This window comes from Erythranthe guttata, chromosome 14 (assembly GCF_056151865.1).
Source record: "Erythranthe guttata isolate IM_541 chromosome 14, IM_541, whole genome shotgun sequence".
Lineage (NCBI taxonomy): Eukaryota > Viridiplantae > Streptophyta > Magnoliopsida > Lamiales > Phrymaceae > Erythranthe > Erythranthe guttata.
In genome coordinates this window covers 3,706,731-3,778,172 of record NC_142546.1, presented here as the reverse complement: position 1 = coordinate 3,778,172, position 71,442 = coordinate 3,706,731, and the positions used below count along the sequence as shown (strand labels likewise).

The window sequence follows — 71,442 nt, the reverse complement described above, 5'->3', positions numbered from 1 at the left end:
TTTACGCAAACGAGTCAGAGCCTAAAAGATTGGGACTAGTAAAAACTATAGTTCAACATATTGAATCCGGAAACAAGAAAGAACCCATGATATATAGGGTTCGTTTATTTGTAATGAACACACACACACACACTGAAAACATAAATACAAACAACACTGTAAATTACAATACATGATAGAGAGAATTAAAAGCATATAGTTCAATATATATAGTAGCTTAATTAATTAATCTTCATCTTCATCTTCATCTTCAGGTAGCTTTTTGGTGTTGATGTGTACGTAGTGTTAAACCAGAGCCCTCAAGTTTAGTGTTGATCAACTTGTCCATTCTTTCAGCCATGGCGGGAGTAAGATGATTCGCCCAATCACCAACTTCTCCTTTCCTAAAGAATGAACTGTTCTTCACTCTACCATTAAAAGACCCACTCTTGTTCACCTCCAAATTCTTGAGGTTATCGAAGCTGCAAACCCTACATATTTCCTCCACCAAACCCCGTTCTTCTTCCTCCTGAGAGAAAGGGCACCCCATAAACTCGGCAATCTTCCTTACATGAAGGCCGATGTCGTCTTTCAAATCCTCGTACTTGAGGAACAACACCTTGTCGGGATTCTTCAAGTGCGCATCCCAGTATCCAGTTATATGCTCGTAAAACGGGCCGTACAGATGGACCCCGTCGCAGAACATGTCGAAAGCCTCGTCCAACTCAACAGGGCCCCCATGGCGATCTTCTTCTCCGAACTTGTTGTCGAGCGAGAAATGGCGGAACGAGATGAACTGGTCCATAGGGTTTCTGCAGATGTAGATAATCTTGCACCCGGATTTAGGGATGGAATTGGGGAGGGCATGGAAAGGCATGTGTGTCGAAAAGATCCTCGGAGCGCTAGTTTGTTCGAGATCGGGATTTTCTTGGTTTAGATAAAGGTTTAGCTCGAGATGAGGGACGACTTTGTGAGGATTGCTAGTGAGCAAAGGGCTAATTTGAGTAGTATCGATGTTGCTCATGTAAGTACTGCGATTAGCGACGGAAAAAGCGAGGGCTTTCAACCAGGTGGTTCCAGATTTAGGAAGTGACGAAAGTATAATGTCGGAATCTTTTGCTTTGAAGTACTTTTGAGCGGATAGCGCTGCTCGGAAAAAAGGCAGCGGGCACCAAAACCCTTGGTATTTGACGATCCGCCAGCCGTCCCAGTTTGTTCGCTGCTCGAGTTTTTCGAGCTGATCGTCGTCGTCCATAGTCGTCGACTTACCAAGTAGGGGTTTAATTTAATTTATAAAAGATAAGAAGATGGTGGTTGTGAGAGTGAGAAGATTTTCTCCCTTCAGAACTATTATTAATACTAATCAGATTTCCCATAATTTCAAGACGGGTAGGTACATATAATAATCTGATTTCGACATAATATATATTATTGTACCCGACACAATAATTAATCAATACAACTGTCTTATTTATTATTTTTCTCTATACACACTAGGCCAAAATTGCACTCTGGCGACGATTTTATTTGCGACGATTCATGTTTCGTCGCAGTATTGCGACGTTATTGTACCCAAAACGTCGCAATCAGTTTAAGATCCAATTTAACTTCAAACATATGCGACGATTCTCCGTAATCGTCGCAATTGAACGACGAAAATTAAAAATCGTCGCAACAGTTAATAACAAAAAAATTACATACATCAGTTGCGACGATAATAATCAAAACGACGCAATAAATAAGATTTCAACATTTATAAAATTAAATAATTGCGACGAAACTAGAAATACGTCGCAAGTTGCTCCGTAAAATTAATTTTTGACACGATTGCGACGAAACTAGATAATCGTTGCAGAGAGAAGATTAAAATTTTATTTTATTAAGCATAAGTTTGCGACGATTTCGACAGTAACGTCGCATATCTTCCCAATTCAGAAATTCTTGTGTCGAAAATGAATACGTCGCATATTAAAATCAAAATTTTAGATAAATAAAAAATACGATTGCGACGAAACATAGAATCGTCGCACGAAATAGATTAAAATATTAATTTTGTAATTATATGTTTGCGACGATTCATAAAGTAACGTCGTATAAGTATTAAATTGAAGAACTCAGGCGTCGAAAATTAAAACGTCGCATCCGATAATCAATATTTTATATAAATTTAAAACACAATTGCGACGAATATAATCTAAAAGTTGCAACTCCCGACCAACTTCCTATTTCTGTAAGCACAATATTTTTAATACTTCAATTTTAGTATCTCAATTATCCATGTTTGCTCTTATTGTTGAATGCTAAGTTGGGATTTATTTCAAAATTTATGTATTAATGGCGTAGTTCCGATCTATTATTTGATTGTACATTGATATGTTGATATGCAAGCACAATATTGATATGTTGAATTAGTAGTTGATATATATGGATTTATGTATTTTTTGGATATATTGGTTATTGTATATTGATACGGGTATTTTTTTGTATGTTTGTATTTTAGTCGTTATGCCGCCGAAATTTGGGTTTAACTTGTGCACTTAAGTTGTTTAGGTTGAATTGGAGAAAGTTTATGAAGAGCGTAACTTGGTGGAAGTGACGAAAGTACGGCCAACTCATTAGATTATGAAAGAGTGTTGGTAAAGTCTAAAGGAGTTGGGATTAAACGTGTGGGCGCAAAACAAGGATTAATTCTTGTTTGTCTTACTTGGATTCATGTTTGTGTGCGACTTAATTTTTTTTTCTTATGTACGACTTTATTTTGAGTTTATGTATTTTTTGAATTCATATTTGTGTGTTACCTTAATATTTACTTTTAATGTAAGACATAATTTTTAATGTGTTTTGATATTTGATGTAATAGCTAATTTTATTTATTGCAATTGATGTACATATTTAATTTTTTATTAGAAAAAAAAATCTAATTTAAGAAAAAAAAAGCAGTTGCAGTTGCGACTAAAAATTGAAATCGTCGCAAAAGAAAAAATATTTATTTTGGGACCAAATATATTTCGACGCAATAGCTACAGATATGCGACGAATTATGGATCCACTATCGTCGCAAATTGACTTTAGTGTATCGACGAAATCAAATATTTTGACGCAAAAACATCTAAATTATTTGCGACGATTATGACTTTAAAGTCGCAATATATTGCGACGAAAAGAGTATGTATCGTCGCAATAGAAAATAAAATGAATATTCTAGGAAAATCTAAATATTGCGACGATTTAACCGTTTCGTCGCATACGGAGCGACGGAAAACAATTTCGTCGCAGTATTTGCGACGAGACACAGAGCAACGATTTTGGACCATCATTGCGACGAATATTTTGCGTCGCAAACATGCGATTTTCGTCGCAACTGAGTCATTTTCGTCGCAATTTTTCGTCGCCAGTGTCGTGTTTTGGTCTAGTGACATGGAGTTTGCATTGAAGGTAGCCATCACTTAATAATGGGTAAAAATAGAGAAAATAATTCATGAACTAAAGTCAAATTACGAAAATAACCCCTCAAGTATTCATAATTACCAAAAACCCTTAGAATTGAATTATTTTGTTGTCGTGTTACATGTGTTAGACTGTTAATCCATTACGATTTGAATCTGATGAAATATTTTTTTATTTCAGGTTTAATTTATAAAATATAAGTAAATGGACGATGGTAGACGATATTATCCTTAGGGTTAAATACACTTTGCACCCTTAGTATAGAGTATAGCATATGTAATACTTACCTTCTTAAAGTATTATGTAACACTTTGCTCATTAATATAACTAAACTCTATAAATAAGTTTTATAAACTGTCTGTGTAAGTTATGTATACGTTGTGAGAAGTATCCATTCTCGTTTTAATTTAATGTTCAGTTTATTTAACTAAGTTGTTGCTTATTCATATAACTAAGTTGTTGCTTATTAATAATATAACTAAGCTGTGCTGATCAGCGCATCGCCGTTACTGTTAGTTTTCCTAAACGATTCCATTAGAGGGGGAACGCACATGAACTTTTACCAAAATGGCAAAATATACGTATCCTTATAGCTATAAATAATATTTTTTAGAGACCCCAACTAATTTTTTCTTGTATTATTATATACAATAGATAAATGCTAATATTTTTTTGGAACTCTCAACTAAATTTTCGTTGTATTATTGTATACATCAAGTAAATAATCAATACACAATAAACTGCTATATTGATTGATATTTTTGATAATAATAATTAATTTGGCATATCTTTCAATTTCTATGTTGTGTGGGCTAAATCAATCGTATAAAGGGTTTGTGGTTCTCGTTTGAATACATGTGATTTTTAGGGGTGGGAATCGGACGGAATGGATCGGAAATGCCTTTTTCGGAAAATTTCCAATTTTTTTCGGAAGTTAAAAATGGGTTCCAATTTCCGTTCCAAATAAATCGAAATTTCAAAATCCGTTCCAATTTCGGAATACCTCGTAACCGGCGGAATTTCGGAATTTTCGGAAATTACATTAATTCTAAATTTTTTGTTCCAAAATCGGAAATAATAGTAATTTTTAGAAATTTTCTAATATTTTCGTAATTTTCCGGCAAAAGACAAGAATCCAAAATAAAGGTCAATAAGGTAAAATTTAACTCTTGTAAAAACAACATAATCAATTTAACAAAGCAAACATAATTCTTGCAAAACATGAATAGAAAAACAATTCAAAAATACAATATATATCATAAATTATATTATAAAAATACAAATATATATATATATATATATATATATATATATATATATATATATATATATATATATATATATATATATATATATTCGGAAATAAAATCGGATCGGAAATCGGAATTTCCAATAATTTTATATGTAATTCCAATTCCGTTCCAAAAATAATCGGAAATCGAAATATCAGAATTCGGAATGAAAAAAAGTGTTCCAAATTCGGATATTTTCGGATCGGAATTGGCGGAATTTGGAAATTCCGTTCCAATTTCCACCCCTAGTGATTTTAGATATATATATATATATAGGTTGTAAGTATTAGCAGATTGATTGAATGTGTCGGTGGGAAGTAAAAGCAATAATAATAGATATAAAGGTTTATGTGTATTATTATCTGACTGATGTTTATTTTAATTCAATTTATTTGTGATGCAAGTCAATACATGCATGATGATCGTATATTCCTTCGAACCCATTACCACGGAATTCACGTGCATTTGTACCACGGGATTCATGTGCATTCGTAATTTGTTGTCAATAATTTATATATGAATTAGATCCTTAAATTGGTTGGAGTTAGTTTATTTGGCCCAAATCTTATTTCAAGGTGATTGGGCTTCTGTCTTCTAAATTGGACTTGTGGTTCAGTAGATAAATAAATCGTAGGTCCATTGGGTCGGTCGAATTAGGCATATCAATAGTGGTTAGGTAGAATAGTTAGACCATGTTTGGATGGCAAGATTAGCCAAGATTAACTAAATAGGAATATTTAGTTTGATATTTGGTTAGCCCTATTATTTTCCGAGTCGATCCGCCAAAATAATTTTGTCATGACTTATTTTGGCAAATTGAGAGATAATTAATTGGACCTTGAGAGGTCCAATAAAATTATTGTACTATGTTTAGATATGTTAATGACAAAATTGTTCTTCTAGTTTTCATCTCTTTATCACAATGACATAATTCAATTAATTTTTTTTTAAAGAAAACAATTAATATAAAATAAAAATAAATAAAATTCAAAAAAAAGTTTCAAAAAATAAAAAAAGAAAAATCGAAAAAAATATGTTTTTCCGAAAAGTATTTCAAAAAAAAAACAAGTTTTGTAAAAAAAATGGAAAAATATATTTTTTTTTCTAAAAAAGTATTATTTTTTTCAAATTATTTTTTTGTGAAAAGAAATCGAAAAATATAATAAATATAATAAAAAATATTTTTTTTCAAAAAAAAGTTCGAATTTCATTTTTTAAAAAAATCAAAAATATTTTTTTTGGAAAAAATAAAATATATTTTTTTTTTTGAAAATTAAATCTGGAAAATTGAAGAAGACAGAGAATTTGACAAATTAATAACAATGCTATTTTTTTCGAAAAAAACTAAAAAGTAACAAAATATAAACATTAAAAAGAAAAAGAAAAAAAAACTATGTACAATAAGAAAGGGTAATTCGGTCATATTCATGTAATTTGGTTGATATTAAGGAAACCAAACATCAAACACTTTTAAATAATGAGTAGACAAAAAATTCAAAATTTCATAACAAACATCTTATAATGTACTATTGTTTTATGGGGAGAATTATCTTATCTTGATAACCAAACGAGGCCTTAGTGGATGTAGTGGTTCTCTTATTTATTTTCTGTTTAAAGATGTCCCTTTTTTATTTAAGTTGTTATATCATGGATTTATAATTAATAATAATACTACATGTATGCTAAAATATATATTCGTTTGAGCATGTATTGGTTGGTAGGTGAGACTCTACCATTCTCCCTATTTTAAACTACAGTTGCAGACTAAACAATCACATCATTTTATTTTGGGTAAATAGCACTTAACGTCTTATAGTTTGGACATTTTGCATATAAACCTCTTATAGTATGAAATTAGGCTCATAATCTCCTTGTGGTTTGGATATTTTGCACATGACCCCCTTATGGTATGAAATTAGGCACATAACTCCATTGTGGTTTTGAGATTTTGCACATGACCCCCTTATGATATGAAATTAGACACATAAAACTGGAAAAGACTAAATTACCCCTAAAGAATACAGACTTTGTTTCTTAAAAAATTAAAATTCGATAACAGCTATAAAGGAAAATAGAAAGAGGTGGGGAAGGAGAAAAGAGAAACGGATTTTGAGTGGAAAAGTTTAGAGAGAAAAATATTTTTAATTGTGTGCATGATTCAGTAATTTCAGTGCGGAATTTAGTATTTCAATAATTGTAATGTTTTTCTTCACACATTCAAATCTTATTTTAAATTGGTGAGATTTCCGTGAACTAGTGTGATAAAACAAAAATAACCTCGACAAGATAACCTTATGCCCAAGTCATTCTCCCAACTTTATTTCCATGTTTTCAACTTCACATTTCTTATTTCTTCTCCACCACCATTGTTTCTCTCCCACCTTTCAAATTCTCTCCACCGCCATCAAACAGCCACTCCCCGACGGCTCGCGCAGAGTAGATGAAGAAAAAGGAGAAAAAAATAGTTTTTTTTAGAAATTGCAGTTTTCGTGTAAAGTTTTCGAGTTGAATTTTGAATATAGTATTCACCACACATCAATCTACATTCTACAGATAGACTTTGCAAATAGCATTACAATATGGACGAATATAGAGAAAATCCTTAACTAAGATAAAATTGCAAAGACAACCCTCAACTATTTATAATTAATTACCAAAAGTCCTCTGAATTTTGTTATCGTCTTACGTTGTTCCATTGCGGAGTGTATTTTGATGGAATTTTTCATTTATTTCTTGGAATATTCTGTAAAAGATACTAATTTTACACTCATGGTTTTTTTTTTTTTTTTGAGAAAAAAACTTAGATTTTATTAGGCTATATAAGCCATACTCGAGGGTAATACTACACCATCATTACATCCAAATTCAGAGGTCGTGGCAATAGCGTGGGCAAGAAGATTTCCCAAAAACGCTTGACAAAAGAAAAATTACATGAACTAAAAGAGCTACAAATACATAAACACTCAGCTATAAGGACTCCAAATGATGCTTTATCTGTGATCCGCCCCGTTTCAGTCGCTTTTGGAAAATGGATGAAGATGGGTCCTTCTTGACGTCACCGAAAGGAAGTACCTGTGACACCGGGAGGGAGTTTCCCGGCGGAAAATGCTCCAGCGATCAAGTTAGTTAATCGGATGGAATAAACTGTAAAAATGTGTACAATGTATGTGTTTTTTTTCTCCACGACTTCTTGGGCCTAGAGCCCATCATTGTACCTTCTGGAAGCTTCCCTTATTTATTCCTCGTCTCCATAGGCTGAGGTAACCTTCTCGTTGCATGTGCACCGAGGTGCCAATTTATTTATCTCAATTTAACCACATTGAGGACACTCTAATTATTACGTATTCCCTCTCAAATTCCGAGGTGGCCTCCAAATGGCGAACCGACTTGAATATCATCGGAATAGATAGAGAAGGCCAGGCTCCCACTGCAATAGTTTCTTCTCACTGCTTCTATCGCTCTCACTTCTTCTCTCGTCATCGCTTTCCTTCTACGATCGGATGCAAAAAATTCTTGATTTTTTTATGCGACCCAAATCCCAATCATCCGGATTGTTCAACTTCGCACCCAATTTTTTTATCAAACTCTTACATTCTCCAGCAACCTGACTCGTTAAACTTTTTCCTCTATCTCCCGCCATCTATTAAACCACATTAGTATTGCCAAAAAAAAATTAAAAAAATAAAATATATAAAAAAAAAAAAAGTTCATGTGAAACGGGCGAACACAAGTGTATGAGTTCGCGTGTAGGCACGCCACGCGAACTCAGTACACTTGTTCGCCCGTTTTCATGCAAACACCCAAAAAAAAACGCATGCGTTCCTATGTTTCTAGGCGAACTCGGTAAATTGAGTTTGTGGTGTTTTATGCGAACACAGCCCACCGGTTCACCTTGAATCCCACGAACTCATGCCTTTTTTTTTCCAAAAAATATGCAATAATTCAGTTTAAAAAAAATTGAAAAACATACTCAAACTCATGAGCTTGCGTGGTTCTACGCGAACTCACTCAGTCCACTGAGTTCGTATAGAACCAAGCGAGCTCCGCCAAACATGTTTTTTTTCCATATTCGTACTTTACGTAACAAAACAATCATAAAAACGTAAAAAATTTCCTCCATTATGTTGTCGTCTCGGTTAGGATCTAAGAATGTGTCTCCAAAAGCTTGAGAGAGTTTGAGAGAAATTAAGTTTGTAGTTTGAAAAAAATGATATAAAACAGAAGTGCTTGTAAGTTCTAAATAGTGCATGGACAATCAGTTTAGTTTATTTAATTGGGAAAAAAGAAACAACTCCCTATATATATATATATGATATGCACGAACATGATTCGATCACTTGTACAATTTATCTATGAAAATATGCAAAAAGAGTTAACCACGTTTTATTTCTATTATATATAAACATAACCAAAAAACAAAATATAGTACATAACGATGACGTTACATCAGCACACACTTGACCGGGAAATTAGATGCTACACTTGATTGGTGCAACCGCGGACCAAATCAATGTCACGCCGGCATGCTTGCACCAACCTTATTATATTCATGCATTACATAGAAGTTTAAAAAGAAACTAAAACTTCAAGCAATATTTCTTGGCTTCAAGACAATGATGGATTGTTTCGACATCCGGGTAGCGAACTGCCCGTTATTCTCAGCCGTGTCAATCCTCGACTGCCCGGGTGGAGGAAAAAGCTCGAAATTCTGCACTAGCCTGCCCAAAGTGATGCCCATAATAGGTATCGCCATTATAATCCCCGGGCAGCTCCTCCGCCCAACTCCGAATGGAATGTACTTGATGTCATTCCCGTTAGCTTCGACATTGGATTCCTCTTCCAAGAATCTTTCGGGCCTAAACTCTTCGGGCTTTTTCCAACGGGCTGGGTCATTGGCTAGCCACCATGCGTTGACGAAAATCCTACTCTCTGCAGGGATCTCGTAGCCACCGAGATTGGCTTTGTCGAGGTTCATGTGTGGGACCAAGCAAGGAACCACCATTCTTAGGCGAAGGGTTTCTTTTATCACAGCTTGGAGGTACGGGAGTTTGTGAGTGTCGGGCTCTGTCACTTGCTTATTCGGGCCTAGCACTGCGTCCAGCTCGGCCCGAAGCTTTTTTTGTGTCTCGGGGTTGTTGATGAGTTCCGCGATGGCCCATTCAAGTGCCCAAACGGTAGTCTCTATTGCTGATAAAGACGAAAAGTAGCATTAGTGCCATAACAATTACGACGATACGAGTTTAAAGAAACAAAGTCGCAACGCATATACCCGCGACATTCATGTTCTCAACGATATAAAGAACATTGTCTTCATTGATCTCTCCATTCTGTTGAGATACGAGAAAATGGTCTATCCCACATTTGACGCGATTTTTGTCTTTCTCCTCTACTAATGCAATCTTCCTGCAGTCAGAAATCACACAACTCACATATCATACACATTCTACCCAAGTCATACATAGCACGGACACGGAAGCGGCGCGGGGAAACAGAGGAAACGGCATGTCAAGTTTTTAGGGTAAATTACGAACCCCTGAACTTAGGCTAAATAACGAAAAATACCCTCACATATCCGTAATAACCACAATCCCCCTCCGATTAACTGTTGATCGAGTTTTTTAACAGAAAATGTATACAGTTTATTATACCTTCTTTTAAATAGGTGAGAAATAAAAGAAAATATCTGAAATTGTGTATTCCCTGGAATCAAACAAAATTCGTGAAAAGTCACACTGTAAGGGGTTGGTGTAAGACAAACCTCGGGTTTTTTTTGATAATTACGAATAAGTGAGGGTGTTTTTCATTATTTAACCTAAGTTAGGGGATTTTTGTAATTTACCCAATTTTTTATTCATATATAACTTATATATTTTCATGCAAATATATTCAAAATATATTTTGCAATCAACTATCAATTTGCAATTGATCAATAAATTATGTAAATAATTACGGAGGCAACAAAAAAAATTTGAAAATTTGCTATTCAAATATGTTTCTAACTTTTTAGAAATTGCAAAATGGTCCATAAGGTGTGCGACAAGTGTCTTCGAGTTTCTGACACGAAAACGTAAAGAAGCACATGATGTATCAAGAATCACGCAATACACATACAATGAAATAAAGGAGAGGGGAAAATAGATCATCACTTACCTCCTTTCTTCAACAAAAGAGTCCTTGTACAAGTTCAACCTCCTCCTAGTTACCTCCTTGCATTTTTCCAAGTAGCCTTTCAAGAAAGGCCTCAAAATCGGCACAAAATCGCCGAAATTGTACTCGAGGCTCTGCCCCAATCTACTCCTCTCACCATTCACACTCTTGAGCTTAACGTACAACGGATCCTCTTCGCTCTCGAACTTCTTATCGAACATGATCTTGTACACGTTGTTGTATATCATGAGCTCGAGCCGCCGCCTCAGCACAACCCCTTCCGCCGCGGCCGCGACAATGTTGCTCCTCACGTGGTCCACCACCTCCGCGGCCTCCGCCTCCCAGTCGCCGTGGTACTGGTGGACCACCTTGTTGGTGAAGAAGGGCACGGTCACGATCCGCCGCATCTTCCGCCAGTGGTCGCCGTAGTCGGTGAAGATCATGTCCTGCCCTTTGCCGGTGAAGATGTCGAAGACGATGTTCCTCGATCGGGAACCGAACGCCTTCCCCTGAGTGAGGAGGACCTCCTTCGCCAGCTCCGGCGAGGATATGACGGCGATGTGGCGTTGCCCCATCTTGAGGAGGAAGAGGTGGCCGAACTTCTTGGCGTATTTGATGAAGTCGTGGTGGTCCAAGCTGTTGCCGACTTGCAACCAGCTCCCGAATATCGGGTACTTGAAGGGGCCCGGCGGCAGATTCAGGCGTTTGCCGCGGAGCTTCGAGACCACTATGGCGGCGGCCACGGCGGCGAAGAGGGCGACGAGGGATTTTTGGAGGAGGAGAAGAAAATCCATGGGAGGAGTAATTAATTAGCTAGTAGTGGGAGTTGTGGTTTGATGAAGTTGTTCTCCATGGCTAACCTATTTATAGATTCTTTTTTTTTTTATATATATATAAAGTGTTTTAAAATATTTGAAAAGAAACTGGCATGCATGTACCCATGTCAAACTATTTAAGTAGGGGGGGCCGGTTTTAAATTAGCTAGATTATAAGATGCAGCAGCAGCAATATTAAATACAGCACACACAGTCTGCATTTATTCGTATGCATTATGCAGTACAATTGGTTTATATGTTGCCTTTTATTTAAATGAAATTGTGACATGAATCACGATATGTTCAATAATCATTAAAATATAATCTTTCTTCTGATCTAAGATGCATAATTATCAATCAAGTTTGTAAATTCAAGCTTATGTGTAATATGTTTTCAAATGGATCCAAACCAAGCTAAGCTTCTATTTTTTGTAATATATATCTTTCTCTGTAATATGTAATTTATCTGAAGTCAAGCTTCTATTTTTTTTTCTCTCTCTTCTGGTGTCCGGACTCGAATTTAGCACTACAAAATATAAAAAAAAATAAGGCATATTACGGCCACCCTTGAGATATGATCAAATTATGAAGAAAAAAAATCCCTCTTGTTTGTGTAATTACAGTCATTCCCTCATTTTAAATATTTTTACATAAAATTTATGTAATTTGGTTATTTACCGAACCAGATCGTATATTCAGTTCGGTAAACGGTATGAAATGTTGGCGTACCGAAATTTTGGTTCGGTTTTACGATTTAACATCCCTAAATTTACCTCTGAAGGGTATTTTCGTAAGATAATACATAGTTGAGAGGTGACTGTAATTACCCAAACATGAGGGGAATTTTCGTAATTTGATGCTAACTCTAATTATCCCAAAAAAATATGACATTAATGATTAAAATCAAAACAACTCAATTTTTGTTGTCAATGGAATAAGAAAAAGGAAACTAGGATTAAAAAAAATGAGTAAGTTACCGCCACCCTCTGAGGTGAGGTCAATTTACGGAAGAAAAAACCCCCGCATATTTAAGTAATTACAATCACATCTCAACTATAAATCTTCTTACACGTCCATCCTTGCGGTGTTAAATTTAGTGGAATCTTCTAAATTTAGTGGAATATTCTAAATTATGTGGAATATTCTCCAGTTTGTACCCGTTAACCGCATTCGAGCTTCACATTTTGAACAAAATGATCATAAGATATGTCTCTTGGCTTGTAATTATCAGATTATGGTGTATCAGAAACTGCATTTTTTCACAAAATGAGTGGTCAACTAAACATTCCAAAGAGTATAATTTAGAAGATTATATTGAATTTGACACCAGTTCAGAGGATGGTTGTAAATATCCAAATAAAAAAGTTTTTTCGCAATTCAACATTATCTCAAAAGATTGGCCGTAATTTATCCCTAAAAATTTGATAAAAGAAATATTGCAGGACAAAAAACTCTTTTTTTTTCCGCACTGAAACTACAAGCATCTATGTAGGATGGGTGAATCATGAGGTGCAATGCTAATAAAAAAACGCAGGCCGGCATGAGTACTAACTTGTTTTGAATTTTTTTATCATTTTCCTTTTGAAATTGGAAGGATAATGATTCGTTGAATTGAAAGTAAATTCTAAGAATTATAAAAGAAAAAGATATAAAATTTGAATTGAGAAAATATATAGAGGGATAGGGTTGACAACCAATTCCTAGAAGAAGAAAAAAAAAAAAAAAAAAAAGGAAAAAGGAAAAATATAATTCCAAAATATAAGCTCTACTTCCTCCTAATTTGAAGGGAGGGAAATTGAGTAAACTGCAAAAACTACCCCTGTATAATCTCGAAATAGCAAAAACCCCCCTGTGATAAATAAACTAGCAAAAACCTCCCCTGTGAAATTATTTAAATAGCAAAAACCCCCCTATGGAACTATTTTTGGGTTGACTTGATATAAAAAGACACAAATACCCCTGGTGTCTTGCAATTAATAAATTCTTATATTTTATAAATATTTTATTTAAAAAATAATCAATTTAGTTGTTTACTATTTTTTTTAATTTCTAAACAAACAAATTAAAAAGAATAAATATACATATAATATGTATATATATAAATACATTTTGAGGGACAATTTTGTCATTTCAAGTCTAAAAAATCAGCTAGGGGGGATTCTGCCTTTGACTAAATTTCACAGGGGGGTTTTTGCTAGTTTGTTTATCACAGGGGGGTTTCTGCTATTTCGAGATAACACAGGGGTAGTATTTGCAGTTTATTCTATGCTACATCTGGTGAATATAACCAGACACCCTAATTAATAAGATTCTTACTACGGGTTCAGTTATGACCCAATGGGTTTTAGAAATATAATTATAAAATAAATAAAAAAGGACACATGTCAAGAAAAGAGCCACCCGGTGAAAATCACCATCGTATTCCCCTAATTTGAATACGACATTTCGAAAATTGAATTGAGAGAAGACAGGGTTGACAACCAATATGCAGAAAAAATAGGAAAAATATAATTCAAAATTTGAATTAATAAATTATTAAATAGAATATGTACAATAATAACTTTCATAAGGGCGGGAAAATTGTCTTTCTCAAAATCAAATTAACAACAACGATCTATCTAGCTAAAAGCAACATCGTTTTGTTTTGTTTGTCGTGGTCCTATGCAGCAACGCTCATCATGGGACATTGTTTACCCCTTATTGAGTTTAAGTTAAGATATAGAAAATTAGCTTATAGTCCCCAATTATGAAATTTAAAATAAAAATGTGATGAATTCTTTTTATATTAAGTCCTTTAATTACTTCAAAATGTCATGTTCAATCTAAACTTCTTTCCACTGACTTTCGAGCATGATTCTCATTACTACCTTACTCTTTATTGAATCCCTATAATTGAAGTGGGATCAAGCTATCTGAAACGAAACGATGAATTGTTCGATTCGACGTCATTAAGGTTTTTTTCTTAATTACCTTTAAAATCATAATAACTTTTAGTGGAAATGTAGAATGTGTGTACCGTAAACTAGGTTGTTCCAATAATTTCCGGCTTGAGGTTTTTAATGAGGCGTATGTATTCACTCATCCGATTTTACAGTTGATACAACAATGATTCGTCTAATATAATGAGGAGTGTTGTAATACGTGTAATGTGGTTAAAGGATGATGGGACCAAACATGTATAACACCAAAGTAATTCTTTCATATACATTAGCTTCAGAAGAATGGAGAGATTGATGTCCAACAAATTCGCCCACGTGACAATCTTGCTGATTTGTTTACAAAATCCGTATTGACTTGTACATTTGAGAAATTAGTGTACGGTATTAGAATGAGAAAAACTAATACGAAGCAAGATTGACATCCATATCGGAGACTACATTTCTCATTTTAAGGAGAGTAATAGTGACCTGCATTCTTTTTCCCTTATGACTAGTTTTGTTCCTTGAATTTTCCAACAAAGATTTTTAACGGGACAGTTTATGCACGCGACTTGAATTTGAGCTATACATTTTCTTTTTTTCCTTTTGACCGGTTTTGTCCCATAAAATTTTCCTACTTGAGATTTCTAATGAGGCGTATATATTCATTCACTCATCGATTTTTACAGCCGATACAACAATAACCATCCAATGAGTGTTGTAATATTGCGTGATGTGTATGTACATTATGAGAATGGATTAACTTTCTTCAGCAAATGTTTTTCTTTCTGTTCTTCACAGTAGCTTCTATTGCAATAATATTCTTGCTTATTTAAATACTATATATACTAAATACTTCACAATCTCCTTTTTTTTTTTTCTTTTTTCTTCTTTTTTTCTTTTTTTCTTTTTTTTTTTTTTTTGGGCTTCTTTTTTTTTTTTTTTTGTTTTGTATGTTTGTGGGCCGTGGGGGTGTTGATGGCCCCAAGCCCAACTTGTGTTGACCCCCCTAACTCTACTTATGGTTCGCCATTGATTAGGCTAATTTGAAACCCAATTTAAGAAATGAAATGGAAAAAGCATCTACGTTAGTAGTTTATGAATATATAATTGACTGTGCTTGAAATCCGCACTCTAAATCCTACTCGTTAAGTCATCGGAAAGTTCAACACCCGTCAGATTAGAGACCGGCAACGGTGAAACAACGGACGGAATATAGAATAGAGAAGTAGAGAGAGTTTACAAAGAGATAACTATTATTGATGTAAAACACCCTAATTAGGATTATTACAAGTGTTTATATAGGCATATTATTCTAGGTATCTCCTATTATCAAAAGGCGTGTAATTAGCCAATCATCTATAAATTACACTTTCCTTCTTAACTTATCCGATTTTATCTTCTTTTCTTATAAAAAATATCTTATTTCATTCTTCTACAAGTCTTCCTATACAGTTCGGACCTTGTCGCACGGGTTCTTCAGCTGAGGTGGGCTCATCACTTTAATTGAGGCGAGCTTGTCATCTAGTTTTCCCAGAACTAGCCCTTATGCGAGCTCCCAAGCCCATCATAAGGCCCCCTTTGGGCCGCCAATTCATACAAAACTCATCAACTCCAACTCGCGCTTCTTCCTCCGGCCCACTTTCTTGGGCCCAGTCGAAGCTTGCCAAAATGACCCATCAATTATGATGGTCTTCTTTATCTTGTAATTCAATTATAATGTTTGATATTACTATTTTGTTCATAACATAGATATTGACATAAATCAAGGCATTCATTTAAATCATTTTGCTAGAAAAAACATTTGTTGTTGTTACGTCAAAGAATAAAATCTCCTTGGTGTAAAAATAGTAATAACTATTAGGGTAAATTACACCAACACCCCTGAGGCATGCTTAAATAACTGTAAGGTCCCTATGGTATCGATAATTACAATCACTCCCCTGAAACGTAGTTAGAAACTCTAACGGGATAATGCATTGGATAGATTATTCCGATAGGGTTCTAATGGACTATTACTTTTAGCTAGTGGTGGAGATAACATAGAGTTATGTGGAGTAATGAGGTGACATGCCTCCCGAAATATTACTTAAATCACCCATAACTCTTTGTCGTATCCACCACTTCCTAAAATCAATAGTCCGTTAGAACTCTATCGTAATAACGTATCCAATGCCTTATCCCATTAGAGTTTATAACTATGTTTCAGGGGGGTGAGTGTAATTATCGATACCATAGAGACCTTATAGTTATTTAAGCATACCTCAGGGGTGTGGGTGTAATTTACCCTAACTATTAACATACCTAAAATGTTAGGCAAAATATTCAAGAAAATCTCTACCTCACCTACCTAAAATTCGGTATATACCAATATTTTTTGGTATAGTAGTTATAATGAATTTTGCTATATCGGAACTTTGGTGATAACAGTAATTCGAGGGCTAGATATAATCGCCCTACCAAACTCAGCCATATGTATCATACGCTATATAGCACGGAAAGTTCAACTTCTTAACATTTTCGCGTTTCGGACCAGTTTCGTGTCCGACACTCAAGAACACCAACCGGACACCTTATGAATTATTGTGCAATTTCTGAAAATTTAGAAATATGTTTGAATAGTTCAGATGTTTTTGTTACTTCCCTAATTAATTACATGATTTCTTAATCAACTATAAATTGATAGTTGATAATAACATTAATTTTTGGATATGTTTGTATGAATTGAAAATATAAGAAAAAAAATTATATATAAATAAAAACTTATATAAATGTTTATATACCATGTGTATATATATCTATACTTTTAATATTTATACGTTTTCCCCAAGTTTCCCGCAACCCCTTTTTCTGATATGTTGTTTCCCCGTTTCACCGTTTCCTTGTCCATGCTGCATAGATCATTATTATTATGTCTGAACAGATGAGCCAACTTCAATGGTTATTTTCATAAAAAAAGATTGCAAAAGATAGAAAAAGAAATGTATTGTAACTGACAAATACAAAATATTCATCCACACTAACCCAAAAAAAACAAATAACAGAACAAATAACAAATACAGAACATTGAATCATGCATCCCTCCAACCCACTGTTAACACCAACAAGAAAATGTATAAAACAAAAAAAAAAAAAAAAAAAAATTAAAAGGATCTTGGCTTCAAAACAATAGTGGAGTGCTTGAGTATTTGAAGACTAAACTGCCCAGCCTTCCCAGTAGTATCGATCTTCGACTCGCCCGGTGGAGGCAACATCTCGAAATTTTGGACCAAACGCCCCAAAGTAATTCCAAGTATAGGCAAAGCCAATATAATCCCGGGGCAGCTTCTCCTTCCCACACCAAACGGTAGATACCTAAAGTCATTCCCATTCGCCTCGACGTTAGATTCCTCCTCCAAGAATCTTTCGGGCCTGAACTCTTCGGGCTTTTTCCAGTGGGCCTCGTCGTTGGCAAGGAACCATGCGTTGACCAGGATCTTGCTCTCCGCGGGGATGTCGTAGCCCGCCAGCTTGGCGTCGTGGAGGTTCATGTGGGGCACGAGGAGTGGGATTGCCATGCGGAGGCGCAGGGTTTCTTTTATCACGGCTTGGAGGTAGGGTAGCCTGTAGGTGTCGGGCTCGGTGATTTGTACTCCGGGCCCCACTAGAGTATCGATCTCGTCACGTAGCTTCTTTTGGATCTCGGGGTGGTTGATTAGTTCCGCGATTCCCCACTCGATCGACCAAAGGGTTGTTTCGATTGCTGTTTAATGGAAATTAAAGTATCAGGAATTTGATAATGAAAATAATATTTGTTTATATTTGGACACTCAAAATTATGCGGCATCAAAGTGGTGTTTATTTGTCTTTTTAGTGGAAATATTTCTTTTTTACTATTAAAAAAAAAAAAAGTCAAATGATGTGAAGAGGAAAAGTCAAAATTGAGGAGAGTTAGGTGTGGTGTGTGGTGTGTAAAATCTAACTTAAAACACAAGTCACGTGGGAGGCCAACAACCAATCAAAAGTACAAGTCATACCCCAAAGAAGATATCTTAACTGATGGCCATATGAAAATCTTTAATACCTACTACTACACCACACCTACTTTTGGACAAAAACTATTTTAAGGATACTCCACTTTATATATATATATATATATATATATATATATATATATATATAAAGCCAAGAGTAGGGCAAGATGTGCATATATTTCTGTGGGTGGTGACTCAAGAATGATAAAAAAGTTGTTAGCGTCATGTCACTTTTATGGATAAAAAGATGATTTATTCATAGTAGATAAGAACCATCTAATCATCTAATTTGTTACCTTAATCAATTATAATATACATTTCAACAATATATTACATACTACCTCGTTTTAACGACCTCTATATGTCGGAGTTAGATGTTACACCTAATTATTAACACATGGTATATTTCAACCGCACACATTAGTGTGTAGATCTACGGTTGATATCCATTACGATTGATATTGATGTAGCATCTAATTATCCATATGTACACTACGGCATATAACACCGAAGGTAGGCGAACATCAAGATACGGAGAGCGGCTAATTAATTCATTTTTTAAGACAAGAAAAGAAAGAGGATAGAAAAGTACCGGCAACGTTAATGTTCTCAACAATGTAAAGAACATTGTCTTCATTGATCTCTCCCTTCTGTTGTGCTTCTAGAATGTGATCGATTGCGCATTTTAGTCCTTCGTTATCGGTCCCCTTTGTGCTCGTAAGTTTCCTGCAACAAATAAATTAAACCACCAATTAGATTAACAATAATGTAACAAATTAAGCGAAACACGAGCTTCTAGCGTCCGAATCAAAAATTACGCGCAAGTATTCAAATTAGACATCAAAAACTATTTCCCCAAAACGTCAATTTTGCACCTCCAGTTAAACCTCTATGAATTAATAGTGTCTTAAGTAGCAAAATTCTGTTAATTCAGCAAAATATTTAATTACCGTATTCATCATTTAACATGTTGTCACCGAGCCAGGACCAGGAAAAAACACTATTTAAGCGAGGTTATTAATTTATCGACGATGCAGACTGCAGTGTAGTGTGTTATCAAAACATTTTACCGAACACTATTTAAGCGAGGTTATTAATTTATCAACAATGCAGAATGCAGTGTAGTGTGTTATCGAAACATTTTACCGGAAATGGCTCCGTTTTTCAAATCCACTGACTACGGTTAGCGGCATAATCGATTGCAAACACTAAAAAAAAGCAGAGGATCGGAATTAAACGAAAGCGTAAACTTACTTCCTCTCGTCGACGAAGTAATCCTTGAAGAGCTTAATCCTCTTCTCCTTAACCTCTTTACAGATCTTGAGATAGCCTCTCAAGAAAGGTCTCAAAACCGGGATGAAATCGCCATAGTTGTACTCGAAGCTCTGCGCCAATCGGCTCCTCTCTCCGTTCAGCGCCTTCAGTTTCAAGAACAGGGGATCCTCTTCGCTCTCGAACCGCCTGTCGAACATGATCCTGTACATGTTGTTGTACATCATCAGCTGCAGCCGCCGCCGGAGCACGATCCCCTCCGTCGCCGCGGCGGGGTTCTTCCTGACGTCGTCCACCACGGCGGCGGCCTCCGCCTCCCAGCCGTGGCGGTTCTGCTGGACCACCTTGTTGGTGAAGAAGGGCACCGTCATGATCCGCCGCATCTTCCGCCAGTGCTCGCCGTACACCGTGAACACCATGTCCTGGCCCTTGCCGGTGAAGATGTCGAACACCACGTTGCGGGTGCGGGAGCCGAACTCGACGCCCTGCGTGTGGAGGACCTCCTTCGCCAGCTCCGGCGAGGAGACCACCACCAGGTTGCGCTGCCCCATCCGGAGCATTAGGATGTCGCCGAACTTCTTGGCGTACTCCGTCAGGTTGCGGTGGTTCAGGTCGTCGCCGACCTGCAGCCAGTTGCCAAAGATCGGCACCGGGATCGGCCCCGGCGGGAGCTTGAATTTCTTGCCGCGGAGCTTCGACACCACGGCGGCGATGACGATGGCGGCGAACAGGCCGAGAAGGGTCTTCTCGAGTAGGAGAAGATCCATCATGAAGAAAATGGGCGGCGGCGGCGGCGGTGGTGGCGGTGGGGGTTTTATGGGGATGGGAGGCTTTTAAATTGACATGTAGATGAAAGGGCGCGTGGTATTTATATAGTGTGGACAGGTGTTTGGTGGAAGGGTGTGGGGGGGGGGGGGGGGGTGATTTGACGGCGTTAGATTTAACGGAAAATTGGGGGATGGCGGATGGGCGAGTCAAACAGAGGGGGTTAGGTGAGTAGGGGTTTGGTGAGCCACACAAGTCAACTACTTTTTATTGTATTCGTGAATGGGCAACTACGCTTGTGTTTATTAATTTGCTTAATTAGTTGGCTTCCATTACTCCTAATCTTTGTTAATTCCCTTGTTTCAATTCTTTAATTTTGGTGTTGCTATTTGATTCGAGATATTGTAATTTATTTATTCAAATTCGGATAAAGTGTTATTTTTGTGTTGTTTTTCTGTTAAGGTGTCACTAACGATTGTGATAATTGTCGTTTCAGTTAAAAATATCATTTTGACTTCAAACGTGATTTTGACTAATTTTTTATTTGAATTTGGCAAAAATTTAAACAACGAAAATTGTAGGTCTTTGAGTTAGCTTTCTAATTCAACTTAAATCACTGAGATTGGATGCCGGCTAAATAATATCTGTATGAATTGATGAACAGTGCCAACAACTTTAACGTTTTGAGTTATCTAAAATCCAAAATATAAGTTTTTCATGCATAATTTTATCCCAACATCCAAACTAGTTGATTTCAGTTGGATTAGAAAGTTAACGTGCATGACTAGAGTTTTCGTGTTTTAAATTTTACCAAAATCAGATTAAAAATGGTCAAAATCATATTTAAAGTCAAAACGACATTTGTAAATTTGAAACAATATTTAACATTTCACTATAAGCATAGTACAGTTAAAACTTCTATAAATTAATACAGTCAAGCCTAATGAAATTCAATTAATTTATCGAAATATTATATTATCAAACTAATAATTGAGTATATTTTTATAAGATTAGGACATGAAGAAATTATTATTTAAGTAAAAAAATAAGATTATTAATTTATCGAGGTTCTATTGTTCATTGATTTTGGCAACACATTGGTTGAAGATTAGGGTAGAAGTTCTAATGGATATTTTTCAAAATCCGTTTGATTTTTATTTGGTTTTTTGTAATGTACTATTTTTTATTTATTTTTCCAAATCTCAATTTCCAATTTTCTTCATAATTTTGAATTGAAATTAAAAGTATACATAAAGCTATTGAGATCAACTTTGATGTTGCACTTCCGGAAGATATGGACTTTTACAAAGTTGCGATGGTGGCTCGAGACTCGGAGGGGCAATGCAGTGGGTGGAGCGTTGCCAAACTCATAGGTCGACCTAAGGCGGTTGAGGGTGAAGCTCGTGGCGCTCTCTATGCAATGTTGACGGCAGTGGCTAAGGGCTGGTCTTCAGTTATCATGGAAGGGGATTCGTTGCAGATTATTAATGCCTTACAAGGAAGAGGATTCTCAGACGCATCATATGGTGCTCTTCTTGATGATTGTTTTTTCGTTTTGAATTCTTTTTTTCTGATTGTTCGTTCTCGTTTATTAAAAGATAGGGTAATTGTCTAGTTCATGCACTTGCTCAAATGGCCGTTTTGGACCAATTTGAGGGTGATGTTCTCCCGTTTGATGTGGCTATTTATGCCTAATATATGATCCTTTTCTCTCAAAAAAAAAAAAAGGAAAACATAGATCTTTGAACATATTATAATTTAACATAAAACCTAATAATTTTCTAGAAATATATTTTTATTTTTTTTTATCATACTTATGTAGTATATTTTAAATATAGTTTATGTAAAACGACGCATATGATTATTGATGAACTATTAATTTCCTATGATAATGAGAATTTTTTTTATTCAATGTTATTTTGTTCGGGTGGATAAATGATATTACAACTTTTGAAAATTTTCAAAATTGTCCCTGATATGTCTATTGGTCCAGCCCAATAGACCCATATTTACTGGGCCACATGCCCAATTTAATAGCTATTTCTACGGAAGTCCAATCACATCCGAATAAGGTTGAGCCCGATAAATTGATCTCGGCCCAATCAATAGAGTATAAATACAACTTAAGTTTGTTTAATGGAGGTACGCTATTATTATTCAATCAATTCTTCTATTCGAATTCTCTCTACAATTACCGACTATCCGCACGTCTGACTTGAGCGTCGGAGGGGTTTCCGCCGGATCAACCCCCGGCCTAGTTCAGGTGTTCTTTGTTCGCAGGTATCTCAAGGACATCTAGCACATGAGCAGTGATCCACTTTTGCTCTCCCAGCTCCCTCGATCTCAACTATTTAAGGTGATCTATTTTTAGCATCATCATAATGGCGCCGTCTGTGGGAAAGCATACAAGATCACGTAGCGAACATGATGTCCCTGAGTCATGTACTCGGAGAGAACGTACCAATGCTAACATCCTTCCACCTCGTGGAAGCTCTGACTTGCCACTTACTCCTCGTAATCAGGATCCACCTCGCGAGGTTCAGGTGAATCCCCCTCGGGATCCACCACTCGTCGAGCCTCCACTACCTGCTCCACCGCTCCTTGTTTCCCGAACGGTTCAAATAACCGAAGAGGCCCTCCAGCACATGATTGCGGAAGTTTCGGCTCGTGCTGCCACTGAAGCAGTGGCACAATATATCGCCACAACGGGAGTCAGCGCTCCCCTTGCATCTCCACCCGTGCCACAACATCCTCCACCGCCAGCAGATACCGCATCCACCTCAAACCCTAGGTCTCGAATGCAACAATCTACTCATCGCCAAAATGCACGAACTGGGCGACAAGACCCACGTTCACCTTCAAGAGGTAACGCCTCACGCCAACGAGCTCCTCCACGCAATGGTGGAGATGATGAAATTAACAGTCGGGTGTCTCGTTCAAATCACCTTCCCCACATAGGTAATCCCATTGGTGGAAGGGCGATACCTCCAATAAGGCGCAGTCCCTTCACTGTCGCAATAATCAATGAGATACTACCCCAACGGGTAAAGGTCTCGAGTCTACCGCAGTTCGATGGAACTAGTGACCCACAGGAGCACCTTGAAAAGTTCTACGCCATGGCAGATCTATATGGCCCAACTGATGCGGCGATGTGCAAGATGTTTTGCACAACGCTCTCTGAACGAGCATTGAGCTGGTTCAACTCCTTGCCCAGTGGATCAATTGAAGCTCTCTCCCAACTAACGGATCGCTTCACCCACCATTTCTCTATCAACAAAGAGTACGCTAAGACTCCTGCGTACCTCTTCACTATCACCCAAAGAGAGGGCGAGACCCTCCGCAACTACATTCAACGATTTGTAGAGGCATCTCACAAAGTTCCTAACGTGGGAGGAAGCATGCTCGCTGGAATCATTCAACAAAATTTGAAGGAATGTAGATTCAAGGAATCCATTGCAGGAAGACCTCCAACCAATCTGGAAGAGCTACTAAGTCGCGCTGAGAAACACGTGCGCATCGAAGAAGCTTCGACCCCCGCTCCTCCCAAAAGGAAAAGAGATGAAGATCACTTCAGCACCCGACGACGAGATGGCCGACGACAATCGTCGACATCTCATTGGCAATCTCCTTCTACATCTCTGGACTTGTAATGATGTCAATGACACTTGGAGTCTCTAGAGCTCATAACATTGTTAGTGATCGCATCATCCTAAACTGGGGGGCTATCCTACCTTAAGGATGATGCATTCTCACCTTTCTACATGAATTGGACGAAGCATCTACATCATCTATTTAGTACAAGTTTAGTTATTTTGAGCGATTCGCTCCCAACTTGTTTAGTTACATTTGCCTCAAGTAGGCTTGTAACCTTCACATTTTCAAGCAATGAATAAAACAAATTATTTCCCTTACACTCGGTGTTATTACTCAACAACTACATAATTATTATCTCAAGTCAACATTAACCCTGGGAACACTTAATTAGAGATTTTATAATGATCTATATAGCCTGGCCAGCTTGATTTTATAAACTTCTCTATCTGTCTTTATTGGGTTCTACATTTAAAACGTGGCCACGGTCCTAACATATTTACGACCCATGAGGTCTAACAAGGGGCACGATCCCCATCAAAAAATCTTGAGAGTCTGATCCCCTCATCAAGTACATCACGCACAATGCTAAATGTAAACACATATAAGCAACGCGTCAAACCAATGACAACGTCATACAAAATAAACGTCAAATGAAATAGTAATGGGCAAACCCATCTACTCCAAATATGAAGACAAAATGAAGAACCTACAATTCCACTCACCTTGGGCCACGTGCCATAAAAAAAAAACAAAAAGAAAAAAAAAAGATGAAGAACAATGAAACAGAAGAAGAAAAAAGAAGAAAAGAAAAAAGAAGAAGAATTAGAAAAAGAAGAAAAAAGAAGAAAAGAAAAAAGAAGAAGAATTAGAAGAAGAAGAAAGAAAGAAGGAAGAAGAAAGAAAAAAAAAAAAAAAAAAAAATACTACGCGCGGTACCCCGCGCGAACGCGCCCCACCCCACCCTAACCACTCTCACTCTCACTCTCTCTCTCTCCTCCCTACCCCTACCCCTACCCCTACCAGCCTCACCCACCCTCTCCTCCTCTCTCTCTCTCCTCCCTACCCCCCTACCAGCCCCACCACCCACCCCACCCACCTTTATCATTCTCTCTCTTCCACCCTACGTGGGTTATACCCCCAACCCCACCTACCCCATTTTCTCTCTCCTTCTTTCTCCCTTCTCTCTCCTGGCTCAACCTTCCACACCGGGCTCCGCCACAATATCTCCGGATAACACTAATCGCGTACTATCGGAGCACGCGATTTCTTTCTTCGATGCAAATTTTTACCGGAACTCGATCCAATCACCTTCCCTACGTCCATGACAGAAACAAGAACATCGAGATACTTGTCTACTCTCGACACGATCCGGTTACTCTCTCCAATTCGCTCCCACATCAATTCGAGAGTGGGGGGCTTAATGATATGTCTATTGGTCCAGCCCAATAGACCCATATTTACTGGGCCACATGCCCAATTTAATAGCTATTTCTACGGAAGTCCAATCACATCCGAATAAGGTTGAGCCCGATAAATTGATCTCGTCCCAATCAATAGAGTATAAATACAACTTAAGTTTGTTTAATGGAGGTACGCTATTATTATTCAATCAATTCTTCTATTCGAATTCTCTCTACAATTACCGACTATCCGCACGTCTGACTTGAGCGTCGGAGGGGTTTCCGCCGGATCAACCCCCGGCCTAGTTCACGTGTTCTTTGTTCGCAGGTATCTCAAGGACATCTAGCACGTGAGCAGTGATCCACTTTGCTCTCCCAGCTCCCTCGATCTCAACTATTTAAGGTGATCTATTTTTAGCATCATCAGTCCCCAAATGTTTCGAATGTTGTTTTGGAAAATATATATAGAAACAACATGATTTCCATCTAAAATCAAATTTTGGAATTTCGAAAATCTAACTGAATTGAAGTACTACAATTTCGAAATTGGAATTTGATTTTTCATTTAAACAAAAGAAGAGTTCAAAACTGATCCATCCATCCGATTTTCAACGTTGGATGAGAAAATGTGAATTTTAAAATATATTTGCATAAGAAAGTTCATAGTTTAAATCGTAATTTAACCTTACTTCAGGGGCTGACAGCAATTTATAATAAACCTTAATTTAATTTGCAACCATTCAACTTTACTTTGCATTACTTTGCATCTTATGTTAAAGACGAAAGTTGTGGGCAATACAATAAAATTTCATCCCACAGCATATTTTATAAAGTAATATATTGATTATTTTATTGTTAACGTTAATTTCAAAATTTCACATTTTATTGAGTTGCATTATTTCCCACGTAGTATAGAGACACTATTAAAATATTATGATTTATGAGGCGGCTTCATATATACTAGGATACCACCATATTATCCGGCGGCTAATTCAGCCGCCGTGTGATGACGTCATAATTTCAATATATTAAAATATGAATAATTAACTTTCCACCTTGTAGCATGTGCACAACATTTTATTTAATCACCATGTAGACACTCCAGTTTGACTATAATACATTTTGCATATTTTTCGTCGATCTCGATTATTTAATTTAATTATCTCATATATCTATGTTATTTTTTTTTTAATAATTACCAGATCTAATCTAACATTCTAACTATTGACCTTTTCAAAATAATTACCATTTTTTTCGGAATTAATAATAATAATAATAATAATAATAATAATAATAATAATAATAATAATAATAATAATAATAATAATAATAATAATAATAATAATAATAATAATAATAATAATAATAATAATAATAATAATAATAAACTTCTGTTCATATATCACTGTCAGTGTAAATTAAAAAAAAACCTGCATAATTATTTTTTTTTTCTTTTAGAATTTTGTTATTATTAAATCACTCTAAAAAATATTCACATTTAATTTTGTGTTTCCATTGACGTAGGCACGATCACGATTAGTGCTTAGTTCGTATATATTTTTTAAAATATATTTTTTTTAAATATAATTCCATGTACTATTATTCCTCAGAATTTTGAGGGGTTAATTGATGTTATAGATGTTTGACAATTTGAGTTGCGGATTTAATTTATTTTCTCAAAATTATTTGTTGGTGAGTGAGAAATTAATTAATCATGTAAAGCTTTTAACTAAGAAAATAATAAGTGAAAAGTCACCATTAAAACATGGAGATGTTTGGTTTATATGAAAAGTTACGAAACATTTTTATGAATTATTTTTCTAAAAGTTGTGATTATTGACTACAATTATTGAGATTCCGTAAATAGATTCTACAATCCACTATTTCAAAAAACTCAAATTTCACTCCATGTTATATTTGTTCGTTTGATTTCTTCTTTCTTTATCCGAAAATAATCTTTGTGAATATTTTCGTACTTATTCTTATTGAGAGTTTAAAAACACATTTAAGGGTTTGTATATTTCGAGATTTGTAGTGCTGCAACATCAAAATAAGGTCTTGTATCTTCGGAAACGATTCCTACAAAATCATGACTACCAGTGCGAGACAATAATATCTTACGGACAAACAATCGAGTTATTATATCCAACATTTTGCTAAATTCACCGCTCATTGTTATGCACCGTAAATAACAATATATATATATATACTTGTTAATTACAACTTGGCTGCACACATAATTAGGAATGTATTAAAAAAATATATACAATTGGAAAAATAATTTCAAGTGCCTAAGACTTATCACAATAAATGAATGACGTATAAAAATATATTAAAATATGCAAATTGTAGCATTTGGATGATGAATTGATGATGATGATTGATTAGTTTATCAAGTATATAAAGTTGGTTGATTAGGTGGGATTTGTTTTACTAATTCATATGTCAACTTTAGTGTTTGAAACTTTGAATAGCTAGGCAACATACAATGACTATTTAGCACTTGAGTCTTCTAGAGACTAATTTGAGACAAATCTTCATGCACCAAAATAATTATTTTCACGCACAAATTGTACACCATCGTAATTTCATGTGGATAAGTCACTAATCAACTATGTGTACTATTCTAAGTTCAATATTATATATCTTTCGTTAATAAGTTCATTCCTCTAATATGTATTATAAATAAAGAAAAAATTAATGTATATGACAAATTACCTTAGCCCTTTACACCCAATTCTTAATTGTAACTTCAATTTAATCAATTTTGACCACAAAATCCAATTTTAACTTTTTTTTGGTCTGAAATTATTTTTTTGATGCCGATCTTCGGCGTTGACTTTTTCAATTTTATTTTATTATCTTTTTTTTTTCTCTCTTTTCCACCGCCGGTTTTCGACGCTGATTTCTTTTAGTGACTTTTTCCCCTAAAATTTCTAATTGTTTTTTTACCCCACCGCTAAACGTTGACTGTGATTGTACTGTCATTAAAAATAATTGTACCGTTATTATATATTATTATTTTGGGCTCCGGGTTTAAAACGGGCTTAGATTGAACTTATAATGTCGTGTTGTCTGTAAAGTTTAATAAAAACGAGTTTTTTATGAAATTTTCGGTTTCTAATCATTGCACATCAAATAAATATTCTAAATCAATGAAAAAAGTAAATATTTGTTATTTAAAAACTTTTAAATTCATAAAATTGCTTTTAAAATATGTTTGAGAACAACTTTAAACTGATGAATCTAAATTTAGAGTGTACTTGGCTAAGCTTATTTTATACAGCTTATAAGCTCTTACATCTGATAAGATGTTTTAGAGTTGATAAGTTGTTACATCTTATTTTTAGGATTATCTATTAGAGTGTTTGGATAATGAGTTTATTTCCTATTTTACTCATTATAAGATCTTAAATAAAAAGGTGGGGTAGATGTATTTTTTTAAAAAAATTCTATTTTCTCTCCATTAGCTTATTTAAAAAAATTAAGATATTTTAAAAAAAAAATACCAAACATTTTGGAAGAGCTTATAAGCTTTAAAACATTTTATAAGCTTATTTTAACAACTTATAAGTTTAGCCAAACACCCTCTCAATTATTTATTTATCACCGAAGAATGTTTATGTCCGTTAGTTGTATAAAACAAATGTTAAGAATTGTGTTGAATGATGAATTCAATAAATAATTAAATTATTTATTTAATTCGATTTTATAAGGGTTGAGCTATAGTAAACTCAAACTCAAACTCAACTTATAAAATTTTCCGACTTGATAAAATGACTCAAAACTCAGTCTAATTTACAATAAATTTGGTTCGACTTAAATAAAACCGGGGACGAGTTATCGAGCTTTGGGTAGACCCGACTCAATTGTTGATACTAGTCTCTACAAATAAATGTCATACAAAAAGTTGCGACATTCCTCAAAACATGAAATAATTCACCGCCACTTAATTCATGTAATTTTAATATAGATAATATAGAATCAAAGATTTACATAAATGATTTGATAAATTCTAGTGTGAAGATATGTGTTGCAGCGAAAGTTCAACAATCCAAGTTTTAAATCATTGTCCACAAGTGTATAACTTGTGGATATACCTTCACCGATAAAAACTTTATTCAAACAATATTCGAAGAATACACAAAGGGAAATTATGATCTTCCCTTTTATGAAGAAATCACAAGTTGATTTCTACGTTCAAGAATTTCTAGAATCGACGATGATCATGTCTAACAGAACTCTAGAGATGCAGAATAGTATTCAATGATATTGAACAAACAGACTCAATTATGTGGTGAGAAACATACCAACGAAAACAAGGTGTTGTAGAAGATGTTCCAACACCCAAAGCGCTTTGCTCTCAACTCTTTTCAGAAATATCAAATAAGTAAGTAAATGAACCGTAAACATCTCCTATTTATAGAATTCGAGAGCTCCTTACCTGCATGAAAAACGAACACATGCTAAAATAATTAACCACTAAGATGAAAATAACTACCCACTAACTTAAACTAATAAATTTGATTTAAATAAATAAAATTGATTTTAAGAGCAACTTCAATGATAGGTATTAAAATGAGACATCTAAATCATTAATTGATGCTTGAAATAATATTTTGGTACTTCAAAAAAACGTATATGCTCCAACTCGTAGGAACCAAATAAATTATTTTATTTAAAAAAATGTATTAAACATAAATTAAACTGAAATGATAAATGTCGTTTTAATTTTACTAATGTCGTTCTGACTTCGAAAGTGATTTTGACTATTTTCTATTTTGAATTTGGCAAAGTTCAAAAGACGGTAACTGTAGTCCTTTGAGATAGCTTTCCAATACAACATGAATCACCTGGATTGGATGTCGGGTGACAAAGTTATGCATGAATGAGTTACGTTTTAAATTTTACATAATTTAAAACATCAAAGTTGTGGGCAGTGTTCATTAATTCATGCATAACTTTCTCAACCGACATCCAATCTTGGCGATTCAAATTAGATTAGAATGCTAACTCAAAGAATTACAAATTTCATGTTCTGAATTTTGCCAAATTCAAACTCGAAAATGGTCAAAACCACGTTTGAAGTCAAAACGACATTATGAAAACTGAAACGACATTTATCACCTCCCTAAATTAAAAGATATATTTGGTCCCTATTCCATAGGAATTTGTTAGAAATTTTTTTTTTTAGGTTGAAATTGCAGTTCCTAATTTCTAGGAATATTTGATACTTGATTTTTTTGGGTGCATTTTTGCACATCTAGAAAATAAAGTATCAAAAAAACTACCCCTTTGGTTCTTCTGTTGGAGAAGAAATTTTGAGTTTTGAGAATCAAATGAAAGTTTTATCATTTAATACTCTATTTGATTCCCCCATTGGAGTTTGCTCTAAAAAATATATACTAAACTTCGATAGTCAAAGGGTAATGATATACGCAGGCCAAATTAAACATTCAGGCACTTTTTTACCATGATTTTTTACTTTTTTACCATAACTATTTACCTTTTGTACTATTCCTACCCAATTAAAAAAAAAAAAAAAATTAAATTGTTGTGCTTGTGCAAAAACATGCTAGCATTTCAACAGTGCTCATCTGATTTCACACGAGCACTGTTGAAATGCTCGCATGTTTTTGCACGAGCATCTTATAATTCAAAAAAAAATTTATAAAAAAATAAAAAATAAAAAATAAAAAATGCTCGTGTAAAAACACGCGAGCGGTTGAAAAGCGTTCGTGTTAAATCACACGAGCCCTTTGCAACCGCTCGTGCGTCTTTACACGAGCAATTAAAAAAAAAATTAACAAGGCCTGCTCGTGTGGATTTACACGAGCGTAGTGGATGCGCTCGTGTAAATTCACACGAGCAGGCCAAAAGTCCGATTTTTTTCGTTTTTTTTTTTGATTCGTAATCTACATAACAAGAGGATCATAAAAACGTAAAAATTACCTCCGATCTGTTGACGATTTGTACGGGCTTTGCGAAAGAAAATCGAAAGGTTGGAAGAGTTTTTGAGTTTTTTTACTTTTTGTTTTGTGAAAAATGGTAAAAAATGTGCTGAATGTTTAATTTTGGCCTGCACAAATCATTTCGATAGTCAAATATCCAACGAAATATATAGTTCCTTTGTGGTTTATATTTGTTGGTTGTTTGTCCCACATATGGAATTTATAACACTCTTACATTTTTATATTCGAAATGGGCCGTTTTACAGAAACTCATTCAACATATATCAGCTCCACCGAATCCATCTTGCTCAACATGCCCGAATTATTTGACATTTGATTAGACCAAGAATTTGGTTTCGTTTAAATAATAACTTATTCCGGTACGAACCGATGAAAACGTACTAAATTACTAGTTCGATTATTAAATTAATACTAGCATTTTTTCCCCGTGTGATGCACGGGATATTATTTCAAAAGTGAAAGAAATAATTAGTAAAATTTAATAATGTAGTATTATTCATATTTTATATAACATTGGTTTTTTTAAATCTTACATATGAAGATTTATAATCCAAATATATAGATTAAGATTAAAACAATCGTATTTCTATCTTTATCTCTTACGATTTGAGATATATTGATGAAAAATCGGAGATTGGTAATTGTAAAAATTATAGTTAGAAATTAGTAGAAAAAAAATATTAAAAATATATAATTACAGAAATACCATTAGGGTTTTTTAGGGTTGCCCAGCGTTTCTTTCTTTTATATATAAGATTACATAAATTAACAACCTCATTTAACTAATAGCTTCTTCCGGTCCGACCCACTGAAGAACGTACTAAATTACTAGTTTGATTATTTAATATTTTACCAAATTAATAGAATTTCATCAGTCACGGTCGTAGTATTTCCTAATGTTATCCATAAAACCAAATGGAAGGTGCCCCCAAAAATTAAGTCCACCTGAAAAGAAAAGCAACTTCAAATCACATGTAACTCAAAAAAAAACCACTTTTCAAAAAAACAAAAAAAAAAAAAAACAAAAAAAAACCAACCACTTTCCACTAGTTGATTATTTTCATCAAAACTCAATTACAATACAATATTGAACCATTAAAATCGATGATTTAAATCTCAACTTACAGAAATATTTCCAAGAAAAAAAAAACCATCATCAGACAATATCTGACCAAATCTACAGATTTTTAACTACAAGCAGTAGTAGTAGTAGTAGTATAAAAAAACCACGATAACCCGTGTCACACCCGATAAAAACTCACGCAGCCATCACAGCCGTTCGTTTGTGACCAATAACAGCCGATCGTTTGTAACCAATAACAGCCGTTCGAAGCTCATAATACTCACTCCGATAATGCTCGATCGAGCAGCAAAGCTGCCTTATCGCCTCTCGTTTTTCCTCCGCCCCTTCTAATATAGCTTTTTCTTTCCTCTCAACCTCCAGTTCGAGCTCTTCAACTCTCGACTTCAACTCCTCAGCCGTTTTACGAGCCAGCTCAGCATGAACACTCATTCGAGCAATTTCGTCATCTTTCGAACTAATCTCCTCACCAAGATCAGAAACCCTAGCATTTAAATCGTCTTTCTCAGCCACTAATACTCCATACTTCACGTTCAATTCCTCGATTTTTTCGTTTAATTCTTCAATACGTTCGTTTCTCTCAACAATATCAGCTTTCAACTGCTCGATTTCAGCTCCGAGTGCGGCCTTGGCTCGCCTTAAATCCTCCTCCAACAATTGGCATCGTAAATCCATTTCTTTAATATTATCCTCCAAATAACTCCGCTCCTTTTTCAATAACGTCATATCCGATTGAAGCTGCTCGTTTTCTTCCGATAAGCTCTTGTTCGCATTCGACATTGCCTCCTTCAAAACCCTGATTTCTTGATCTCGGTCCGACAGATTGTTCTTGTACCTCGTCATTCGGTCGAGCAGCTTCGAAACCTCTCGTTTCTCCTTCTCGAGCTTCGTTTTCCAAACGGGCCCTTCCTTTTGAGCCGTTTTAAGCTGTTCTTGCAGATTCTGTATTGAAGAGGTCTTGCTCGCAAGTTCTTGCCTTAAGCCCGCCACCTCCTCCTCGAGGGCCTGCATTGTCTGGGCCAGGCCCTCTTCACCTTCTAGAAGCTCTATGGAATCTTTCTGCTCGATGACTGGATCAGCTCCCTCGGATTTATATTTGTCGAGCTCGATTGTCAAACGCACGATTTCTTCTTCTGATTGTTCGATTTTCGCCTTTGCGGATATCAATTCTTCTTCGTACGCCGCCAGACTGGCGGAAAAGGAATCCGGGGTTGTTGTAGAACCTTCAGCAACCTCCTTCACCTCAAGAAGCTCGTTTTCGAGTTCGATAATCCTCATACGCAAACCTTGTTCAGTCGAGTAATTATTCACCGAAGAATCGTCAGATTCGGATTCCGAATCGAGGGTCGAGGATCCGTCTCCTTTGCTGTTTAAATCCGAACCGCAGCTTCCGCCGCTTCCGAGGAAGAAATCGAAGCCGGCGGCACGTGGGCCCGACTTGGTACGGGCGGGCCTTTGATCGGGCGACGGTTCGGATCCAACGTCGGAGGATATTCCGGAGCCTTGTGATTGGAGGTCGGAGGGAATACTCTTTTTCAATTCTCCCGTCACGTGGTCGTACCGCTCCGCCAGTGATCGGTATATTCGGTAAAATTCCTCGACGAGGGAGATTAGCTCGGGCCTCTTCTTGAAGTAGAGTTCGGCTTTTTTGGCGAAAGAATCGGCATCTTCTTCTATCAGTTTTAGCATCTTTTTGACTTGCTGGTCCATTTCTGTGATGGCACAATTTTCTCGATTAAAAACAATATATAAAAAAGAATTTTTGCAGTCGAAATTTCACATTCGTAAACGAGATTTCAAATAGTAAATGTGAAATTCGGTGCATGATAAAAATACGTTCCTAAAATCAATTATCATAATATTCGACGACCATTTGTATAATTTATACATATATTCGAAAAATAAATCAAGAATTCGTTTTCGTAAACCACAAAATTGTAGTACCTTCGAGATTTTCTTGTAGCCACTTAGAGTTCTTTGGACTAATGTGACTATCCCACCACCACGAATGGGACTTCTTCGATTCCATTCTCCTCATTCTATTGGATTTCCCCTGAAAAAGGAAGTAGATAAAAAATTATATTATATTTCAATAAAGTATTTCCCGTTATTTCATTACTCGAAGCTCTCATCATGACGTCATCGGACTAAATTATTACGATTCAAAATTATTAATTTCAATAAACCCTCTCATAAACGAATCCAACGCACTCGTCGACAAGATTTCTTTATAAGTTATCGAAATGAAAATATATGGAATTATTCAGTTTCTTACAAAAGCCGATGCCATTATTGCAAGCTCGATAGTCGATCCAACGACCTGCAACACAAATATAACAAAATTGAATTTATATCGATGAAATGAATTCAAGAATGATAGTATCAGTCGGTAAATATAACACAACCATTATCGAAATAATTATAATTCGACAAAGAAACGCAAAGACATACATACGCACACACAATATAACAGCAAGAAAATTCACGCGAGCCAAATTAATTCAAGAAAATACCGTCGGAGACGAAAAAAAATAAATCGAAATCTTTATTACATGCCAGCAAATTTGTTAACTTGGACAAATGAATGAGTAAGCTAACAATATTGCAAGGTGGGAAGCCACCCTACCCCTACCCACCCCAACTCAATAAACCCAAAAATAATAGAAAAAAAAAAAAAAAAAAAAAATGGTGGGGTGTGGCCCACCTGCACATGAAGCACGTTGCCTAAGTCAATAGAGAAATAATAATAGATTCAATTGAAGCTTTGAGTATTGGCATTTGGCACAACTGTACTCCTCCCACAATACCAGCTAATTGTTCTTTCACATCTTAACCATAACTATTTATTTGTAATTTAATTATACTTTCCATTTTCTACAAACAGAAAAATATTATATAGTTTTTTTTTAATTAAAAAAAATAATAATTCAATTATTAAAATAAAAAAAAACCCAAAATATCCAAAAAAAAAAAAAATCCTTTGTTATTTACTAAAATAAACCCAAAATATTTATTAATATAGTTACTCACCCTTTGAAGAATTCAATAAGAAAGGGGGCAAAAAAAATAAAAAAATTATTTAATAATTTTATATATTTGACTGGGAAAGAGGGGCACCCAACCACCAGAAGAATCAACAGACAATTTTCTCAGAAAACATGTGGAACAATTTAATGGAGGTGGACAACAAATAAAGGGGCTTGTTTGTTCTTTAAACAAACAAGCTGAGAAATTGACCAATCAACAATTAATTCAAGAACAAGTTATTCTCCACAATTAATTTTCTAAAAAATAATAATAATAATTAACAATAAGGCCAGAAGAAAATAAGGGTTTTGCTGATCCAAAAATCACAAGAAGAAGATCTTTGCAACCTCCAATTTTTTTTTTTCAAGATTTCCACACACACAGAAACACACACACTGAGTGTATCAGTAAACATACCTCAGATCAAGAATATTAATGTTTTTTTTTTTCAATCAACAGATGCCCAGAAATAAGGAGAGATGTCTGGATTTTGAATAGCGGGAGAATAATGAAGACTGAGCCAAAAAAGAAAAAGTACTGAAAATTAATAAAAGTCTTACCTTTTCTTTAGACTAATTCTTGAAAATCCCACGAAATAATATATTAACTAGAATTCTGAGAGAGAGAGAGAGAGAGAGAGAGAAGATCAAAGCCTATGCAAAACTCCGGCGAGAAAGAGAGGAAATACGCCTTTTTGTTTTTTTCCGAATTTTAGGTGGAGCGGAGCGCACTGTATTTGTATCTGTATCTAGAGAGAGAGAGAGAGAGAGGAGAGAGAGAGAGAAAGAGACGGGCACCATATACGGGGGGAAAGGATTTGGTCAATAAAGTCAAAAGCTTTTTCTTATTATCTTTTCATATTTTCTCACTGTCTGAAAAATAAAAATTGAAAATTATGAGCTGATTTAGTTTTGATTACGAAAATTTGATTTTTGAGATGACAGCTAAGAAGAATAAAATACAAATTTTTATTGAGCAATAATAGTGTGTGTAATGTTAATTCAATTCCAAAATATACTCTATTCAAAAAGTATTATTGGTGAGATTTTTTTTGAAAACAAATTTATTATTTCAAATTTTGTCTAGTAGCTAAGAGACATGAGATGTGACAAATTAGTTTAATATTCTATTTTCAAGGTCGACCGGAAATTGCACTCGTCCATAATTATTGTAATTTGAATTTTATTATCGAAAAATGTAAATTATGGTAGCTCAACGGCTTAACAAGATAGTGGATTTGTGTTTGATAACCACAGTTTTAAATGACTCAAGAGTATGATTGTACAAAATTAAGAACGTTATATTTTTTTTTCTATTTGTATATTTTTGTAAAGGATTTTAAGATTGTTTTGATGAAAATACATTTTTTTAATAAATAATGAAAAGTAAAATTCTTACCAAAGGAATGTCTTGTAAAGAAAATTAGAAAGTATAGAAAATATTTATTTTAGTTTCTTAAGGGTAATTCTATAAATATATGTATATGTATATAACAAACTAGACATGAAATAATTTTAAATAATAAATAAAAATATTGCAGAAATAAAAATAAAATTTGAGTTCCTATTGAGAAATTGACTTTGCAGCTTATGACAAGTAGATTGTTAGAAAATCCACATAATTAAAATTGACCATCCAAAAATCTACTTCAACAAATTTTAATTTTATTTTACTTAATAAAAATTAAGTTTGAGTTACTTAAATCAATATGATAGGTTGTGGATTTTTCATTGCTAAAAAACGAATAAGCATGTCATCAATGAAATTCAGTAGTGCGTTGCTCCTTCAATCCTACGAGATATAAAAGGAATGTGTTGGCTTGTTCAACCAATTGCTTTCAAATAAATAAATCTTAATAATGATTATTTAAAAATTAATTTATACCTCAACCAAAAGCTAATTCAAATGGGTGAAAGTCGGTTCGAATCAGGACATTTTATTTAGCATAACTCTAACAACATGTTACTCAAAAAAAAAAAAAAAAACTCTAACACCATGTTGAATGACTATCTCAATTAGGGGTGGACCCATGTGAAAATAGGAGGCTTCCGCCGCTTCATAATTTTTTTAAACCTACTTTCTATTACTTTGTTATGTTATTTTGGTATGAATATATTAATTTATAGACTTTGGCCCCTCAAAGATTTGAATTTATACATTTTTACCGCATAAAAATATTTTTTCTTTCTCTTAATTCATATCCATATTTTGGTCTCTAGGTCCGTCTCTGACCCCAAATAAAAGTTTAAATTTTTAGTAAAACGTATCATTCAATATTAATATTTCAATTAAATAGAATTAAGAATTTACACTTTACATAACTACTTTATTTTATTTTCTACTATGTAATATTATTATAAAAATGATTAAATTTGTAGTAACTATTATCTCAAAGGGATAGTTCTAACTAATTTTTGAAAAAGTTAAAATCAAATATTATTGCAAGTAACTGATCCTGACTGATCACATTCTATATTACTTTGAGCTATGTTTGAGAATGTTGATAGAGTTGATCGATTAGATTGAGTAAACATATATTGTTACTAATAATGTAACTGACCAGGTTAAATATTTATTCTGCTTCGTGATTGGTATATGTTTAAATAAGATCTGCAAAATAAGAGAAGAAAGGCTCAGACTTAGGTCAGAGTTAACACTTCGACAACTAAGTCGGTGTTTTCTTTGATCGTTCAAATTCGTAGTTTATGAGTGATCAGGTGGGCGTTCTTACCTTATATGGCTCTATGTGCATTGTATTTGAGGACGATCGAACTCCAATTCCACATTCAATTAAGTTTAATCCGTCTAAACACTCGAGTAAAAAATATCTTCGGACCCCAAATTCTATACTAATGCCATTTACTATGTTTTGTCAATTTATTGACTACATGTGCCAAAAGTAACAGACATTCCCTAAAGTGACTATAACGGGAAGTTCATTAAATGTTGCCATACAAATGGGCAACTACAATTTTGCTTCTCGCTAGTTGATCGCTAGTCTTCTCGAAGACCACTACGAGAGGCCTTCTCACCAGCTCATTTCGCTGCTCGCCTATTTATCCCCTCTTGGGTGCTTTGTTTTCATGTGTTTTTCCCTACTTTGAGCTAACTTTTGTAGAGAGCCAAAATATTGGAATATTCCCAAATTAGTATCATAGATTATTTCGCGTTATTAAATATTACGACATGCTTGTATCGTGTAATGTTTATAATCTATTGTGTGGGGATATATTTAGAATAATTCTTAATATTATTTTTAAAATATGGGATCGCATTTTTTCTTATCACAAGGGTTGGAATGTAATTTGATTTATATACACAAATCACACACATATTTTTCTTTGATACATACAAATCACATGTACTTTTTTATTAGAAAAATGGCTGAGAAATAAAAAGTTTTCAAATTTAAATTTAAATAAACAATAAATTGATTTTAAATCGTGAGACTATAGCACCGTGAATATGAAGAAACATAATCAACCCGATCAGTACAATTGACACTTTGTATTTTATTGTAAGAGTCGAAATAAATAAAAAATCGAAGTGTCTTTTCATAATTTCTCTTGTAATAAAATTCAAATTACTCAAAAAAATCTAAGAAAATTCATGGAGATTGATATATAGTACAAACGTGATTTGGTGAGGAATCAAGATCAGATAGATAATGGTGGATCATTTTGGATCGCATCATTAAAACCTTGAATAGGGTCAAATGCCAAGATCCAAACATTCAATTGTAACAATCAACGTTGATAGAATCGGACCGGTTCGACTGTGACCCGACGAAGAGGTTGTCCTTAAAAATCGGGGTCAAATGACCAAAACTCGATTCAATCGGGTAAAATTCGGGAACCGGTGAATTGGTCAAAGAACCTGATTTTCGACCAAAACAAATCAAACTACCGCTGAGTTGATTATTTGTGGTTAGATTTGAGCAAACATTATATTCACGGACTTAGTTGTGGGCGGCCGGATCTAGTCATGGATGGTCAAAGGATCGTCAGATATGTTCATGGGTGATCGAATAGAGGTGGCTGGATCTAATCATGGGTGGTCGAATAGAGGTGGCTGGATCTAATCATGGGTGGTCGAATGATGGCTTGATATGGTCATGGGTGATCGATTGCCTGATTTGAAGAATAAAAAATGGGAACATGTAAAGTGTAAACAAAAGAAATATAGTAACAAATGGGGTGAGGTAGATAAAAGTGAATAATATGTGGAAAATTAAAAAAATAAAAAGAAAGTATTTTTAAAATATTAAAACTAATAAAATTAAAAAATTAAAAAAATCAAAAACTCAGTTGAACCGATTTGATCCTATAAAACCATAACCCATATGGTCGTTCGGGTCCATACCCGGTCCGATTTTGACAACATTAGTAACAATATGTCAAATTCGAATTTGAAATAATAATAAAATGAATAAATAAATAAATCAAAGTTTGTATATTATGAATTGATTAGTGTTAATTATAAGATGTAAATAAACTTAACCTTCAAAGAGCGGTATTCATTTTAATCTCAATTGCTAAAAACGTCTATGTGTTATAAAAATTAGCAAAAAATTCCCCTATGATTAAAAGTCAAAGGCAAAAAAGTCCCTTAGAGCTGCTCGTGGTACGCACGCGGGGTTGTGCGGTTCTTTTTGTAAATTTTGGGGTAAAATAACATAAACACTCTTTTATTATACGTAATTGTATGCTAAATTTGATGTAATTATAAATAGTTCAAATTCAAAGGATCAAGTAGCAATTTTCAAAATCTTAAAATCGTAATCTATCTTCTTTCTCCCTCGCCCTCTCAACTCCACCCCTTGGAAAAAAAAATTCCAGCACCTTTGAAAAAAGAAAAAATCTTTCGCCGCCTGAGACCCGCCGGAAGACAAAGGAACTTCATGTGAATTCAAACAATGGAGATGAGTTTGGAGCTCGTCGGCGGAGTCGAAGTACGTAGGTGAGGGTGGCGTTTGGGTAAAATCCCCCTCACCGGAAAATCATGGTTCTCTGAAACGTGAAACGTATGGGATTCTCTCTCCGAACACCTTCACCAATCGAGCGCCTCTCAAAACTTCGAGCTTCCATTTTTCTTTCGATTTATTGGGTGATTGTTGTATGGTTTCGTCTCTAACGAGATCGTCGGCGGTGGACTTTGTTGGAGATACGTATTTGCAGCAGTGGTGGCGCGTAGTGTGCGTTTCAACATAGTTTTAATAATATTTTTTTAGAAAATTACAATTAAGTCCCATACTTTAAGTTTCAGAAGTTTTGTAAAATTGCAATTTGGGCTCTATTATATATTAATTCTAAATTTATGTTACTAATTGACGGGTATTTGTCTTTTCATCTCTCGTCAATGATTAAAAAACTAAAATCACAATAGGTGCATTGAGCTAATAAAAGAAATTGTATAGATGGGTTTTAAATTTATGTTACTAATTGCTTGGATCGATATTGATGCATTAGCAAAATCAGAACCCATCTCAAAAGTTGAGGTTTTCAACGATATTAATATTTGGGCGGGATTGGTGAAAAGATGAAAATGCCTTTAAAGTTGACGAAGATATGAAAAATCGGTGAAAAGTACGCCAGAAAATCCCATTTGGGGCAACGTGCAACTATAATAAAATTTGGAAGATTATAGGGGAAAAATGCAAAAACTAGAATTTTCTAGGGGGCGAATTACATTTTGTCCCTAAAACATTGATATTTTCAATTGATTTTTATTTATGGATTGGTTGGGGGGTCCCGGTCTAACCCCAACCCCTACAAGATGTGATCTCTTTAAAAAATATGAACAAAAAAGTCAAATGCACATTTGATGTGAAAACAATTAATCATCAAATCTAAGTCGACACAAACTCAGACCGACTCAAATTAAATCCAAAGTCATACCCAAATTAGCACATGTTAATACTGCATCTCCAAGTTCACCCCTAAATCCTAATACAAACACCCAGCCCCAAATTGGCTCAAATTAATAATACAAGTCTAAGTTCACTGGAGTTAATAGGGATTTGGGTCCACGCGATCTAGTTATTTCTCCATATAAATACCTGAAAACTTTCATGATTTAAGATATACACAATTCGTAATTTTCAAACACTCTTGAATAAGTTTATGAATTCGTTGACGTCCAGAGTCGATTTCACGACGTTGGAATTTCTAACAGGAACAAGTTCCAATGCACTAACTTTTCATGGCATGTGTTCACTCGAGGAGTCAAGAACTGCGAATGAAAAATTGAGATGTGACATGTACGTAGATAATTTTACATGTAGATTTACTAACAATAATTAATATATTTAAGAGGGTGTTTGGCTATGCTTATTTTAAATAGCTAATAAGCTCTTACGTCTGATAAGCTGTTACATCTTATTTTTAGGATTAAATGTTAGAGTGTTTGGATAATGAGTTTATTTTCTATTTTTATTCACTACTAGTAACTCACCCGTGCGATGCACGAGGATCAATTACAAATGAAATTAAATAAAGATAATTTATCTCTTGATCATGATGCAAAGTTGTAAGATATAAAGTGCAATTAAATATTATATAGACAAATATGCAACCCACAAAACCTAAAACTAATAACATCATTTATATCAAATGATACAAATATTTCCTGTAATGCAGACACGTGAATCTTATGTGGAATAACTAACTTTACTAATGAACTTGATAGCAGATAATTCAAGCAAAATAACATGTATGTTTATCATTAACCACGTCGAATTAGTGATGCCACTACTTAAACAAAAATTACAACTCTTGCACAATCGCTAACACTAACACCAATCGTAATTATAATCCTAATGTTAATACTAATACTAATCCTAGTACTAATACTAATACATAATGTTAATGCTAATGGTGATGCTAGTGTTAATGCTAAACTAATACTAATACTAATATAACACTAATAGTAACACTAAGACTAACACTATAATACTAAGACTAATATTAATACTAATACTAATACTAATAATAATACTACTACTAATACAGATACTAATTTTAATACTAATACTAATACTAATGCTAATGCTAATGCTAATGCTAGTGTTAATGCCAATGTCAATGTCAACGCCAACTCCAACGCCAACGCCAACGCCAAAGCCAACACCGACGCGAACGCGAACGCGAAACGCGGACACTAATGCTAACACTAACACTAATGCTAACACTAACACCTACACTAACACTAAAACTAACACTAACACTAACAAACACTAATACTAACACTAACATGAATACTAACATTAATACCAATACCAATACGAATTAATATCAATATCAATCCCAATACCAATACAAATACCAATACCAATACTAATACTAATACTAAAGGATTCCGTGCCATATAGTAGTATATCTTCAAATTCATGTTTATAAATGTAAAAAAAATATATAATAGTTTTTAAAATTGGGTAAATAGCACTTAACCCCCCATGTGGTTTCCCAGTTTTGCATTTCACCCTCTCTGGTATCAATTTAAGTATTTTACCCCCTTGTGGTTGTCAATGTGTAGCGGCCGTTTAAAAATCGATTAAAACTAACGGAGAGTGTAGTTCACTCTCCCAAATTGAGTGCATTTCACTCGCCCAGTCCCTAAATAGGTAATTTTTTTAAATTAAGGAACCAAATTGAAAACAATGTTGAAACTAAAGTGGTTGAATTGAAACTTTTTAAAACTTAATTAAAATCCTTTCTTTCTTTAGCAGATTCATTCGCCGCACGCAGATCACACCCCCCCAACCTTTCAACTTATCCTCCGGCGACGCCAACACGCCCCCTCAATCTTTCTTCTTTCCTTCAGAAAATCCGCCGCACACCAAACTCAGTAAATCTCATTTGAGGGATGTATTTCTCCTTATCCTCTCCGATTCAACTCTCCAAAGCCGAATCCCAGTTTGCAGGTTCAAGTACGGAAAATGGAGAAAGAAAATGGTGATTAGCCTCCGACGACGTTAGCAATTGAAAGGAGAAGAAGGGAATGGAGGATTGTTGTGGAGATAAGACAGTAGAAGGAAAGTGGTGGTGGTGGAGGATGTGAACGGAGAAGAAGGAAAGGGATTCTGAACGCCTGAACGGAGAATATGATGATTAGGATTCGGGTTTTCAAGAAAGTCTGAAAATTTGTAGTTTAGTCCTATGGATTTGGGTTATTTATAATTAAATCATATTGAATTTACATTTTTCCATAAAAGAAAAATATAAGAGTTTAGTCATGCTTTTGACCTGGAAACAGGAGAAAAATAAAAGGGTATTTCAGGTATTTAATATTTTCCGTTAGTTAATTGGATGGCTGCTACAAATGGATAACCACATGAGGTTTAATTGCTTAAAAAAATTGATACCATAGGGGGGGTGAAGTGTACAAAGGTGAAACCACAGGGGATTAAGTGCTATTTACCCTTTAAAATTTAAATATGATGTATTGAGAGAGAGTAAAAATGGGTATCTCCCATTTTTTTCCACCCTTAAATATGATGTTATACCTATTTTTTCACCAAATTCTATTTTGGTGGTGAAAAAATGGGTCATCTCGCACCCGTAATATACTATTTTACACTTTCACCATTTTTGGTTGAAAATTATATTGTGTTTAGTGATATCCTATCCCTATGCATTTCATTTATACCAAATAATAAAATAAAATTATTTATCCATTTCACCACATATAGAGAATGGTTTGGTCTCCCTTGGCATTTCACCAAATATATCACAAAATATAATTTAATGTTTATCATTATTTCAGAATTCAGTCTATTTTATTTTTAAAATATTGATTATAGATTCGATTTTAAGAAATAACTTTTTAACTATATAATGTAAAGGTTATATTATGAATTTCAAAAAACAACCGAAATATGAAATAAAATTAACTCAAATTATTATGCATATGCACCGTGAATATTTTTTTATAGCTAATGAAGGTAATTTAATATTTTTTGTGCTATTTTGTAGGATGCCAAATTACAAATTAGTTTTTTATTAATCAATCATTTCGAAACTACAAAGTGCAAAAATAAATCAACATATTAATTTTTTTCAATTTTTTTTACAAAAAATAAAAAGAATAAAAAATATTCTTCAGTAATTTAGGTATCAAATTATTTGAAAATTATATTTTCTTCCAAAGATTTCTACCAAATATTTTCACCAATTACTTTACAAAATTCATTGATCAAATAATTTAGTGAGAATATTTTTTTTGTTAAGAAAATATAGTTTTTTTAGTAATTCGTTGTGATTTTCTTTTTTTTTTTTTTTTTTTTTTTTGCATTTTGTATGCTCAAATATATTGGGGTTGAAGAAAATAATAATTTAATTTGTTATTTTGCACCCTCGAAATAAAGAAAATCAATACAAAGTGAAATTACCCTCATTAAGTTTTTAATATTCAGCAGAAATCAATATAATGTGATTTTTTTGAATTCATACGTGTATAAATTATTTTCTTTAATTAAGCAAGCAATTTTTATTTTTATTTTGCAAAAATCCATGTAACACCAAAAAAAATAGTTTATATTACCAAAAATCTAAAATTTGCAAATATTTGAAACAAATTAAAAGAGAACAAAATAAAAATTTACAGCCGTCAAATGTAACTGATAACACTTGTCAAAGATTATATGAAATCGTGTTATAATATAAATGAGAATTAAAAAAAAATCGAACTTGTTGTATGTGTAATTGTTGTTGGGCATGAGGCGAGGCGTATAAAGATGGTGAAATTTGAAATTTATACTGATGGTGAATAGTGTTAAAATGTAATCAACATTTGTTTTAGAAAAAATATATTCAGTCTATAATTCACTTTGTTAATTAATTAAGATAAAAAAGTAAGTAAGAAAATAAATAGCTTGGTATATAAAATTAATAAGTAATTATTTTAAATATAAAATTACAATATACAAATTTTGTTTAAATAGAATTTATTTATAATTATTCTAAGGTTATTTTCTTATTAACTTACATTTTAAAAATAAGATCATTTGCCGAGATATCAACATTGGCATCATTTATATAGTAAAAGTAAAAAATGTGGGGTGAAAATAAGAGATGTAAAACTTCAATTGTGTATTTTGTCTTTATATACGAAAATATGATAATAAACAATAATGAAAAATACAAAATAATGGTAAATACAATTTTATTTACAAAATAATGAAAAAAAATTATGATTCAAATATATTGAAATAAAATCATAAAAACTAATATCAACGTACAAATTAATAATAATGTATGTACAGATTGACAAAATGGATAAAAATAAGCATTATTATGGACACAAAAATTAATATTGTTACAAAAATACGTAAACACTAAATAAAATCTATAACATGCTCAAGTTCATTAATCTCAATTTATTTTTCATCGAAATCAAGCTTACAATCATCTAACGTATAATCAAAAGATATGATTGAAATGCATAACTACTTTTTTCTAAATATATCCTTACAGTATTCCCAGATCATATTTTTGCGTGCTATACAACGTCGCATGGCTTCTCTCCTGCTATTGTCGTCGCATATAACACAGACGATGCTATCCATGGATCTGTAAAAACCAAAAAAAAAACATAAATTAGATTGTTATATCATACATAATAAATGAATAACATCGTAAAAATTCCACGACAAATAAAATGCTTCTGGCGAACGCATCGAGAAATTCTAATTGCATTATGAATTTACAAAACAAAAGGAAAAAAACAAAGTGTTAGGATGAGGACCTTAGTTTAGCATGATTATAACAAATTGTGTAGATGAAGAGTGAGATGAATGAGTTGGGGTTGAGATTTGGGGTATTTATACTTAATTTTCACACACTAAATAAGTAAATGAAATGATTTTAAGGAAATCATATATTTTTTATATTAGTTAATGTATATATAAATACATATATACTAAAACATGTATACATATATTTTTCACCATACTAAAACATAATTAAAATAAATGTAAATTGAATTTATAAAATAAAAAATGGACTTGATTTACAACAAATCCGGTAATTAATTTTATTAATAATTAATAATTGAAAGTCAAACTTTACATAAATAAAATTAGTTAGGGTGATATTATTCCCATAAGTTATCAATATATAATAGATATGACATTGATGATATATACGTATATATAGATATATACATATATAAATGATTTAGATAATAAATGCATATCCGAATTTTAATAAAAATTCAAAATATATGAAATATACAAACTATTTATTTTTCTTTTTTTTTATTTATATTATAGTAATAAAAATATAAATTTCATGATATATTAAATAACATACTAATTAAATTCGAAATTTTAAGCATCCAAATACATAAATATACATATTGGCAAGGAAGTAAAATAAATCCAAATTAGTATCACACCAAAATATACGGAATGATTACTTTTAATTGATTGATTAATATGATTGATATAATCTTATATCAATCAATGATATAGTTTATATTTATTTATTTCCATGTATATTGATAAATTAATTTATTGATATATTCATTTGAATTATTAATTAATATATATTGATTAACATATATATATATATATATATATATATATATATATATATATATATATATATATATATATATATATATATATATATATATATATATATATATATATATATATATATATATATATATATATATATATATATATATATATATATATATATATATATATATATATATATATATATATAATAGAAATTGTTAAAATTTAAAATTTCAGAATATTGTATATTTATTAATAAGTACAATTACAAAAACAAATCATTTTTTTATAATTATTTTTAATTGGATCGATATTCGAATATTCTAAAATATTGAAATTAAAAAAAAAACTCTATTCCTTTATTTTTAATATTTGAATATTAAAAAATATTTTTTTTCTGAAAATTATTTGAATATTCGTAAAAAAATTGAGTATCATGAATTTTTTCAATAAAAATTTTTGAAATACTGAAAATATAAATAAGATATTTTTATTTCGAATTTATAAAATATTAAATTTGGAAATAATATATATACATGTGATAATTCTTTAAATGAGTGTAAAATGTTAAATAGGAAAGAACTTAAATACATACCAAAATAAAATTGACAACTCACCAATTGAAGAATCCATCTCATCAATTGAACTCCAACTAAGCAATTTTGATAAATGACATCATCATTTGCCACATGTCAATCATTGAGGGCATAGATCCTCTTTTTATATTATATATAGATAATATCTTAAATAAAAATGTGGGACAGATGTACTTTTTCTAAAAGAGCTTATTTGCTCTCCTACAACTTATTTTATAAAAAAAATACGATCTTTTTTTTCAAGAAAATACCAAATTCTTTGGAAGAGCTTATAAGCTCTAAAATATCATATAAGCTTAGCCAAACACCCTCTAAGTCTATGTTTGAAAAATAAGAAGTTAATAATGCACATATATGGTTGAATCTCAACTAATAAGTAATAACCAAATTCACGGTGTGTACCATCAAATAAACCATTAAATTCTGCTTAATCCCCTATGCTTTATAAGATATAAAATTCACAAAAAACAGCCAATTAACAAACATTGTGACCATAGGTTTCATCTAGTCTTCTTGTTAAAGACAAAACTTTGTCATTTTATTTTCCCTTTCATTCTCCCTAGAACAATAAAATCCAGCTAGTTGCATTTCTTTATTACATAGTTCTTGTTTTTGTCACATATATCTATGTATTCTAAGCATATCCCATTTATTAGAGATGCTTGATTGTACTTCCTAGTTTTGGAAGAATAATGTTCTATTTGCACCCCTTAAAAAAAATCTATGTATAAAATGTTATGTTACATTAATTCACTTTGCTTCTCACCACACTAAGTTCAATACATTTTTTCTATTTTTCTGATCAATTAAAATTAGAAAAAAAAAAAAAAATGGGAAGACAATTACACAGTCTTAGCAGCGTTGCAACTTCCCTCGGGCTACTCCTCGCAATTTTCCTTCTCTTTCACTGTGCTCAATCAGAGAGTAATTTCTTTCTTCTTTCTTTTTATCCTCGAACAGCTGATAAGTTATTTTAAGAATTAATAAACTGTTACATCTTATTTTTTAGTATTATTTTTTAAAGTTTAGATAATAATCTTATAAGCAGTTTTTATCCAGCAACTTGTTTTTTGAATTTTTAAATTTTTTAAAAAAAATTTTTTGTAACTTTACCAAACAGTTTAAAAGAACTGATAAACTCTTAAACATTCTATAAACTGTTTTAAACAACTTATAAATTTAACCAAACACCGTTTTATCTATTCATACAAATAACCAATCAAATTCATTTGATAGGGGGAGTGTATATTGAATAAAGGGTAAATTCCACTTTACCCCCTTGTACTCTGTCCAAGAACCACTTTACCCCCTCGTACTCTTAATTTCGTCGATTTATCCCCTTGTACTTGTACAATTTCCCAATACAACCCTCTTCGTCAACTTTTTTCGATTTTGACTCTGACGCCATTTGGTCAAGAGTCAAAATATTGACGTAAATATTGAATTTTTTCGATTTTGACTCTCGAGATTAGAAAAGAGAAAGTTTCACACATTCATATATTTTTTTCTTTGCATTGGGTGGAATCGATCAATTTTTGGGTCTTGATTTTTACTAAGTTCGGGGTTCAATTTGGGGATATCTTGGAAGGGGAAGTGGTGGGAGAAGAAGAAATGACAATATTGACGGAGGAGAAACGACGCGTTATAGGCAGTGACAATTTTGTAATTTAAAGAGTTCACCAAATGGCGTTAGAGTCAAAATTGATAAAAATTGAAGGAAAGGACTGTATTGAGAAATTGTACAAGTACAAGGTGGTAAATCAATAAAATTGAGAGTACGAAAGGGTAAAGTGACTCTCAGGCAGAGTACGAGGGGTAAAGTGAAATTTACCCTTGAATAAATACCCACATTAACTGTATGTACTTCACCGACCGTAAAATAAATAAGATCGATTATTGGAATATGACCACTGAATTATTCAGAAGTCATTAATTTATTTATATTAATAATTTATTTTTATTCGGAAATGATTTTTTATTTTGTTCGACGGGTCTTTTTATTGCAGATAAATTATACCCAACAGCCAATCAGAACTTAAGTCCAATCGAGGCTTGGAGGAGTGCTGAATATTGCCTGCAGAACGTACTACCTTTCTATGCTCAAACCTTTCCATTGATTTATTTTTTAATTTTAATTTATAAATTCAACTAAATTTTATCTTAATTTAAATTAGGCCTAGTGAATAAAACATAAATTGCAAATCATTATACTATGATATAATGTTTAGGAAAAAAGTAATATTTAATTTCAATTCATGAGAACCGGGGTATTGCAAATTTTAATATTCCTATAACGTGAATATTAATTTGATTAATTCAATAATTCTGCAGATATCTAGTAGTTGCCCGGTCAATTATACGTTGACCCACTCGGGGTGGCTGAACGTGACCCACACCGACGGGCCGACGTTTTGCGAGGATGGTGGTTGCGCGGAGCACACGAGAGCTGTGCTCCTCTGCCTTTATCATGTCAAAATAGACTATTATTTCGCAAATTTTGCTACTATCAAAGATCTTAGTGACACTATTAACAATGGATGCACTTCTCCTCAAGGTACGCTGTAAATAAGATTATATAGAGTATAGACGACAACTATATACAGTAGAACCTCGATAAATTAATAACTTACTTAAATAATAAATCCTTTCGGTCCCAATTAGGTGAAAACGTGCTAAATTATTAACTTGATAATTTAATATTTCGCTAAATTAATAGGATTTCTCTAGTCCTGACCGTATTAATTTATAGAGGTTTAACTGTATGTTTTGTTCACAATAGGTAAATTACAACCGTCCCTGAAGTAAGGTCTATTTACAAAAGAAAACCCTCATTTTCCAATAATTACATCCATCACCTTGAAATTTGTAAATGTCTTACATTAACATCCTTTTGTAGGAGAATGAATGTAAGAAATTTACAAATTGTAGGAGAGATCTTCGGTTTTAATATATACACGATCAGATTAATTTTTTTTTCATTTTTTTTTCCTTCTTGGTGTTGCTTTTTTCTCTAAAAATAAAATAAAAAACTGAACATAATAAAAACCGAACACGGATATTACTATTTTTTCCTTTTCTTTTTCTTTTTTCTTCTTTTAGGTTTTTTTGCTTATTTTTTGTTTTTTTATTTTGTTTTATGTTGGTTGTATTTTTACGAGGGTAGTATGGTCACTTCCTTTTAGTCAACACATTTATATCCACTACGGAACAGTGGACTAAATAAAATGTAATATAGGAGGTTAATTGCTATTTTTTTAACATGAAGACTTTTTTAGCCATTAGAGATTACACAGGGTATGTGCAAAATAACTCTATATTATTGGTAGGTATACTAATAGCATTGGAAGATTTAATTGTTACTTTTTTACATGCAAAATGACTTGTAAAATATAATCTATACACATGACAATGCCACTAAATCAAATTTGTTACACTTTCTTTTAAAGATTTATTATTAATTATATTGTCTAATTACATTCTTTGTCAAATTAAAGTTAATTAAATTCATATCAAGATAGTAAATAAATTCAGTGTTATATGTGGCTGGTACTAATAATTTATTATGTGGCCAACAGGTTTTACTGGAGTCAGCAAATACAGTTCTGATGGGTTCAGATTAAAGTCGGCTCCAATTTTCACTGCATTGTCAGCTACTGCGTTGCTGTTTATTTCCATTTTCTGAGTTGCATTTTTTTGTTTTCCCTAATGTATTGCTGTAATAAAATAATTAAATATTTGACATATTTGCGATCAAAATAAAATAAAAATAAAAATATTTGACATGTGGATTTATTTTATATATGCAATAAAAATAAAATAAAAAGTAAATTTGACGTATTCGCGATCAAAATTAAAGCTCACTTCTCTCGGAACATGTTCGATCGAATTAATTAATTTTGTTTCTTTAAATATTTTGAACAACTACAATTTGACCCCTTTTAGTTTTTGTAACTTTAAAAAAATTCAATTTGGTTCCTTAGTTTTGAAAATTACATACTTAAGGACTGGGTTTTTCTTTTTTGCAAGAACCTCACCAGGGTATTTTAGTCTTTTTGTAGCCAGTCAATGGTAAAAAAGTAAACAGGTCGAGTGTGCTATCGAAAAATAAATACTAGGAGTTTTATGATAGGGAGAAAGCGCACAGTTGCGACCGAGTTCGATGCAAAAAGGGGCAAAGATTAATAGTGGAGGTTAATTTAGTAATATCTAGGATTATGCTAGTTAGTTTCTACCTAGTAAATTATTAAAATGTCATTATAGTTGAGTTTGTAACTCTAATGTAACAATAGAAATAGAAGCATGAAATTACCATCTCACTAACAGGAAGGCAGGCAGGCATGCAGAAGAATTGATATTAAAGTAGTAGAAAATGAAAATGAAAGTTGAATTAAACAAAACAAATTAATATCTGAAGCGAATGCGTGGATTCATGTGGCGGGAAATGGATCTCCAACCATCGCCGTGAACGTAAAATTGTTTCAGCTGTGTTGAACCACTAATATTCAACTCCTCCAATGACGACCACGACACGTTTCGTACGAGGCGCTCCGGCAGCTCCGTCAATCCATCGCAGCTACCACTACTAGAAAAACGCCAAATAGCAACGGACACTAGCGACGGATAGTAAATATGTTTCGAAATGAACAATTAGCGATAGATTTAACGACGTACAACAAATCTGTCCCTTCGGTCATATATAGCTACGGAAAGTTGCGACGGATATCAAATTCGTTTCTAAAGTAACTAGTTTGCAACAAATATAGCGACGGGAGACAATACAATGCTAATATAAAATTAAATCATTTTCTTTCTTCAATGATTTACCCTTCAAATTTTATTAAAATCTATTTAGTTATTTTAATTTATTAATTTATTTGACTTGTGTGAACTATTCTCACACGATCTTCTTATTATTTTCGAGTTTCCTTTAGAAACCAACAGTTTCTTTATCCCGCTTCAACCCTTCGTCGCCATTAGTCGTCCCATCTTGCCGTGCTAATTCAATTCATTTGATGTTCTCTTGTTCGCCGACCACTATTCTCTGTCTCAGACTCCAATTTCCACCAGTCACAGTCGCAATGACGCCACTGTTGTCGTCTCTAGCCCTAGAGCGGCAGATCTAAAAAACCCTAATTATAAATAGGTATATTCTTTTTGATTGATTTTTGTATGACTTAGGGTTTGAGTGTTTAATGTCTTATGAGGTAAATAACCCTATTTTTTTGGGTAATCTATGAATCCTTATTTTATTTCGTATTGATTTTTATTTTTTTTTGAATTTATATTAAGATGCTTTGTCTTGTTGTCGGCTACTCAATTTGTTTTGACTTTCAATGTTTTTGAATTTATTTTGCACCCAGATTTGAAACAGTAGTGGGTTGGGTCCACTGACCTTACAAGCAATTGAAAATTTTGATTCTTAGAGTCGGCTAATTCACATTTATGCAACAATTTGCATTGAGAAGCCTCATGTCTATGAAGGTATGATCCCTTGATATGATAAATAGAAAACCCAAAGAGTTGCATGTAATGTTAAAATATGTTTTGCTTAATGTATTGAAATTTCAATAAATTATTTGAATGGAAGGCGATGTGTGCATATTTCACAAATATCTTTCCCCGACAATAACGGAGTAAGAAACTGTATTCAACAATCTTAAATCTAGTATTGTACATCCTTCTAATATAAATAGAAAGAACACCAAGTCTCTTTGAAGATAGATAGCAGATGTTAGAAAAATCATAATGAAGAACTTGTATATTTGTTAGCTAGCCTGTGTGTATTGAAAATGACACAATCTTGAATTATAAGTCCTGTTTGAATCTTGTTTGTTGTTACTTGAAAAATACTTTGTTTTTTATTTCGTTTTATCAAGTTTGAATGCTTAATATCCGAGGGTGTATGTTAATTATACATACTGTTATTAGTACAAATTGATGGTCTTAATTCTTTTTCTATATTCTTAAATTGCTCTGATATTTCATATTGTGCTTGCAGAAGTTCCTAGTGCCTTTCGGATCTTTGCGTTTCGTTTGTTGTTGGCTGCTTTTAAACATGTGCTGTCTTTTTTTAACTTGCAGCAAATATTTGAGCTTGTCTAACCAGGTACTATTTTTTAACCCCCATTTATGAATGTTGCTTTGAGTTGGTTTTAGTTTATGGGATTTGACAGGTTTCGTCAACATCTAATTAGCATTACTTTACTTTGGTATTTCTAAAAGGATTGTCCAAGGTAATTTGAAGAATGCATGGTGACCTTGCTTGTTAAAGTTCTTCTATATGGTATCTTGTTAAAGTCATACTATATCGTATCTTGTTAAAGTTCATAATTCTCCATTTGTCATTTAGTAAACTAATTGGCCAAATATTTTTAATGATGTATTTTCCCCTTCTAATGATTATCAGGCAAAAAGTCCGAAGTTTGTTAAATCTCCAGCTTATGCGTGATAAAAAGGTATTCATTCGTGAAAATATTTCAAATTATGATATATATTAGTAGTTTAGTGCTTGTGGGATTTGTTTCTTCTCTGTTTGAATAGGGACAAGTCCAATACTTTATCGTGGTGCAACTAGATGGAAGCGAGTACGAGTCTTATCCAGAATTGTATCCCTAAGGCTGCAGCAAGAGAAGGTGTAAAACCCTGATATGAAAACTTTATTTTTCTACAGTTATTGTGTAGATAATTTCGTACCGCCCAGGCGGTTTTGTTTATTTAGAAATGGACAACGAGGGTAGAATATAGAAAATGTAACTTCTATGTGACGGTAATGATCCGTTTCATCAATGGAAAGTTCTTATTTTAAGTGTTTGATACTTTGATTGAATGTTTTGTTAATGGGAAATGTGTTGTTTGTTTATTGAGAATGTGTGTTCTTTTATTTTTATTGGCTTGAAGTTTATGAAAAAAAACATTAGAATATGTGTATTAAAAAAATCATTAGAATAATACAGCAATGAAATATAATTTTAATTAATTACAACTTTTGCGACGAATTTAGCAATGGGTATCCCTCTACAAACTTAGCGATGAAATTGGCAATGGACTGTTTGCTACGAATATTGCGACATATTTGGTGACGTACTCATTGTTAGATATAGCGATGGATTTTTCAATGAATATTTCCGTTGCTATATTTAGCAACAGATTTATATGGTGTCGTAGCAAAAAATTAGCGACGCGGCTTTTATCTACGGATTTAGTTACGGGTCTGATCTGTCGCTAAATGGGGATTAGTGACGGATTGTGGCTAGTTAGCTACAAATTTGTCCGTAGCTAAAACGCGATTTTCTAGTAGTGTACGGATCTCCAACTTCTTCAGGCAAGGCATTATCGAATATTTTTCTTCTTCGGCCGTAGTAATGTCCTCCCACTCGTTCCACTTCGGACAGCTGCAAAACGACAGTTTTTTTAACTTGGGAAAGCCACCATCAATAATATTAGTACTTGACGAAGACGAACACGTTGTTGTTGTTGTTGTTGTTGTTGTTGTTGTTGTTGTTGTTGTTGTTGTTGTTGTTGTTGTTGCTGCTGTTATTCCCCGGAATTCCCGTCCGACATATTCCAATTCAGATAAATAGTCAATCGAAAGAGTCTGGAGTAGCGGTAGTTTACCCAGCGGCGGAAGCGACGGAAGGTATTCACAAAAGAAGAGATCGATAGACGTGAGTTGGTTGAGGGGCGACACAATCCACCCCGGAAGTCGGGAGCCGTAATAGAACATAATAGTCAGCTGTTGGAGGTTCGGATGCGGATGAAGAGCATCTAGTACGTCGTTCCGAACCGATGACGCCTCTCTCACCTTTCGGCCTAAAAAAACAATTCTCAAACCTTGAATGCACGCCTTTTTCCCCAACTCCGCTTCGCGAGCGTCCTCTACCGAATCGCGACAGCCACTAATTACTTCGATCCACAACTCCAGTTTCCCACCAAGTCGGTTAAAATTCTTCAACCACCCCACCTGGCTCTCATCACAAGGAAGGACTTTATTCAACGTGACTAGCCTCGTTAATTCGGCTATTCCTTTAGGATATTGCCAAAGAGAACTAGTACCTTCGTTATACAAATGTTCGAGCTTCATCAGCCTATGGATCCCTTGCGGAAGTCCACACAGACTACGACACCCGTTAACATTTAAACTTTCTAATTTACTCAAATTGCATAGGCTCTCCGGCAACTCTGTAAGTAGCTTATTCTCGCTCAAATCCAACCGTATCAACCAACTCAAATTCCCAATCTCCGGCGGAATTTCTTGTATCCCGGGCCCGCAATATTCCACCCAAAGAAATTGCAAGTTATACAACTTACAAATGGACTTCAAATCGTCACCGGAAAATTCGTTATAACGCCACAGTAAAACACGCGAGTTAACGCCACAATGAAACACGCGATTTAACGCCACAATGAAACACGCGATTTAACGCCACAATAAAAAACGCGAGTTAACGCCACAGTGAAACACGCGATTTAACGCCACAATAAAACACGCGATTTAACGCCACAATAAAACACGCGAGTTAACGCCACAATGAAACACGCGATTTAACGCCACAATGAAACACGCGATTTAACGCCACAATAAAACACGCGATTTAACGCCACAATAAAACACGCGAGTTAACGCCACAGTGAAACACGCGATTTAACGCCACAATAAAACACGCGATTTAACGCCACAATGAAACACGCGATTTAACGCCTCAGTAAAACACGCGAGTTAACGCCACAGTAAAACACGCGAGTTAACGCCACAGTAAAACTTAAAATAAATAACGCAAGGATTTTTTAACGTGGAAACCCTCCAAATGAGGAGAGAAAAAACCATGGGGCCTAGCCCAAATCGGAAAATAGATGTTTATTGATGGTTTCTTGCATGTACAAGGTATGTCATTTCTCGATTTTGCTAACTAACTGCTTCTGTCTTTCTCTCTCTCTTCTTTTTTTTTTTTTTTTTTTTTTTTTACGCGAATAAGCGCTTCAGATGTATTATGTTCCAAGCTCGTGGCAACGGTTTTCCTTCTACGTCTGCCAGCTCGTATCCCCCGCCGGCCAAACATTTTGTGACCATGTATGGTCCTTCCCAATTGGCCTCTAACTTTCCTGTGTGCTTTAGTGCGTCAGCTCGTCGTAGGACGAGATCACCGATCTGGAATGAACGAGACCGTACCCCTTGATCGTATCGAGCTTTGATCAGGTTCTTATTTCGTTCCATGTGTAGATACGCCGCTTCTCGGAGGTCGAAAACCTCATCCAGTTGTGTCCTCAAGGCATCATCGTTTGTCTTTTCATCAAATGTGGCGATGCGGAGTGTGTCCATTGCTACCTCGACCGGAATAACAGCTTCAGTTCCATAGGTTAACCGAAATGGTGTCTCGCCAGTAGCTGCTTTGGCTGTTGTCCGGTAAGACCAAAGGACTGAGGGCAGCTCGTCTACCCAACTTCTCCCTAGCTCGTCTAATCTCTTCTTCAAACCGTTGACAATGGTCCGGTTTGTGGATTCTACTTGACCATTGGCCTGGGGGTGTGCTACCGCCACAAACTTCTGTGTTATCTTCATTTCCTCGCACCATGCGCGAATTTTCTTGCCGTTGAATTGAGTGCCATTATCCGATACGAGGCTTCGAGGCAGACCAAACCGACAACAGATATTCTTCCAGATGAAGTCCATGACCTCGTCCTCTGATATTTTTGATAAGGCCTCAGCTTCGACCCACTTAGTAAAGTAGTCTACCGCAACAATGATGAACTTTTTCCGGCCAGTGGTTTGAGGGAATGGTCCTACCAGGTCAATTCCCCATTGAGCAAAGGGACATGGGGCACTCATGATAATCATCTCCTCCCCCGGTTTATGGATAAGTGGGGCATATTTTTGACATTGTATGCAATGTTGAACGTATCGGTGTGTGTCTTTTTTCATGCCGGGCCAATAATATCCTGCCCGATATAACTTGTGTATGAGGGTCCGAGCTCCTCCGTGCTCACCGCAACCACCTCGGTGAACTTCGTCAAGGACGTGTTTAGCCTCCTGCTTTCCCAAGCACCTCGCATCTATTTTGGTGAAATTCCTTTTATATAATATCTCGTGCCGCACGTAAAAGTGCCTCGCTTTATATGCCAAGCGATGTTGTTCCCTTTTTGTGCCAATTCGCTCTCCTCTGAAATGCTTGAATAAAGGTGTTCTCCAGTCAGGCTCTTCATCGATCATCATGACTCCCGGTGCCATATGTACATACATTACATTTGTACCACGATGTGCTAGTTTATAGAATGAAATTAAATATAAAATTTTATGGCTTTTGGTAATTTGGATATGTGTTGCATTTCTTTATAGTTGGTTAGATGATTAAATTCGTTTCCCTAAAAACCTCTATAACATTGATAGTATTAGAGTTGTAGAGCCAAAATCTAGCTTTTATTTATATATTTTTATTCTATAATTAATAAATAAGATTATATTGTTTTATTTGAGAATTTGTACGGGTGATTAGCCAATAGTGCATCCATTCCGAATTTATTTAAATTCCTGACTCTGCTAGTGCCGTATGTACACCAAGAGTTTAAATACCTTAGCTAAGTAATAAAAACTATCCATTTAAGTTGTCTTTAATATTTTTCTAATTTAAATTAAAAAAAAATAGAAGTTTCAAATTTTGTCATCATTATATATATAATAAAGTGGGGCTTAAAAAATATTTACCCAAAAAAATAACACATATATCAAACTCATTTTTATCCGTATAATTCTTGATTTTTAATGTTATTATTCGAAATGAAACAGGATATAAACCTGGTGGTATGTGGCCGATCGAGAACCTGAAAGATCCAGGTGTGGTATATGCCGCAAAATTCGCAGTGAAAGAGTATAATAAGAAGGCTAATACAACCTTACAGTTTGTAACTGTAATCAAGGGAAAACAACATACGGTTGCAGGCTCTATATACCATCTATTGATCTTAGTTAGACAGAAAAGCACAACATCTCCCGAAAAGTATGAAGTAGCAATTTCGGATAGACCGTGGGAGACAAAGGGCGGTTTCAAGCTTGAATCATTTAAAAAGCTATCAAAGTTAATTTGGATAGATGGTTTAAATAATTAGAGCAACTCCAATGCTAAATATCAAAATTGAATTATCAAATATTCATTTGATATTTGAGATAATATTTTGATATTGATTAAAATTCTTCTACTCCAACCAAGGTTATCAAATTAATAATCAATTGGAACTTTATGGGTGAATTTTTTTGTAATTGACACATGTTAATTTGTGATTGGATCTTTAGATAGTTACAATTTTTATTAATTTCCAGAGGTGAATTATCAAAATAGAACCCTCATTTGATAATTCCATTGGAGTTAAAAATTTCTATATATTCATGTGTAAATGGTGGTTAAAGGTTTGAATATCATGTTTGATAATCCCATTGGAGTTGCTCTTAGAGAAATTTGACAAAATCCTCCATCAGACATGTGCAGTAACTAGCCCCAATTTATTTCACATTTTTAAGATAAATCCAAAAGGTCTTTTATTAATAGAAAATAATTAAGTATCAACATTATATCCTTACTTTATTATAACAAATTAGGGTTGAAAATACATTATATGTAATATATTTTTCATTTACATCACATTCTCAATCAATCCACAAATCTTGCTCCTTGTTTTGAGGCTACCGTTTCATCGTAATGGGAATTTTCATTCTGCAAACGGTTCCACGATAATGTATCATGAGTAGGAAGGCGACATTTCGATTATACAGAGTGATTTTGGTGATTTGTGTATGTTTCGATTCCAATTCTTATAGCGATTGCACCTATCATATTTTCACGATATCTGATTAATTTGATAAGTGATTATATGTTGGTTATCCAACAGACGACCAACGAGATCCTTTGAAATCCGACAGACGACCAACGAGATCCTTTGAAATTTGACAGACGGTCCCCCATCATCCTCTTTGACGAGTACGGTTTCACCTACTTGAAGACGATCCCGACCTTTCCTTATTAAATCCACTATTGCACAAAGTGGTTTTTGTCATTTTTATTTATTTAAATCCACTATTTGCACATAGTGGATTTTGACATTTCCATTTATTAAAATTCACTATTAACATTGATATTTAAAGTGGATTACGTTAATTTCATAATGGTTTTCGATAAATTTAAAATAAATTTCAGCAAATAGTGGATTTCAATTCTTGATAAATTTGCTGGAAAAAAACTACTACCCATTGTTATATTTTACGAAGAAATTAAAAAAAAAAATCATTTTTTTGGAAAAAAAAATAAAAATAAAAAATGGGAATAAGGGATAATTATATTTTTAGTCCCTATATTATACAATTTTCTTTTAATTTTGGTCCTTAAATTTTTTTGCTATAAAATTGGTCCTCAAATAATTGATTTGTTTACACTTTCCGCCAATCCCGTTTGATTTTAGAGTTAGTTTGGATGGATAAAGCACGTGTAAAGGCATGTGACCATGCTATTTCAACAACTTTCTTAAAAATATTTACGATTTAGCCTCAATTTTAATTTATTCCTACAATTTTGCACAAAAAGAACAAAATGTTAATTGCAAATGGTACCCCTATTACAGAAATTGTCCCTATTTTATAATAATTTGCAAAAAGAACCCTGTATCTCTGCTCTTGATTTATTCTTCATCTTCTTCTCTTTCCATTTTTTTTTAACATGTCTTCACCTTCAGAACTCAGCGGTTTCATAGTAAAATTGGTAAAGGAACCGGGAGTTTTATTAAGAGGAAAAATGAGGCGCGCACACTATCTGTGAAGTGTGACCGCAACAGTTTCCACCTATAGAAGCCGCTTCTCCGCCGCAGATTCCAACTACAGAAAATGTCCGGGCAGGGATAAAGGGGTTCGACAATGGGTAGTTGGGAAAAGAAGGTGCCGGAGTGTTATGGACAAGTGTCGTGTACGAACAAAGCCACATATTATCGGTAACAATGTGTTTGTACACGACACGTGTACATCCAAAATCCCAATACTTTCAACTACACCATGATAATTACCTATTGAAAGTTCTCTTTATCCCTAACTTATTTTCAAGTAAATTATAACCATTATTTTCAACTTTAGCACCGCTATAAAAAAAATAGAATGACTACTATTATATCACATGAGTTCACCATCAAATATGGCACCTACCTCATGCTCAATCCTACTTATATTCCTCTTGATTTTGGTTGTTCCTATTACCAGTGACGTGCCAGTTTGGCCGATATGGGACCCACAAGACCCGAAAGTTGTATCTATCGCAAAATTTGCAGTGACAGAACACAATAAGAAGGCTAATACAATGTTGCAATATGTATCTATCGGCAATGGATATTATTCATTGTATAGCCAAAAACACAACTATCAAGTCTATTTAGGATTCAGAGCCGTAGATCGTAACAAGTCCACCTCTCCGTTATTCTATGACGCATCTGTTTTGTACAGACCGCTGCAGAAAAATAATTCTATGGAACTCGATAGCTTCACCCCATTTGAAGGTACATTTACTTTATAATTTATGATAATTAATAATATCTCATGAACACTATAATATATATACGTACATTTGTACCGCGACGAGCTATAGTTTGTAAAATAAAACTAATTTAAGTTGTCTTTAACATTTTACGAATTTAAATTAAATACCTACAAGTTTTGAATTTTTTCATCATTATATATATAATAAAGTGGGCATAAAAAATATATATGTATATCAAACTCATTTTTATTCCTATACTTTGTTTACTTGTTATTATTCCAAATGAAACAGGTTATGTGCATGGTGGTCTGTGGCCGGTCGAGAGCCCATTAGATCCAAGAGTAGTGTCTGTCGCAAAATTTGCAGTGAAAGAGTATAGTAAAAAGACTAATACAACCTTACACTTTGTAACTGTACTCAAGGGAAAAGAGTATATGGTTGCAAGCTCTTTATACCATCTATTGATCTTAGCTAAACAGAAAAGCACTACATCTCCCAAAAAATATGAAGCAGCAGTTTGGTATCGACCGTGGGAGATAAAGGACGACGGGTTCAAGCTCGAATCGTTTAAAATACTATCAAAGTCAATCTGGATAGACTAATATATATATATATCGACATCCGGTAGCATGAGATATTGATTTTAGAATAAAATTTAAATGCGGAGGTTGATGACTTTTTTGTAATTTTGGATTTGTGTTGCATTTCATTTTATATACTAAGTTAGAGTTCATTTCTCATTATGTTCTACTAGTGTTGATAATGTTAGGAGTTGTAGAGTATTTCCTCGTTGTGATAATGCACGAGATAATATTTCAAAAGTGGAAATCAGAGAAATAGTAAAACTGACGAGAAAAAAAAAATTAATAGTTACAAATTAAAGATGCCATCACTTTGTTTTTTTAGGATTGAATAACAATCTGCTAGATTTTCTATGAAAAAAAAAAAGGCTCGAGATAGGAGTCGGAAATATGACAACAGCACCTAATATTATAATGAAAAACGAAAATAAAAAATAATTACTTTCAGAAATTAATACTATGAAAAGTTTTCATACGGAAAAAAAAGAAAAAAAAAAGGGTAATAAATTAGTTAATACCTTGGATATAGTCAACGTATTAACTTTTTTTATAAAAGAGTTTTTAAATAGTTTTTTTCTGGACTTTTTTTATAATAATAATAATAATAATAATAATAATAATAATAATAATAATAATAATAATAATAATAATAATAATAATAATAATAATAATAATAATAATAATAATAATAATAATAATAATATTATTATTATTATTATTATTATTATTATTATTATTATTATTATTATTATTATTATTATTATTATAATGATACTACAGTACTAGTAGTAGTAGGGTTTGTTCAACGTGATTAATTCAATTAAATCTAATTCAATTTAATCTCACCTGATCTAATTTTAAGTGAACGAGATCTTATTAAACTAGGTTTGTTCACAATATAAATTTGCTGGTTTCAACGCTGTATTCTCAGGAAGAAAAAACGAAAACAAATCTAGAATGCGAAAGCCAATAAACTTGGAGCAGGAAATTCCTGAAGAAATAATCGAAGAAATCTTGTTCCATCTCCCAGTGAAATCCCTGTTGAGATTCAAGTGCGTTTCAAAACGATGGCGTTCGTTCATCTCCAGTGAATATTTCATCAAGAGACACCTCAGCAAATCGCGCGCCGACGAAAAAGATAACGGTAGTAAGTTCATCTTCAGCTTCGAAGGTAAACAAAACAATTCATCGACCCGTTTCTTGAGCGTCGGGTCGTCGTTCTCTCTTGACGACGATGAACCCATCGTCACGACTAGTTTGGATATTCAAATTCGACCCGAGACCGAAATTCAGGTCGTGGAATCATGCAACGGGCTAGTACTCGTCGAAAATATTTATACGGGACATTTAATTTGTTGGAACCCTTCAACTAGAAAAACCAAACACATAGAAAAACCCTTCGGTTTCGGTAGTGGCAAAGTAGGAGGATACGGGTTCGGGTACAACGAGTCGACGGACGAGTACAAAGTTGTCTGCTTTAGGACGGACGAGTACAAAGTTGTCTGCTTTAGATACATGGAATCTTTTGAGCCACGGACGCATGCGCATATGTATAGTTCCAAGACTGATTCTTGGAAAGGAATCGAGGATTTGGATAAGCATGTCTCGGGAGGTGCCGGTAAGTTTGTCAACGGAAGGCTGCATTGGTTGGTTTTCGGATACGCCGGCTGGGAAATTGTTGCTCTTGATTTGGTGGAGGAGAAATACGAAACTGTGGATTGGCCGGTGAGCTTTCCGGAGATCGATTTGTTCCCACCGTACTTGGAGAATACGGGAGGCTGTCTTACTTTGATGGATTTCAACAGATACACGGATGCGATGAGTGTATGGGTTATGACAGAGTATGGTGCGGGAGAATCTTGGACTAAGATTTGGACATTTCCGAATTCTTTCGATCCTCCGATAGAGCACGAATGTGGTAGTCCAACGCCGCCGTTGTGTTTGAAGAGGAATGGAGATGTTGTGGTGGCTTTTCGATCGGAGATTGTTGCTTACAATGGTGAAAATTTGTTGCGGTGGTCTCAAGTTGATAAGTTTGATCGTTTGATTGGCTCTATTTCTTATGTTGAAAGCTTAGTTTCACCTTTTGGTAGTGACGATGACGAAACGGCCAGTTGGATGATGACGATATGAATGAAGTTGCTAATGATTATGTTGGATTTCAATAAAACTATGTGTTTTGAGTTTTTCCGTGTATTTATCTTCTTTTTTTTTTATTTTCAAATCCTCTAGTTTAGATTTCAATAAAACAATATGTGTTTTGAATTTTTCCATGTATTTTATCTTCTTTCTTTTACTTTCAAAAGTTAGTCATCGTGCGTACATTTAAATCTCTATAAATTAATGCAATCTGGATTCACAAAATTTTGTTAATTTGTTAATAAGTGACCCAGTATGGGACTATAGGTAATTCCCACTGTCACATGAGATGAATGTGATGTTGGTAAACGTCGGACTAAAATTGCAATCTCAATTGTATGAGGACAAAAATCAAATAAGTGGAATAGTATAAGGGCCAAAGTGGTAACTATCCCGACATCACGTGCGACTGACGTAACAATTCCATCCATTTTAACCGAGAAAATTGACAAGAAGACGTAATGTGTAAAACAGTTGCACATTAGAGTCGCCAAAATTGTTCGAGTGCTAAACGTAGAAAATCCCGATAATTCTCAATCAGATGCACGTTTTATCACTATCATTATGTATCATATTCATATACTATATATGTGTCCCACTATCCGCTTCCAATTTTCAAAGATTCCGTACGGTTGAGCTTCGCAATAGAATGGACAGACAATTACCCGAGCGTCACTCCCTCGTGACAACAAGCCACATCGCCAGTTGTAAAAGACCACTAAACACGATCAAGAACTCAATCATAAATATATCCCAACTTTCTCCGGCCCATGTAAATCAAAGGTCGAAATTTAATCAAAAATAAATAATAATCTCCAAAAATATCTCAAAAAAAAAAATAATACATAAAAGAGTACATAATACACCCTTCCTACCAACAATCTTTCATAGTATACACAAATTAAGAAATAAGGTACATAAATAGCTTCAATCCAAAAGTCACAAAGTAACATACAAACACTTAATTTATTTTCTTCAGCCAAACAAAGTCTTGAAAGATCAGCCCATGGCGTACTTCTGCGTCCAGCTGCGTGCAGTAGTCTCGTATTTGGAGCGGTCGGTCTTGTACATATGAGCTATTTCCGGCACTAACGGGTCGTCCGGGTTTGGGTCGGTCAACAGAGAGCAGATTGACAACAGCACCTAATATTATAGTAAAAAACGAAAAAAGAAAATCATTTTCACAAATAAATACTACAAAAAGTTTTCATACGAAAAAAAAAAATAGAAAAAAATGCCAATAAATTAGTTAATACCTTGGATATAGTCAAGGCCGGGCTCCACTGTTCTTTGAGAATATCAAGGCAAATGCTTCCGTTGCTATTGATATTAGGGTGAAATACCTTCGTCCTAAAAGCAACCTGTAAATAATAGTAGAACAAGTTTTCGTCTTTCTTAGCACCGAAAATGCTTTTCAAACTATTTCGATTATTACAATCGACTTCAAAGAAAATAAGCACAAAGTTATTTCCACTAGAATCATATATATTGTAGACACAAGATAAACAATAAAAACCCTTTCAGTTTATCGAAAGCTTCGGTTTTTGACAAAGCTAATAATAGTTGGGTCGACATAAATTATGGAGTAAAACGATGTTAAGTTCCCGAAACACTAAATCGAATAAAGACATACCTTAGGTGGCTTAAAAGGATAATCAGGAGGAAAATGTATCGAAACTAAAAAAACACCTCCACTATAAGGGCTGTCAGAAGGCCCCATTATCGTGGCTTGCCAGTGGAACATGTCTTCGGCTACGGGCCCTACATATTGTTAGATAATTGAGATTAAATAAAGCATCCACAAATATGTACTTTGTAGCAAGAAGATAAATCATAGACAGAAATCAATTCACAAAGGAAACATGTTCTCAATAGTAGATAACAGTGTATAAGGGTGCAGAGTAAATGCAAAACCACTCCACCAATTCGAAAGTTTTAATACAAGATACATATATATTTCTTGTTTCGAAAGAGCCAACGAAGCACTATCAGTAAACGACGCAGAACATGCATCTGTACAAGCAATAGTTAAGAGTAGAAGAAAACGGTAATAAGATGGACTAGCAGAACATTGAAGCATCAACAACATATTAATCTCCGTTCCATCTTAGAAGAACACAAAAGAATGGAATAAATTGCATCCGATCCATACATCGAAAATTAATTAGAACTATAAAGCATCCTAATTGCCAATACACCGCTCGAACTTAAACTTCCTAATTGCTGTTAAATCGTTCTACTCGTGTTGTACTCGGTCATCTGCATTTAATATTTCATTTCCCAACAAATTCTATATATTTATATTCCTTCACTATCGACACAAGACGAACAAGCGGTCTTAAAAAAAACTAAAAAAATCACTCAAATCAAGAAAATGAAACAAAACATATCTTTATATAACACTTCTTCATAACATAAATTTTTTTATAACCAAAAAGGTAAGATCTTCAACCAATTATCTAACAAAAGTTGTTTTCTTTTGTCACAAACAGATTAAAGGGGTTTCAATTTTATCATATAAAAAACTAAAAATAAAAATAAAAATTGAGGGGGGGGGGGGGGCATACCAGCACTGCAAGATGTTGGAGGGTCCTTCTGCAAATCCTTGAGCTCCTTCAAGATCCTTCTCGACGCCATTAAAAGCCCTTGTTGACCTTCACAAATAGAAAACCCTAAATCGAACCAAACAAAAATTCCAATTAAACACGAAACCAACATGAAATTCCAAATACCCAAAGTCGAAAAAAAAACAAAACAGAAAGCCGATGCATACATACACGCGCATATACATCTGCGAAATCAAAAAATTCATACCTGATTAAAAGAAAATTGGAAAATGGGGGTCGCAGCGAAGAAAGGAGGAGGATACTTTGAGCCAATTATTGAAGAAGGAAAGAATCGAATGGGGATAAAAAAATAAGGGATTATTTATATAATTAGGTCAGATTCCTTATAGAATAATCTCTGTGTGGGGTTCGAATTCCAAGTTGTAGAGAGAGAGAGAGAGAGAGGAGAGAGAGAGTAATGTAGAAAATTGGGAATTGACAAGTCAGAATAGAAAAAGGGGAAAATGGCGTGAAATCAACGCCATTTCTTTAGCTTTATGCGTTGCCCTGTATTTTCGCGAACCCTTTTTGTCCATGTATTTTGGCTTTGGGGCTTCCCTTGGATTCGTATCTATGCATCCATAAACACCAATTCCCATTTTTTTTTTAATTTTTTTTATTTTATCAATATATATAATGAAAAATTAAATATTATGAAATGAAATAAAATAAAGTATAGATACTATTTTGTAACTATCTCTTGTATTTATTTATTTTATTTCTTTTACAATGAGCGGGCCCTGCAGTGGTAGAATCTGGTGAACCGGTTTATCGGGTTCTCTTATAATCTATGTAGCACGGACAAGGAAACGGCGATACGCTATAAAGGGGAAACGGACACATGAAAACGGTATGTCTCAAAAAATGGCGATACGGGAGTTTAGGGGAAACATTGAAGTAGTAATCGTGTAGGGTATATTTATAAATATGATGTACAAATATATATATATATATATATATATATATAAAAGTTTTTGTTTATATATAAATTATTTTTCTATATTTTCATGCAAACATATTCAAAATAAATTTTGACTATCAACTATCAATTTGCGATTGATAATTAAATTATGAAAAAATAAATATGGCAAAAACAAAAATATTTGAAAATTGCTATTCAAATATGTTTCTAACTTTTTAGAAAATTGCGAAACGACCCATAAGTTGTCCAGCAGGTGTCTTTGAATTTTCGACGAAACGTTTTCAAAATGCAAAAACGTTAAGAAGTTGAAGTTTTCGCGCTACATAGCTTATAATTAGTTGCGAAGGTGGTGATTGCAAAAAAACACAAAAGAAACAAAACAACTTCTGAACTTTTTTTTTCTCATAATTTGGTGCTAGTAGAATTAACTTTAGTTTCCGTTTCTCTTAAAATAAGTTAGTTTAAGCTATTTTCATAAAAGTACTCATAGACGTATTTATTCTATTTAATTTCATTGTTCATCATATTTTTATGTACCCCAACTATTAAAAATAAACACTTAATAATATTCAATTAATATAACAATTACACACTTTCGTTTTTGAATAAGTTTTTGATGACACCAACTAAAAGAGACTTTGTTTGGTCACATTAAAAACTTTGACCATATCCTAATGATGAACACATTTAATTTTAAATTTTTAACTACCAAATATTGATGGGAGCAAGTAATCTGTTATTTATAGTCACCAATACCTTACCATTGTTTATACATAGCTTGTCAAGAGTACTATAATAAAAAAATTGAAGTGTTAGTCTTTATTTTCTCTCTCTCTCTCTCTAATTTAGGGTAAATTACAACCACCCTTGAGGTATAGTCAATTTATGAAAAATCCCTCTTGTTTAGATAATTACATCTACCCCCTCAACTATGTTTTTTTCTTACACCTCCACCTTTATGATGTCAAATTCGATATAATCATCTAGATTTCGTGTACTGTGCTCTAGTTTGTACTCGTTTTGTGTAAAAATACAGTTTTTGATGCACTACAATCTGATATATACAAACCAAAAGACACATATTATGATCATCTTGTTTGAAAATGTTGAGTTTGAATGGGATTAAAGGGGCATAAAAGTGATAATATTCCACATAATCTTGAAGATTCCAGTAAGTTTGAAACCACAAGGATAGACGTGTAAAAAGATTTATAGTGGAGGAAATGGTTGTAATTACCCAACTGGAGAGGGTTTTTCATAATTTAACCATACATCAAGCATGGTTGTAATTTACCCTATATTTTATAATTTCTAGTTGTAAATGTTGAGTAAATCTAATATTTTATCAAATAGTGCATTAGGTGAAATTATAGTCAGAAGATTGGGTTGTTGTATAGCATAAGCAGAACGATCAAATTATTGTTGCACCAACACTTACGAGAATATATTCATTGAGTTAAAAACATAAATTATAAATTTTATACGTACAAAAATGTCTTTATTGAAGATATTAATATTAAATGATAGATTTCACTAACAGCTTAATCTTTTAGTTGAGATGGTCATTTAACATAGTAATTTTCAAAAGGAAAAGGTCTTGATTTCGAATCTCACTGCCACACATTTCAAATATTTCAAGTGCTTTCAAATATTTCAAGTGCAAGATTTTAAATGTAATTCGCATTTTTTGGCTGAGATGGTTATTCTAACATTCTTTTCATATCCCCTATGCTTTTATAAAATTTAAATTCATTTATTACTAAATTTGTGAAAGTCAATTATACCATTATTCATAAAATCATTTAACTACCCGTCCAAAAAAGCATCTTGTAGAATTTGAACTTGTAATCCTTTTAAGGGTTCAATAATACTTATCGTTGAGCCACAACACATTATTAGAAATTATCTAACAATAAGCATATATAACACAACCTAAAATGTATAATGATTTAAAACTTATATAAATAATGTTAAATAAATTATTAATTCTCATATAAGTATTGTAAACGTGGCATCTATGTATGTTATCTTTCTAAAGGCAAAAATTAACGGTAATACTAAAAAAATGTGAAAGTGTTATTTAAGAAGAATACAGATTATGTGTAAAGGTAGAATAAAAAAAGGTTACGTCTGCGGGGATAGGATTGGCAATTTTGGGGCAATATTCCAAGGAATCGAAAAGATTATGTGCAAAATTCACACCCTAAAGGGCCGGTATTATAAGACGGAAACAAACGTCGAGAAGATTTTAATAATTACGGATAGATGGAGTGTTTTTAGTAATACAGCCTAAGTTTAGGGGTTTTTTTGTCATTTACCCAATTTCATAATATTGAGGCGTGCATGCAAAATTACATTTTCCACCTACACCATTTTGAAATATTAATTATTAATATCGTTCCTCATAAAAAATTAAATTAATTAAAATTAAGATTCCTAAATGTATAGCTCTATTATTAATCAAAATCCATGTTAGCGAGTTCCAACCTTTTGATCTACAGTCTACGTCACGTTAGATAAATTTGTTTAGTTTTTTAAAAACAAATCCCGAAACAATTTCAAAAATTTATCCCACCTCCAAAACATGATTAGACTGCTACAATAAAAAAAAATTAACTGGTATTTACTAAAAAAATCGATTACTAGTTACAGTAAAAATATATTTTTCAAAATTTTCTTCTAAAATACATTTTTCTATACAGTATATTTTGCATCATCTGAAAATTATAAATAAATATTACTTTCATTCTTAAATTATCCACTCACAACATATTTTCCCGAAATAAAACGAAAATAACCCCAACAACAATTCCAAACATTGCCTAATTAATTAACTCACTAATAACCCTAATATAATGCTACACTTTTTCCCTTGTTAGTGTGTGTTTTGTAGTATTAACATGTTACAAAAACAAGAATCACAGAATATAGAATAGACAAAGTGTGTTTTCAAAATACAACCTATATATATTTTCTAGAAAACAGGAGGAAAAAAAAAAAAAAAAGGCGCGATCGAGCGGATTAAAGCTAAAAGACCGATAGTCGATTGAGTAGTAATTAAAATCCTCGTCAAAATTAAAGATTCAAAAAGCGAAAGAATGGGAATCTATTGTGTATCTAAAGTTACAATTATATTACAGTGTCTACGACCATATGTCTTGAATCTTGATCAACTGCACCAATAATAATTTGAAGAAAAAAAACATATTTAGTTAGAATTAGGAACCAAAAGGGTGAGCAGCCCTGCAAATTTATACATACACAAGTGTGTGTGTGTGTGTGTGTGTGTGTGTGTGTGTGTGTGTGTGTGTGTGTGTGTGTGAAAATTGTGAATATTGATGGTGTTTTTGTGTATCTAATGTTTATTTTATGCACATAAAAATAGTGGTTTTCATAAATTTGAACCAATCGGTGTGTCTAACCTATTCAAGGTACAAAGATTGATTTTGTAATTGCAAAGCAAAGATCAACGTAGGGATATATAGAAGAAAAAAATACATTACTTTGGAAGGATCTAATTGTAAATTTAATTTTACTATTAATTACTGTTCAATGTAGGGGTATAAATGAATCGAGCCAGCTTGTTGGCTTGACAAAAGAACGAACTCGACCTCAAATTTTTTCGAGCTCAAGTTTTCTAACGTGTCAAGTCTGAGCTCATTCTTAGGTTCTTGAGCTCGCAAGCCGGCTCGCAACTTTTTTCTTTTTAATTTTTTTTAATTTTAAATATAATTAATATAAAATAAATGATAAATTAATCAAATTAAAGTAAATAAAAAAATTACAGGTCGATTTTTATTTCGAATTTGTTATTATAATTTATAATAATAGAATTCTAATAATATTAATAAATAAA

The 71,442-nt window shown here is 33.5% G+C and overlaps 9 protein-coding genes and 1 long non-coding RNA gene across 13 annotated transcripts in view; 4 read left to right on the top strand and 6 right to left on the bottom strand.

Annotated features, from left to right (window-relative positions):
• Positions 1-60: 60 nt before the first annotated feature.
• Positions 61-1,344, bottom strand: LOC105958612 (cytosolic sulfotransferase 15). The gene has a single exon (XM_012982612.2). The coding sequence runs from the start codon at positions 1,232-1,234 to the stop codon at positions 251-253; it is 984 nt and encodes a 327-aa protein (XP_012838066.1). The 5' UTR covers positions 1,235-1,344; the 3' UTR covers positions 61-250.
• A 7,735-nt stretch (positions 1,345-9,079) lies between these two features.
• Positions 9,080-11,920, bottom strand: LOC105958638 (trans-cinnamate 4-monooxygenase). Its single transcript, XM_012982645.2, has 3 exons — positions 10,869-11,920; positions 9,988-10,121; positions 9,080-9,905 (listed from the first exon to the last, which is right to left on the bottom strand). The coding sequence occupies exons 1-3, from the start codon at positions 11,657-11,659 to the stop codon at positions 9,304-9,306; spliced, it is 1,527 nt and encodes a 508-aa protein (XP_012838099.2). The 5' UTR covers positions 11,660-11,920; the 3' UTR covers positions 9,080-9,303.
• A 5,648-nt stretch (positions 11,921-17,568) lies between these two features.
• C4H (cinnamate-4-hydroxylase) lies at positions 17,569-20,785 on the bottom strand. Its single transcript, XM_012982644.2, has 3 exons — positions 19,866-20,785; positions 19,204-19,337; positions 17,569-18,340 (listed from the first exon to the last, which is right to left on the bottom strand). The coding sequence occupies exons 1-3, from the start codon at positions 20,651-20,653 to the stop codon at positions 17,742-17,744; spliced, it is 1,521 nt and encodes a 506-aa protein (XP_012838098.2). The 5' UTR covers positions 20,654-20,785; the 3' UTR covers positions 17,569-17,741.
• Positions 20,786-32,637: 11,852 nt separating this feature from the next.
• On the bottom strand, positions 32,638-36,705 carry LOC105958636 (protein NETWORKED 4A). The gene is made up of 4 exons (XM_012982641.2): positions 36,283-36,705; positions 34,971-35,015; positions 34,640-34,748; positions 32,638-34,407 (listed from the first exon to the last, which is right to left on the bottom strand). Exons 2-4 carry the CDS (start codon positions 34,983-34,985, stop codon positions 32,873-32,875), a joined length of 1,659 nt encoding a protein of 552 aa, XP_012838095.1. The 5' UTR covers positions 34,986-35,015; positions 36,283-36,705; the 3' UTR covers positions 32,638-32,872.
• Positions 36,706-48,669: 11,964 nt separating this feature from the next.
• LOC148764951 (uncharacterized) lies at positions 48,670-51,521 on the top strand. Its single transcript, XM_088814540.1, has 4 exons — positions 48,670-48,763; positions 49,846-49,922; positions 50,171-50,393; positions 51,415-51,521. Exons 1-4 carry the CDS (start codon positions 48,670-48,672, stop codon positions 51,519-51,521), a joined length of 501 nt encoding a protein of 166 aa, XP_088670666.1.
• Positions 51,522-52,793: 1,272 nt separating this feature from the next.
• Positions 52,794-54,699, top strand: LOC148764950 (uncharacterized). 2 transcript variants are annotated; one of them, XR_016029705.1, is made up of 5 exons: positions 52,794-52,982; positions 53,200-53,320; positions 53,838-53,945; positions 54,246-54,294; positions 54,380-54,699. It is a non-coding gene; the product is annotated as an uncharacterized LOC148764950 (long non-coding RNA). The 2 variants fall into 2 exon arrangements; XR_016029704.1 differs by lacking the exon at positions 53,200-53,320 and having other exon boundaries at positions 54,380-54,697.
• A 3,428-nt stretch (positions 54,700-58,127) lies between these two features.
• Positions 58,128-61,940, top strand: LOC105958601 (multicystatin). The gene is made up of 4 exons (XM_012982601.2): positions 58,128-58,137; positions 58,617-58,905; positions 60,987-61,357; positions 61,630-61,940. Exons 1-4 carry the CDS (start codon positions 58,128-58,130, stop codon positions 61,938-61,940), a joined length of 981 nt encoding a protein of 326 aa, XP_012838055.2.
• An 869-nt stretch (positions 61,941-62,809) lies between these two features.
• Positions 62,810-64,241, top strand: LOC105958635 (F-box/kelch-repeat protein At3g23880). Its single transcript, XM_012982640.2, has one exon. The coding sequence runs from the start codon at positions 62,877-62,879 to the stop codon at positions 64,050-64,052; it is 1,176 nt and encodes a 391-aa protein (XP_012838094.2). The 5' UTR covers positions 62,810-62,876; the 3' UTR covers positions 64,053-64,241.
• Positions 64,242-64,831: 590 nt separating this feature from the next.
• LOC105958634 (ubiquitin-conjugating enzyme E2-17 kDa) lies at positions 64,832-67,133 on the bottom strand. Of its 3 annotated transcripts, none has more exons than XM_088812630.1 (5): positions 66,873-67,133; positions 66,626-66,730; positions 65,692-65,819; positions 65,315-65,419; positions 64,832-65,201 (listed from the first exon to the last, which is right to left on the bottom strand). In XM_088812630.1, exons 2-5 carry the CDS (start codon positions 66,693-66,695, stop codon positions 65,058-65,060), a joined length of 447 nt encoding a protein of 148 aa, XP_088668756.1. In that variant the 5' UTR covers positions 66,696-66,730; positions 66,873-67,133; the 3' UTR covers positions 64,832-65,057. The 3 variants fall into 3 exon arrangements, with proteins under 3 accessions (XP_088668756.1, XP_088668757.1, XP_088668758.1); XM_088812631.1 differs by having other exon boundaries at positions 66,626-66,712; XM_088812632.1 differs by having other exon boundaries at positions 65,692-66,043; positions 66,105-66,730; positions 66,873-66,962.
• Positions 67,134-70,489: 3,356 nt separating this feature from the next.
• LOC148764949 (Late embryogenesis abundant (LEA) hydroxyproline-rich glycoprotein family) overlaps positions 70,490-71,442 on the bottom strand; it is a 2,162-nt gene continuing 1,209 nt past the window's right edge. Inside the window, exon 2 of the mRNA XM_088813997.1 lies at positions 70,490-70,759. Within this exon, the coding sequence (XP_088670123.1) occupies positions 70,756-70,759 (4 nt within the window). The 3' untranslated portion in view covers positions 70,490-70,755. The remainder of the gene's footprint in view (positions 70,760-71,442) is intronic.

Bases quoted from the DNA above. Each gene is read 5' to 3' on its own strand.
- LOC105958636 (XM_012982641.2), bottom strand. The intron at 34,408-34,639 runs GTACTACAATTT...GTGCCATCACAG, and splicing joins GCTACAAGAAAATCTCGAAG to AAATGGACCAGCAAGTCAAA.
- LOC105958612 (XM_012982612.2), bottom strand. From the start codon at position 1,234: ATGGACGACGACGATCAGCTCGAAAAACTCGAGCAGCGAACAAACTGG.
- C4H (XM_012982644.2), bottom strand. From the start codon at position 20,653: ATGATGGATCTTCTCCTACTCGAGAAGACCCTTCTCGGCCTGTTCGCC. The intron at 19,338-19,865 runs GTAAGTTTACGC...TATTTGTTGCAG, and splicing joins TACTTCGTCGACGAGAGGAA to GAAACTTACGAGCACAAAGG. The intron at 18,341-19,203 runs GTACTTTTCTAT...TCCATTAAACAG, and splicing joins TGAGAACATTAACGTTGCCG to CAATCGAAACAACCCTTTGG.
- LOC148764951 (XM_088814540.1), top strand. From the start codon at position 48,670: ATGGGAAGACAATTACACAGTCTTAGCAGCGTTGCAACTTCCCTCGGG. The intron at 48,764-49,845 runs GTAATTTCTTTC...TTTTTATTGCAG, and splicing joins TCACTGTGCTCAATCAGAGA to ATAAATTATACCCAACAGCC. The intron at 49,923-50,170 runs GTACTACCTTTC...ATAATTCTGCAG, and splicing joins CTGAATATTGCCTGCAGAAC to ATATCTAGTAGTTGCCCGGT.
- LOC105958601 (XM_012982601.2), top strand. The intron at 58,906-60,986 runs GTTAATTTGGAT...ATATCACATGAG, and splicing joins TCATTTAAAAAGCTATCAAA to TTCACCATCAAATATGGCAC. The intron at 61,358-61,629 runs GTACATTTACTT...CAAATGAAACAG, and splicing joins TAGCTTCACCCCATTTGAAG to GTTATGTGCATGGTGGTCTG.
- LOC105958634 (XM_088812630.1), bottom strand. From the start codon at position 66,695: ATGGCGTCGAGAAGGATCTTGAAGGAGCTCAAGGATTTGCAGAAGGAC. The intron at 65,820-66,625 runs GTATGCCCCCCC...AACAATATGTAG, and splicing joins TCCAACATCTTGCAGTGCTG to GGCCCGTAGCCGAAGACATG. The intron at 65,420-65,691 runs GTATGTCTTTAT...TATTATTTACAG, and splicing joins ATCCTTTTAAGCCACCTAAG to GTTGCTTTTAGGACGAAGGT.
- LOC105958635 (XM_012982640.2), top strand. From the start codon at position 62,877: ATGCGAAAGCCAATAAACTTGGAGCAGGAAATTCCTGAAGAAATAATC.
- LOC105958638 (XM_012982645.2), bottom strand. From the start codon at position 11,659: ATGGATTTTCTTCTCCTCCTCCAAAAATCCCTCGTCGCCCTCTTCGCC. The intron at 10,122-10,868 runs GTAAGTGATGAT...TTCTGACTGCAG, and splicing joins TCTTTTGTTGAAGAAAGGAG to GAAGATTGCATTAGTAGAGG. The intron at 9,906-9,987 runs GTATATGCGTTG...CGTCTTTATCAG, and splicing joins TGAGAACATGAATGTCGCGG to CAATAGAGACTACCGTTTGG.